This window comes from Antechinus flavipes, chromosome 2, assembly GCF_016432865.1.
Source record: "Antechinus flavipes isolate AdamAnt ecotype Samford, QLD, Australia chromosome 2, AdamAnt_v2, whole genome shotgun sequence".
Taxonomy (NCBI): Eukaryota; Metazoa; Chordata; class Mammalia; order Dasyuromorphia; family Dasyuridae; genus Antechinus; species Antechinus flavipes.
This window is the reverse complement of record NC_067399.1, coordinates 494,706,358-494,776,658: the sequence shown is the minus strand read 5'-3', so window position 1 is coordinate 494,776,658 and position 70,301 is coordinate 494,706,358. Positions and strand designations below refer to the sequence as shown.

The following is a 70,301-nucleotide window of genomic DNA, read 5'->3' as shown; positions in this document are numbered from 1 at the left end:
CTGCAACCTTGCTTGATTTGGGCTTTGGGTACCCCCCCACACACACACACACACTATTCTTGGCAGCAATCCACTGCCTTTTACCTGCTGGTCAGGAGTACATAGATTCCACTATCTCTTTCTCCTGAGAATTTGTTGTAATGTTGTGGGAAGAGGTAGGGGATTTGAGTTCAAATATTGCCTCTGCTTCTTGCTACCAATTTAAGACAATTCATATAACCTCCTTGAGAGTCACTTTCTTCCTCTGTAAAATAAGGTTTGACTAGCAGATGGTTTCTGGGGCTCTTTCCCAGTCTAAATCTGTAAATCGTCCAAACTTGATTTTTTTTTCCTTTGGCCCCTTCCAGTCAGACCTCCTAAGGAGCACTTGAGCTAATTTGTCAACTGCCTCCTCTCTTCCCTCTCTCCATTATGATTGTGTCTTCTTTTCTGGACTAAGGCTTTGAGGACTATGCCATCTCTCCCATCTTCCAACCTCCACCCTTTACTTGCTATTTTCTTTGACCCTGACACCCCAATTAATGCCCCACCCTAAAGGAGCAAGAACTAACCTGCCAGTTCTAGGTTTTCCTGCTCCCAGCTTATGCTTGCTGGTCACCCCTAGCAGCTCCTTCCCCTCTCCCCACAAAGTAAATTTATATCTTTGTATTCCTTTTCTTTGCCCCTCATTTCCAATTATCATTGCTCCCAATGACTAATTTTTCCTCCTGGGCCCCCTCCTCCCAAAACATAGATCTAAAAGTGAAGGTATTTTCTGACCCAGACGCTCCCTTCCAATGTTTTACCCTCCTCCTCAAAGGAGCATCAATTAACTTGTCAATTCCCTTGTAAAATGATTCCCTCCCCTCTTCCTATTTACTTTTCAATCCCTGAGTTTTAGTGATTCCTATTGGGAAGGAATCCCAGAAGACATGTGGTGGATCCAGGTCCAGAGCCTGATCAGAGACCCATTCCTTTTCTGGATATCCCTCAGCCTTAAATAGGATGCTTGTAAATTACAGTTGCATAGGCTTTTTGGCAGAAAACTGGGTCATGACAGAAATATCAAATTTCTGTTTGAAATTGGGGGCCCTGAGGAATGATGACTTTTCCATGTGTTAAAAGATAATGGGTTCATTTACAGACTTGTAGTTGATAGAATGTTAATCTGACAGTGAGATTTGAGGTGTTTAGACGACATACCCTGGTAGAAAAATTCAGTGAATTGGTTGAATTCCCTGGTGGAGTGGGCGGGAGAATCAGGGCTCTTTGAGCTCAAACTGGGGTTTGTTGCAGTGATTAAGAAGAGCTAGGCTCCATCCAGAGATGATTTCTTCCAGGAATCATCAAGTTTGAGAATAAAGACCAATTTAGTTTCCCTTTCAAAAGAAATCCCAACCATGGCTAATAGCATCCTCAGCCTTTTCATATAATTTCTTTTTCCTTGCCTGAGAATGCAACATTACTGAGATCTCCTGGGATTAAAAAAAAAAAAAAAAAAAAAACTTCCTTACTGATTTGCAGGCAGTATGCATTGCCCACCCTATCTCCCTGCTCAGAGACTCCTGGTAAGAGTCTACCTTCCTCCTTCACCTCCGCCCTCCATTGGCAGAAGACCTGGCACCAAATCAGTTTTTCCTTTTGTAGTAGCTGGTCCCAGCCTTTCTAGCCCCAGAAAACTGGATTGGATATGACTTCACTAAAACAAACCCCAGGCTGAGGTGCGGCTGGGAGCAGGACCAGGCCAGGACTCTGCTTAGGCAGAGATCTTGCCAGGTAGAGGGAACCAAAGGCAGCTTTGAACCCATGATTACTTGGACTGAGTAGTATTTGAGTCACAAGTTTGCCAATTTTAGTGCAAGATGGAATTTATGGCCTGCCAGGAAACCTAGATGCTCTACATAGAGCAGGTATACATCTAGGTAATAAAACCAGGTGCACCTAGCTAGAGAGATGGGGGCAGCAGGCAGAAAGGGGCTAAAAAGATTTGAGGTCCAGGCTCTACTTAATAGTAATCAACATTTATATAGCACTTTTATATTTATATATTATATAGCAGTTTTGCACAACGCTTTGCTTTGAGATATGCATTCTCTTTGAGATACATATTATGTCATTTGATCCTTACAACAATTCTAAGGAGGTAGGTGCCATCCTTATTCCTATTTTGCAGATGGGGAAAATGAAGCAGACAGGTTAAAAGACTTGCCCAGGTTCATAGAACTAGTATCTGAGGCAGCATCTGAACTCAGGCCTTCACTGACTCTAAGTATAATACACTGTCTTCTAAAACACCCAATGATCTGACCAGAGTCTCAATATGTGAAGAGAGCAAGCTAAGAAAGGAGAGGATTAGAATCGGGCAGCTATTGGAAGGAGGAAAGTTTGCATTTCTGCCTTGTGTAGGCTGGCACCTTGGGTGAGTTGGGTTGACTCCTCTACTTAACTCACTCTCCAGCTCCTTTCCAGGTTCTTCTCTCCCACTGATTTGCACCCCCATGGGCATTTGATCTTTGCCACATTTTTTAAGTTTCCCGTTCTTTTAAGGCTGTGTCTTCTCAGTGGAGACAATTGGTTGCTGAGACTTAGCTGCAGACTGATAAAAATCACACTCCCAGAGAGACCAGACGAGTAGATAACTGGATAGGTGACTTAACTTTCCTGATGCTGGAGAAAATCTGCGATAAGATCTCTGGTCTGGGGTGGAGACCTGCTGGGGAGAGCTTGGTGGTGCTTTCCTTAAAGTCCGGATAAGATCAGATCCGTCCAGCCTTGGGGGTGAGGAGGCCTGGGGCTCGGCTTGCTTTGTTATTGGCTGCTAACGTGCTGAGTTCCTGAGCCAGTGGCGGTCGCTCAGCAAAGCTTCAGAGTTTCCAGGCAGACTCTAGGTGCAGAAGAAGGGGGAGGGAGATAGGTGTGGGGAGGAGCGCCTCACTGGAGCTGAGCTTTAAGTCTGAGAGGTATCCTCCCACCCTTTTCAGGGTTGGACAGCTAAAGAGACTTGTTAGCGGGTGAGTTCTCCTGACTCCCTGCTCTTCCTTGGGAAGAGGGAATCTTTTGGAGAGTGAGAATTTCATCTCCGTAACCCTTTGGCACATCAGCAGAGGGAAAGGGGAGAGGGCAGTTATAAACCAATGCAGCAGGCTTCTGCATTTTTTTTTTTTTTGCTGCTGCTGCTGCTGCTGCTGGGACTTCCTACTTTGATTTTCCAGCTGGTCTCACCAAAGATCATGGGCTCTTCACTCCAGAGCTAGGTCCCTCTGTGGCTTTGGATAAATAATCGAGCTGATTTGACCTTTAGTTACTTTCTGTATGACATGGTGGTTCTGTACAGATAAATGCAGAATCCTCTTAGTATTCAAACTAGAAATCACAACTGCTTGGTTTAGATAGTGACTAAAGGTGTTTTAAGACTTCAAGATGCTATCAGAAAATAAAAATGGTGTATGAAAAATTTGGTAATATGATAGCTTTTCATCAAAGTGTTTAAAGCATTTTGTAGCTGTGGTCTATGCAATTTGGAGGGCAGTGTGTTCATTGGAAAGAACTCTAGATCTAGAATAATTCAAATCCTGGATTTGCCACCTTCTATTTGGGTAAAGACTTTGAGTCTCCATTTCCTTATCTTAAAAATGAGAGGGTTGAACTAGATGACCCTTTGCAGCTCTAAATCTATGATCCTGTGATTGTTGTACATCTATGAGAAAGAAGTGGATTCGATAACTATTTATTGTATTTAATAGATAATGGGAAAACCATGCTTTAAGAAAAGTAATTCCCCAAATTCACCCAAGACATTCAGTGCTGGTTTTTCTCGGCTTTAGATTTCTGGCACTTGATGATGGGAACCTTCAGCTTTTTTGCTTATTCTTTACATCTTGACCCTTTTATTTTCCTTTTTTAATGCACATTTCAGGACTTCTCTTCCTTTTCTTCATTTTGAGGCTTTTCCTAAGAGATTTCCTTCTCACCATCCCTCTCTCTTTTCTACTGTTGTTATGGGGATTTTATTTTTTGTCTTTCATTCAGTGATAATTACTGGCGCCTTTATCTTTCTTTTTTCCTCCTTCTGTTCTGCGTTTCCATCTTTTTTTGTGCTTACTTTCCTTTCCCTTTTAGTTCTCTGGGTTCCAGATTCTCAGATTAGTTCTCTTTGGACCTGAATGGGGCTGGGCCAAGAATGATGTACTCCATGATAAAACTAGTATTGTGTGATCACTCATTATTGGAGGATTTCTTTTGGAGTCAGAGCAGTGCTCACTGGTTTATTATTGTAGGACTGCTTATAAGGGCTGGGTTGTGAATTGGGATGGTATAGGATTGCTCCTGAGTGTGTCCTGCTGACTATTACTTGGGTTTGCTATGGAAAGATTATTGATACATTTGTTGGATATGAGGAATAGAAGGAAGGAGAATGTTTGCATTAGATTGATAGAAGGAATTATAGTGGTCTTACAAACACCTAAGAGGGCAAATTGGAGTCTGGATAGATCTTTAAAAGAAAAAAAAAACCCACTCAGAATAACCACGCAACCAATCCCCCTTTTTAAAAGAGGAATCGATCTGTTTTTAGGTTCTGAATGTTTGAGAATATCTTATCTTGCTCTGCTCCCAAAGAGGTTTATAATGGATAAGTTTCAGAACTTCCATCCTTTTTGTCAGGCGGACAGGATCCTCGTTCACCTCTGGATCCACCATGACAAGAGATTTCCTAGGCATTCCTGTAAGAATCAGAATATGGAAATGGTAGGGAGGAACTGGAGTAGAATTAACCTTCCCCCCATAAGAGAAAGTATCAGGTCTAATGAAACTGACTCTGGGACAGCCCTGAGGGTCAGAGCAAAGGAGGATCTCAGGAGAAAGTGGCTCAGCGGGCAGTGATTCCCAGCCGCAGATGGGGCGGCCAAACAGGGGAGGGCAGGTGAAGGCTCCGGGGGCTCGGGCCTGAGTGGAAGGTGAAGGGGAGAACGGCGCTTTCACTGGCTCTGCTCCCATTGTTTCAGTGTGCCCAATGGGGCCTCACCATCTGTTCCTTGTTAGAGACTTGACAGACAGGGCTCCGAGAGATTAATTAATGCCAAGCTGCTGGCAGGTCTGACTCGGGGCCAGGCCCCAGGGACACCATTCCTGGTAGCAGCAACTCTTCGATGACCCCCTAAGTGCCATTCCCTTCCCACTGAGTGGTCCCTGAGGTATACGACCTTGCTTTTGGCACCTTCCTATTCTCCAGTGGGTGTCCATAGCTAGAACCGATACCAGGAGTATCTGCTCTCAAGATTTCAGAACTAGAGCCTGAGACATTCTGCCCCAAGTAAAAGGGTTTCACCCCCATTCTTGTGCTGACTCACTGTGTGACCTTGGGCAGGTCGCTTAATTCTTTCATGTATGAAATATGGGGATCCTGAGAAACTTTAGTGAACTGTGGTTCTAAAACTTTGGATTGTGGCCTTGTTCCCTAGATCTGATAATGCCCCCTTCAGGTCCCCAAATTCCAGCCCTGATCTCTTCAGTAGGACCTGGAGCAGGGAATGGATTGTTTGCCTCCAGGAAAATTAGAACAGCATCTTTCTGCTTAGAGAGTAGGAAGTGGATCCTCATTCAGAGGCCCAGGGTATTATTATATTAGGATAGAGAGACAATTGTATAAACCTAGTTAAGTATTTAATACTTACTGTGGCCATTGATGAGGCCTTGAATTGGGACTTTGGAGCTCCAAGTATGGATGGAAGTAGTATAAGAGCCCTAATAATTTGTTCCAAAGTCTGGGATCTTGTTTTTGTGTCAATGACCTTTTTAGTTCTCGGGGTGCCTGTATTCTGAAATTCCAATTTGGATAAATGACTTTCCCTCGGGTAATCATTTTCAGGTAGGTAGGTAGCACATAGTGCATCATTGAATGCTGAACCTAGGGTCAGGAATACCTGAATTCAAATTCTCCCTTAGACACTTACTAGTTGTATGACCCAGGACGAGTCACAACCTCACTCTGCCTTAGTTCTCTCATTTGTAAAATGAGAATAATAGCATTTACTTTTCAGGGTTGTTTTGAGGATCAACTGAGATTACATTTGTAATGCACTTTGCAAACATTAAAGCGCTATATACATGCTATTACTAGTATTATTGTTATTAGTCATTCCTAGTCCCTAGACTGACCCATTTGGTTGGACTTTGCTCTTACCTTGGTACTTCCTTTGCTTCTTCCCCTCAACAGGTATGTGAAAGGAGCTCTTGGCAGATGTCCAGGGCTTGAATTAAATAAGAGTAAGGGTGTGGCTTGGGATGGAGAATAGGCTGACACTATGCTATCCCCATTTTTGAATGTTAGAAGGGTGTGTGTATGTTGAGGGGGAGAAATTTTCATTCCAAATGGGTGAGGAAGAGGCAGGAAGATATCTTTGGGGGCAGATGGTACAAATGATATTTTACCTCAAAGCAGCAGGAGTATGTTCTAGGTGTCAGTCCCCCTCCCAATTCTCTACCTGTTCTTTGGAGAGTGTGGATTGGGAAACTTCAAAATCACACTTACATTTTTGTTCTTTGCCCCGGGAAAGCTCTAGCTTTATAGATTCAACGTCTAGGCCAACGCCTGAAAATTATGTGTATTGTCTGAGTCTGCAAGAGAATTCTGGGCAAGGGGCTCATGTTCTAGGAGTGGCTGGCTGACCTAGATCTGTCCCAGGGACACTGAGCTGGAAGGCCCCAGGACAAAACATCCTCCAGAGAGACAGCTTCTGGAGTTTTAGACCGAAGGATTGAGGAGTTGCACCATAAAGACACCCTGACTGCTCTGCCCGCTAACATTTTTGCAAGGCTAATGGTTAACCAACTCTTAGACAGAGCCCCTCCTTTGGAGTGCTTCTGTCTTTCTGGCTCTCTGCGTGCTTTCCGGAGGTCCTTAAGTGGGAGCTCGAGGAAGTACCCCTCAAAGGAAGGGGTTAAACATCAGCTGAGGAAACTGGGCTGTTCCATTTTCTTCTCTAGTGTCTACCTCGGTTTTCCTGAATGGTTCAGTCATCATCATGGGAACAGGGGTGGGGAGAAAAGAGAGGGGAAGGGCTTGTGGGGAGGAGTGTGAGAAGAAGGGAAAAAGAGAGAGAGGAAAGGGAAAAGATGTCACTCTCTCTAATCCACCCGTATTTTTTATTTTTCAGCCAAAGCAAAGAAAGCTCAGAGAAAAGGACTTGCTAGAACAATGCTAAGGCTGGCGAGGTGAGGAGGAGCTGGTGGGAAGCCTGAGGGAGCGGCTAAGAACAGGTGATTGGAGGAGCTGATCCCGAAAAGATAGGCAGGCTGCGGGAAGAAGAGTCTGCCCCTGGTATCCCACGGACTTGGCGAAGCCCATCCAAGCCTGGAGGGGAGGCACTTCCAATCCAGGCCTTGGGAGGGGCTGAGGGAGTACCGGCACCATGGCGACCAATTTTAATGACATTGTCAAGCAAGGCTACGTGAAGATGAAAAGCAGGAAACTCGGGGTGAGTGAGCATGGGGCTGAAACACTGACATGTCCACGGGGAGGAGCTTGTCTTTTAAAGACACTCAAGAAATCTAGGAATATGGAAATAGGCTGCATTCATTGCCTTTTGGTTAGGGCTGGTTTAGGATTTTGCTCCTGGATCTTTCTCCTGTAATCCTTCCTGGAAGCTCTGTTGTCAGCCCCGGCCTGGAACTCAAATCTGGAGTTATTTCTTAGTGGGTGGGTGGGGAGACTGGAAGGGCCAGCTCTGCCCCACTATTGTTAAAGTTGTCCCTGAGGCATTTGCCCTGGAAATCCAGGGCTACAACAGAGCTATAAAACAGCCATCTAGAGGGATCTGGCAGAAATTGGTCTGGCCCTGGGGACTCTTTCTTTCTTTTAAGTACATTATCTCCCACAAATCAGATTGCTGGTGTGTATATGTGTATTTTTAAAGCTAGAGAAGGGAGATGGGGGAGGTGTGGAAAAGCAGATGCTTTTACTTATTGATTTGATTTAAATGTAAATGAGAATTCCTTGAAATGAACAGTATCCTGTCTCCCCCTTCCTATCTCTAGTTTAAATAGTCCTTCTTTCTGTTCCTTCCTCACCCTGAGTTCAGCAAGTCCTAGATAAGTTCAGACCGACTAACAGTCCTTAAGCTTGAGTGGATAAAAGATCATAGACTGACTTAATTATCCAGCCCTCTTAGCTTATATCTCCTCTGTACCCTACATATTTCAAGGGAAGCTTGTGCCCCAAAATAAAAGCAGTAGTGCTTCCAAAAGCTCCAGTGGGGTTCAAGCCCTGGTGTTTATCTTCTAGGTAATTGTCCTCTTCCACTTTCCTTGTATTATATGGGCAGATATAGTATAGTGTAATATAGTATATCTGCTCTGGTAGATCAAGGTATCTTTCTCCCTGTTCTAGGTAGATATTCCAAGCAATCTTCATCAGGTGAAGGATTGGCTTTTTTGTAGTCTTGTAGCATCTTGATGGCTCCTAGATTTCTTGGGGGCAGTATGCCAGAGTGCAAAGTTTAGTCCCAAAAGGGCCTTCTTGGTTACTAGCCAATAGACGGCTATATTTTGTGACTGTGGGAAGCTGGAATCTAGTTAGGATTTGATTTAATGTGTAATAGGTACATTTTAGAATAAAATGAATATATAGAACAGCTTGGACCCTCAAATGGGACTAGGCTAGCACTGCCCACCTCCAGACCCTCATTCACATCCCCTGGGGAAGAACATTTAACTCATTGACCTCCAATCTATCTAACTGCCTCTTCTCTCAAAGGGATTGAAGTCAAGAGCAATGAAGCAGACCAAGGTCATCCTACAGGCAGAGTTGGGACCCCAGATTTTAACATTCCCATTCTGAACAAGGAGGACCTTAAATAAACCAGATTTTTTAAGGACCTGGTGCCTCGGGGTTCTCAGACTCACAAGTGAGTCTTTACAAACATATTACCTAACCTAGATCCCTCTCCCTTCAACCTCCAGTGCTAGATACTCAGTGTCAACCAAACCATTTTTTTTTTTTTTTTTTAATGAGCTTCAGTTTCTGTACATTGGCAACCTAGGGTAACTGATTCCATGGCTGAACATGCTGTGGCCTCAGAGGCAGAACTAAAGTTAATTTCCTCCCAAAAGCAAACAAGATCTCTGAGTTTTAGATACTGGATTCCTGAAGAGGGGGGAGATAATAAGGAAGAATCTTGAGCACTTGATTTAAGTGCTTCGTTGAATTATATGATAAGTAAACCTGCTTAGAACATAGAATAATGGTGCTCCCTCCAATCATTAGGTAGATAGAGGCTAATAAGACAGAACCTAGAAGTTAAGCAAAGCAAGATGAGAATATAATGAATGAGAGAATATTAGGGCTGGCCAGGAATCCCTTCATTTTATACATAAAGGAATTGAGAGCCAGAATCAGATTTATTGTAACTGAAGTCTTCTAACTTCCAAGCTGATGCTCTTTTCTATTATGATAGACTGCCCATCTGGGTCACCAATGCTAGCTCTGGCCTTCAGCATTCTACTTAAGAGAATAGACTAAAACAAGAAGCTCAGGAAGTAGACTTCTGGCCTGGTGGTTCCCAAGATAGCAGATCAAAAAGAGAGGTGTGGGCTTCTAGCCGACCCCCATGGTCTGGGAGAGCTTATCTCTTCTAGTATTCATTTAGCTGAGCAGAGGGCTGTAGTCTCCAGCTTGCCTGCCAGGGGCTCCCAAAAATATCCCAACCAAGATCAAGCCCTGGCTGGTGAGTGGCCCTGTGTAGATGATATTGCAAACTCCCTGCATACATGGCCACTGCTGGTGTGAGTCATAAGACATTACATGAGGTCCCTGTCAGTTTCCCTACACCTTTACTTTTGGTTTATCCCTGGGTTAGATAGGAAGCATAGCACTTAACTTTATACTACCCCCAAAGGGAGAATTGGTGCCATAGGATTTTCTAAGCGACTAAAGCTCCAGGTGAAAGGGGAACTTTAGTATCCTCATCTCTAAGGAGAATAGGACTAGTGAAGGATGGGGAGCAATCACATGGTTAGGAAGTTAAGATTTAGGAATTTTATTTCTAGAACTCCCACTGATCCAGCCATGTGTTTTTTGACAAGTCATTTTCTCTGAGTCCCTCAAATTCTATCTTATCACCAAGTAGGAACCCTGTTTCCTCTCCCTGGTACTCAGAACTATTAGAAAGGATAGTTTCAATTCTAGAGGGTTAGGACTTAAAAGTAAGGTGCAACACAGAAGTTGACTTGATAGAATGTTAAGATACTGGACTGGGATCCAAGAAATCTAGAAAAACACTTGGTCTTTCTGAGCCTCGGTTTCCTCATTTCCATAATGGGGCCATAAATCTATTCAGTCTATTTCAAAGGACTGTTGAGAGGCTTAAATGAGATACATGTGAAAGCCCTCTAAAGTGTAAAGTACTGCATAGATGTGTCATCAAGTATTAAAATTTGCAGGCATTATATTAAGCAGAGGATGCAAAAGTTAGGTCTGAATTCCATCTGCCAAGTCTATTTCAGAAGAACTCAACAGACAAAGCCAAAATAATCATAGACATATCAATTTTTAAGAAATCTTTTGGATGAAAGCAGTTGTTTAGAATTCCATTGCGTTGTTACTCCCAATTTAAAGTATGAGGATAATAGTATTACTGAATTTTGCTAAGATTGAGTTTGGGGCAGAAAGTCATAGTTGCAAAATACTTAACCTATGTTAGATTTAGTTGGTATGTTGGTTTTACTGTTTGTTTTATCATTTTTAATTTTTTGTTATGAGATTGCTTTCTGGGAGTTTTTTCTTAGGAGGAAGGATATATTGGGAAACTAAGGCAATATAAAAACAGGAGGCATCAATAAAAAACTGGACCCCAGACCACGGGTCCATGCTTTGAGGATACATCCTCTTTGTGATGAGGCTCTTTAGGATGTCTCGTCTTTCCTTTCACTTTGGTCTTGCCTTTTGAGCTCAGTAGGAGGTATATTTGTTATTCATTTTTTACATTAGGGACAAGGAAACCCATTTGTGTTTTGTGCTGAGTTTTTAGTGCTTAGCTGAAGAACCAGTCCATTTTCCTCCTTACTCACTCAGGTTTTCTCTTAAGCTATTGAGTTCCATCAAGTGCTGCCCTCTATAGTTGGTTCATAAAATAGCCAGGTCACTCTACCCCAGACTAGGGGACTGAGCTGAGCCTGAACCATCTATCTGACAGATCTATCGAAGGTGCTGGCTGGTTTTCCGAAAGTCTTCCAGCAAAGGACCTCAGAGGCTGGAAAAGTATCCTGATGAGAAGTCTGTGTGTCTTCGAGGCTGCCCCAAGGTGAGTCACCTCCCTTATCGTGGCTAATAAGGCTGACCCTTAATCTATAAGCTCTTCCTCCCACAGTTACTTTTTGACTGGAACTCGGGGCATTCTGGCCACCTTTTTGCTTGGGGCTGAGAATCCTATGGTTTCCATACAGGTGACCGAGATCAGCAACGTGAAATGTGTCACCAGGCTCCCTAAGGAAACAAAGCGGCAGGCCGTGGCCATTATCTTTACTGATGACTCAGCTCGAACCTTTACCTGTGACTCTGGTGAGTGCCTGAGGTGGCGGACTTCAGCTGGGGACATGAAGCCAGGGGAAGGTTTGGAGCTTAGAGTTGAGGATCTTGGGTCTTCCTCAGAATAATGGAATCCTAAAGAGGATGTAGCTGTTTGCTTTTGATTGTAAGGATTAGATTCCTGGTGGGAAGAGCCAGGTGACCACCTTTAAAACTTGGGGCTTACTTTGCTGGTGGGTGGGTAGAGTGGCACTCTTATATTGTAGTAACTGAAATAAGAAGTCCTCTCTCTTCCTCTAATGGGAAGCTGGACAGAAGAGGAAAAACCACGTGGTAGGTGGTAAGGAAAAGCAGGTGCCCTGAGAGAGCTCTGAACGCCTTCTCTTGATGAAGTCTTGGGCAGCAGGTTCCAGTGCACAGGGATAGGAAGTACAGATGGATATGCTTGATAAGGGATCAAACCTGTGTTTTCAGAGCTGGAAGCTGAGGAGTGGTATAAGACACTGTCCGTGGAATGCTTAGGGTCCCGGCTCAATGACATCAGTCTGGGAGAGCCAGACCTCCTGGCTCCAGGAGTACAATGTGAACAGACAGGTAAGAGATGGGGCCTGGGACACATAGGTTTGAAGTTTAAAGAAAGTGTCTCTGAGAGGCAACTTTTCCATACAACTATAGTTCTTTTTTCTTTCCATCCCTCTTCACTAGATCGATTTAATGTCTTCCTGTTGCCCTGCCCCAATCTGGATGTCTATGGTGAATGCAAACTACAGATCACCCATGAGAATATCTACCTCTGGGACATGCACAATCCCCGTGTAAAGCTCATCTCGTGGCCGCTCTGCTCTCTGCGCCGCTATGGCCGGGATGCCACACGCTTCACATTTGAGGCTGGCAGGTAGGGTGTCAAATTTTCCAACCCCACCTAGGAAAACCGAGAGACCATCCTTTTATCCTCCATCTACTTACATCTCTGACCAGCATCCTGCCAAATGCACTTTGGGTCCAGAGCCAAGGAGTAACTTCAAGAGACTGGGCTCTGCTGTGTTTTTCAGAGGGCCTGTGGATTAAGGATTTATGATATGAAAAGGGGGTGGGGTGGGGCCGGCAGCATTAATTTGGTTGTGAATAAGCAGAACTCAAGCCTGTGCCATAGGTGATGCATGTTAGCATGGCATACATTATGTCTGTGTACACTTCTGGCCCCACCACCCTTCCCATAGCTCTAGTGCTGTCCAACAGGATGTGTGATGCAGGTGAAGGGCTCTACACATTCCAGACACAAGAGGGGGAGCAGATCTACCAGCGAGTCCATAGCGCCACCCTGGCAATCGCTGAGCAGCACAAACGGGTCCTACTGGAGATGGAGAAGAACGTGAGGGTAAGGCCCGGGGTGGCAGGCTGGTGAAGCAGAAGGGGACTGAGTTGACAGGGCAGGGAGGTCAGCACACTCTGAGATCCCTGTGGGACAACTTTCTGTGCTACTGGAGCATACACTCCTGCATTTGTGTAAGAGGAAATGCATTAAGCTTGGAGTCAGATTGGGGTCTGGTAATTCCTTCCGCCACTGACTAATATGATCTTGGACAAGTCCTAACCTTTCTAGGCCTTAATTTGCTCACCTGGAAAATGAAGGGACTGAATAATCCCCTAAGGTCACTTCTCTGACAAAGTGAAGCTACATCAAGCACTGCCCCAGCTGGATCCTGTGCACATGCCAGGCCAGATCCCTAGGCCTTCTCTGTCATGTTTTGTCCTAGCTCCACCATGTTAGGTTAACAGCCTTCCTCTTCTGTCCCAGCTGCTAAACAAAGGTACTGAGCACTACTCCTACCCGTGCACACCGACCACCATGCTGCCCCGGAGTGCCTACTGGCATCACATCACTGGGTCCCAGAACATCGCCGAGACTTCCAGCTATACTGGTAAGTGACTTCCCCTGCCTTGCCTCTCTGAAGGATTCACTTGACAGGTCATTTTTGGTTATCCCCATGCTGACCCACAAGGGTTACCTTAGCCCTCCCTTTCTGTCCACAGGGGAAGCATATGGGGCTGCTCAGGCGAGTTCGGAGAATGACCTTCTCAACAGATTTATCCTGCTGAAGCCAAAGGCTGGGACAGGAGAGAGCAAGGAGGCCAAAACTGCTTCCCAGTGATGCTGAAATGGCTCGTCATCCCGAGAGAGGGATTGGCAACGCACTGAAGGCTCCTTCCTTCCTGGCCCCTCTCCTCTCACACTTCTCCCCGCGGGGGCAGATGGCCCAGGACCCTGCCCTATAGAAGGAGCCTGGAGAAAGCGAGTGGGATAGATGCCCTTTCCTCAGCTGAGGGACGGGCAAGGCCCAAGGAGAGGGCCCATTCACTTCACCAGAGCATGCATGAGGGGCTAGAGCAACCAAGAGACTGTATATGGTTATGATTTTAATATATATTGTTATATAATTCTATATTAATGGGATTTCCCCCTTTATCTTTGCCCTCCCCACCCACAAATGCAATTTTAAAATCTGGTGACCAGTGGTTGGTGTCTTTGGAGCAGCTGCTCTCCTGTTGTCTGTGGAAAAGCCCCTCAGATCCTAGAACCTGGAAGTACTCTGGAAGGGGGATTTGAATTCAAGCAAAAGCAGGCATCTAGGAGCTTGGCTGTCCCTGAGCAGGCCCAGGCAGAGGCCAGGAAGCAGCTGCTAGCCCTAGAACTCCCATCCAGGGTCCTAGTAGGATGGCACAGGAAGATGAATCTGAGTTGTGCCAGCAGCAAGTTTTATACTGTGACACATCTGGTGACATCTTTCTAAACTGCAATTTCTGCACAAACCCCTTCCTGCCTATTGGAGCTGGAGGGGTCATTGATCATTATCTTATCCCTTGAGGAGGCTGTGGGAAAGGAGGAGGGCTAGGATCCCGATTGGTTCTGACCCAGTATACTGCCCTAAAACCAAGTTGAGAAAGGTGGCTTCATATCCTCCAAGACAGATCATGACATATTAAGGAGGCAGGGTAGCATCCCTAAGGCCCCCACCCCTCCCTTGCCCCACCACCTTCTGGGGAGTACCTCTACCACTTGTCCTTTCCTTTCGTAGGACAGGAGGCTTCCCACTTAACATGGGGCCGATGCTGCTGAAATGCATTTAAAGCAATTGATTTTCTAGTGCTGGTATTTATTGACTACCGTGCAGAAGGGCTATCTTTCTATTCACATTGAACTTTTTTTTTTTTTTTAATGTTTGTGGTCCTGATTTGGGGAGTTGAGCTTCTTGTAAATATTTATTTCAGTTGAGGCAAAAGGCAGGCTAAAGTAGACCCTCCCATCCAAATCCAGAATCAAGGGAGGTAGCCACTGGCCCAACTTTCCTCCTTGGTTTCATTCAATTTCTCTTCTCTTTGAGGAACAAGTCAGATTTTGCTTGTGAAGACAGGGGGGTGGGGGGTGGGGATGGGGGAGAATGCTCCGTCTAAAGGTCTTGGAATGGTCTGAGAGCTACCTGGGTTGGGCCGGGCAGAATGATGCATGGAGGAAGTAGGTCAGAAAATTATGTGCTGTTTTATTGCCAAAAATGATTTTTTTTTTTTAAAAAAAACCTGCTCATTAATAAAGGACCCTTACTATCTGATTTGAATTTTTGATTTGTCATCCAACTAACCAATGATGTACTTTCCTTTGGAGCAAGCAGTAAGGGGTCAGGGTTAACCCACCCTCACCATCAAAAAGACATTGAAAGATGCTTGCTTTTTCGTCTCAATTAAGTGATCAAACTATAGTTAGAGGAGTTTAGGGTTGAGAAGGCAGCGGACCTAATCTGGGGCGTGATAAGAAATTAATGGAACACTCCAAAGCAAGCCTGGGAGAAAACACTGTACTCAAACTCAGCCAGCTGAGGCACCACCAAAGAGTAACTCACTCACTATAATACTGGGCCTACAATCTATGGAAGAGAATTTTTCCTGCTGCTGCTAACAAAGGTACCACAGTAGAGGTGTAGTAAAGGCCAATAGAGTCGAAAGGCTGGTTTGGTAAGGACTTAATAAAGATACACCTACTCACCTTATCCTCCAAAATCTTTGCTGATTCCTGGAGAAAAGGCTTTTTATTTTCTGTTCATACTAAGGGAACACCCAAGGAGATCAGGATGAAATCTTGTAAGGAATAAAGCCTCCCACCTCTCCTTCCCATGATATCTTCCTAGGTTAATTAACATCCCAAACTGGCAATAGGCTTAAAAGCTGCAATGTGCTAGCCAGGTCTTTGAACAGGCCAAATTTTAGTCCACTTTCCAGTCTGGCAAGCAGAATCTCAGGCTATTAGTCCATCCATTACTGTAGAGTCCCATTTCTGATAGAAATGACTGTTGCTAGTTTATAGTTAGAACATCACTCTGGATCTCATGGGTGAGCTGGGTCTGGAGGTCACTCAATTTCTTCTTCAAACCAGACAAAGCAGAGAGGACAATGGTTTCAGGGCGAAGAGAGCCACAGGACTCCACATTGTAGTAGAACCTAGAATGGGGACCAAAGAAAAGGCAAGCATTGTACAAATGTAAGATCTTGACTTTAGGGCTTATCTTCCACCCTACTCTCTACCAAATAACTTTTATAGTCAGGGGTCAATCCTCTATATGGAATAATATCAGGAAAAGAAAATCTCTAGTTATTTTTAAACTTAAAAATCACAGAGCATTTCCTATTATATATCAGTGTGAACTGAAAAACCTCAAAACAAATACTTGCCATTTAAAATTTTTGAAGGGGAAAGGATCATAAACATATTACCTTCTAAATTTTGTTTAAGTAACTCATTGGGAACATGAAGTAAGAGATGTGGGAAGCAAGGGGCCATAATACCCCAAATCTGCAAGAGTTCTGATTAGTGGTAATTCAGCTAAAACTTCCTACAGATTTAGGTTTGGGTCACTAGATGTTAACAAAATGAAAGATTTTTCTCTTAGTACTTACTTACCCCATGCAAAACTCTATATCCCTACTGCTGCAACAGAAGCCACCAAAATGCAAGGTAATTGAGACTGGTCAATATTGTTAGAAATAAAACAAAGTGCCTAAAAGATCTTACCTCTCTGGTTTGCCATTGGGGTCATAGGGAGCCTGGGCTTCATCTTCATCAATCTCAGAATATTCACTCTTTGGCCTAAGATAATCAGAGACAATAACAATTTAAAATTCATTTAAGTGCTTTATGGGACAACTACTGAATATGCAAAACACAGGGTCATAAGGACATTCTTCATAAATTCCAATGTTTAACACAGATTCTTCCCTTTGAGCCTAAATTATGTTAATTTGCTGAACAAGTTTATTCTATGTGGTATAGTAAACAGGCTTTGCTTACATACTAATGTGGAATTCAAGGGCACTAGTGGTTTTCAATTGCTTTCAGGACCCCTCTACAACATTATTAAGCCCTCAAAGAGTTTTTGTTTGCTTTAAATCCATCAATATTTACTGTAATAGAAATTAAAACATCATGGTGTTATGAAAATAGCTTGATTTTGCAGATCTTCTAAAAAGGTCTTGGAGACTCCCTGGGTCTTTGGATCATGTTTTGAGGGATTGCTGAAGTATACAAAAATACACATCTAGAGCATAGACAGAATGGCTTGGAAATATGACTAGTAGAAACTAGAAGACCGTAAGTGAGCCTTTTTGGTTGTTACATCTGATATTTAAATAGGAAATGAGCCAAAAAGAATCAGAATAGATCTCAGAGTCCATATTCCCTTTTCTTTGTAAACATTTCACTTGTACTGAGAAGCAGAACATACCACTCTTCAGGCTTTGGGTAGACTGTATGCCTCAAGGCATTATCTGGGTCATACTCAAAGGCCACTCCAGCTGTAGGGTTCCATTTGGCGTGTTCCTTGCCAATGCCCTTTTTAGCATAGGCACGTAGTCTCAGCTCCTGGCCTTTCCGGAGTTTGACAATAAGGATGTCTAAAAAGACAAGAAAGGCAATTGGAGATAGTCTTCCAGATGTTGGATCAGATTTGTAGCATAAGGAGCATAAAAAGGTGAAAACAATTTACCCTGAAAGCAGGCAATAAGAAGCTCTATTTGTTCTCTTTCCATTTACCATCCTAAGACATGAAAGAACAGGTATTTGAACTCTTATACAAGTCACTTACCATCCTGTTCCACATAATCATTGGGGTCATTGTCTCTACTCCGGGATGTCACCTGAAAGGAACCCAAGGCAGAGATTAGCTGCTCTTCTCTTACTTTAGGCTTATTAAATGAGGTAAAGCTTTAATTGACTAAGTGATGACTACAGAAAGCTAAGCCAAGGGTGCTATGATAGAAAAAATGCACCCATGGTTAATGGCCTATGTTATAACAATCCCAGTCTAAATTTGCTGGCACTTCAAAGGGTTCTCCTTGGTCAGGCACGGTGCACTCAGACCAAGAATTAGTACTTATATAATCCCTGCCTGGCAATAAAAAGGATCTGTGGTCAGAAACTCAGTTATGACCTAGGTGAAAAGGTAATGTTTGGAATTCCAATGTTATAAGGAATGAAGATTATCACAACTTCTGAGTGGGAGCTTATATGGGTAGGAGAAGTTTTTGTAAAGGAGGAGGCCACTAGATACGGACCGGAATGACGCGGGGGGTATTAGAAATGAGATCTCGAGACGTGACATGGCGAGTCTGGTCTTCATTGCAACGGACATCGAGTGTAAACTCTACTGAGCATTCAGGACAAAATTCTTCACATGTACAGTCCTAGGAGAGGACAAAAAATAGAAATAAGTGGAGCAAAAGAAGTAAGTCTGGATTATGCATTCTATATCCAACACAAATTCCCTTAATTTTCTAAATTTATAAAATAGTATAATTATAGAATCTCAAAGACATTTTTGTGGACAGCATCAATCTGATGTTATTCTCTTAGGCTGATAGTCTGACTTAAAAATGATAAATATATAGGAAAGACAATTCTCCCCCTTCAACATTACCACATCCCCACTCCTTTATCCCACAAGTATAGGCGTCATCATAAATACACAAGAAGCTCTGACTATATCCCAAGACAGAACTCTAAATGTTTATTTTCCCATAAAAACAATATTGTAAATGGGAACTAGGTCCCATGGTACTATTTCATTGCTGTTATATGTTCAAAAGGCTTTTTTCTAGGCGTGCCTGTATATCCAACCATAATTTATTTATTCACTATTGGAAAAGTTATTTCTTTTTTCTAACCAAATAATTGATCACAACCTATATATAAACTGCAGCCAGTCTATAAGTCCAACAGGCAGTTGCTAAATACAGAAAATCTAAATTGGACAATTTTATTAAGAGTTCTGACCTTACATAGATACATATGCTACTGCCCTATTGGTAACTTTCACATTTCATTTAACCTGAAAATCAAGATTAAAAGGATGCTCTAGAAGAAAAGTTTTTTAAATCAGAACTGGTACAGAGGAGTATTTTATTTATGTTAGCATAACTTCTCTGTCAATACTGTTTTCCCTCATACTTTGTCTCATGCCCATTCCTTTATCATTACAGGCAGATGTCTTTCCATATATACAGCCAACTTCACAAACACAAACTTATCTCTTCCTAAAAAGATCAACAAGGCAAGAGGTTACTACCAGGTCCCTTTTCACATCCATTTTAGAATTAAAGAATATAAGGTGATTGAGGGGAGATGGGCATAGTAGAATGAAAAAGATTGAGAATTACTAAAATGTAAAACTGGACAACTGAATGCAATCTACCAGCTTGAAAGTATGTCATTCAGGAAAATAACTCTCTGGTAATCAAACTGAATAGGTTATAATCTTACCCTGGAGTACTGCAGCTTGTCTACAATGTCATCACTTGTAAGAGGGATTAATCCTAAAAAAACAAAGCAGTATTTCAAGTCAAAAACTTCAAAAGTTGGGTGGCTTGCACTCATATCTTTCTAAAACTGGCAGCTCTTCTTCCCAACTCTTGGTGAACTTAACACTTACCAAGCCTGTGGGCAATGAATTCATCATGCAGCACTGAAGAGTTGGCATCAATTTGGACCCAGTCTATGGCTAAAGACAAAAAACACAAAGAAATGCAAATGAGTCACAAAGGTAACACTGAAGGGCCAGGAAATAAAGCAGATAGCAGCTAGGCCCTTGTTGATCCTTCAAGGAGGAAGAACAAAGCTTGCTCATTATATCAATATACACCACACTGTCATTTGCAAGTTAGGGAGCACTGAAATGAACTGGAAGCTGCCTTTTTTTCAAAGCTCTCCATAATTTATTCTCAAGCTGGGCAAAAAGGTTCTTCAAACCTCTCAAATGTACTCTCTTTACTCTACTAGAAATGATCTTCCTACTGTGACTTTTATAATTCATGCTTGATATGTCTGTTTTATATTGCTCATATTAAAAGATCCAGTTGGTCTCCACTTATAATGACCTTCTTTATCCAAACCATATTTCACTTAATACTGCATCATGAATTTTGGTACTTTTTAAGTTAATATGTTAACAAGCACTTAATAGTGCCTATTATAGGCCAGACATTAAACTAAGCACTATTAGCTTAACTGTAAAATAAATATGTATATTAAATGTTAAAAGTTTAAAGGAAGAGGTTAGACCCTGAAAGAACAAGATTTGGTTAGCAGGAAAGAGAGGTAAAGATTGTAGATTATCCCACTGCACAGTCACAGGTTATTAAAGCTGGAAAGAAACTTTAAAAATTTTTTAGTTCAACTCCATTTCATTTGTTTTTTTTATTCTCCACTTAATAATACACAGAATGTTCAGAGTAGGACAGAAAGAGAGGATATGTGATTCTCTAATACATATAGCTTGCTTTTTCTTTTTAAAAATATAATAAATTCAATATATAACTTTCAAAATTATCCCACTCAACTAAGTTTCCTTTTGTTCTTTTTTGTGTATTTTTAAAAAGTTTCAAACAACCCTTTTCTTTCTTTTTGGCTACCTTATTGCCGTCCCTTCTCCTCCTATCACATTCCTCATCCAAAGTGGAAAAAACTTCAACTAAACTCTTGTAACAATATGTACAGTGAAATAAAACAAATTCCTATAATGGTTATCAGAAATACATTCCTCTTTCTGAACAATGAGTCCATCACCCTTCTGTCAAATCAACTCTGGTATTTTTTAGATGAGGAAATGAAAAAAGCGAAGTGATTGGTCCAAGGTCTGTTCACTAATTGTTTTACACACATTAATTAACTTCACAGAAATGTGTGTGTGTATAAATATAAGTATTTTTCCTTCGTTCTTCAACTAATTCATACTTGAGGTACTGGCTGTGTTTTACATTTTTGGGGAGATGAGAAGGAAATCACAGTACCTGGTAAGTGCCTAACGTTCAATTAGTTGCTTAAATGTGGCTGTTAGAAATAGTGGGAACAAAGGAATAAAAACAGTCTGAGAGACTGACTTTGACAAAGTTTTTTCTGACACTTCCAATCAGATCCCATGCTTCCCACTGCAATCTTTCTGTTTTAACAGCTCTTAACCACATTAAAATTCTGTATTGGTTATTGTGTTATATTCTCATTTCCCTCGCTTGACCTGATAAGTTCAAAAGTCCCTTCCAATTTCTGAGTCTAAGATATGTTAGCTGACAATTACAAAGCAAATTTAGGTTTACAGAGCACTTTACATACATTATATTTTTTAATCTGCCACATGTATAAGGAATTATGCTATGAAATAAATCTTATAACAGATTATGCTCTCAAGGAGCTTAAAACCAAAAGCGAGTGGAGAAAACATACATAAATAATTCTAAGAGCACGAGGAAAAGGATTTTGATGAGAATGAAATAACTTTCAGCTGGAAGGGGAGGGGGAGAGAATCTGATGTCAAGGAGAAGATAGCATCTGAATTCTACAATGGACCTGAAGAAAGAGGGGTCATCAACGGAAGAGAAAGGGGATGAGGGAGAAGGAAGAATGCCTTTTAGGCAAGTAACACCATGAACAAAGCAGGCAGAAGGAGGCAGGATGGGAAGTATGAGGATAAGGAATAGTTCAGTCGGTTAATAAGGTAAGTGATGTCCTCAATGCCCACTTGTTCCCCGGCTCCACACCATGCGACTCTCAGGAACTCAATCTCACCGCTCTGTGCCTTAGTTTACACAGCTGCAAAGTAAGAGTCAAGTACGAAGCCGCCACCTACCCAGGATTACCATGGAGAACGCGCTTTGCAGCCCCTAAAACCTTAGGGAAACGTGAGAAGCGATTTATTATTAAATGAACGCGGGGCTGCCAGGTTACCATGACAGCGAGGCCGGGAGGCTTACCTATGATGGGCACCTCGGCGATGAAGACTCGGCGGATAGAATTGGCCACTCTGAGGGGAGGAGGGAACAACAGGTTAATGAGATAAGGGCCCAAATCCGCTATCCCTCGTCCCCGCCACTCCCAGGGCATCCTAACCGAAGCCCTTTCCCCAGAGATCTCAAAGCACGGAAGAAGCCCCCCCGCTCTTGTGGGACTCCCTGGGGTCCCCAAGCTGCTAGCTCCTTACGCCAGGTCCGTGTTCTCGATGATGAACTTGACGTTCTCGTCTGTGAGCTCGGTGATCCGCACCGTGGGCTGGTTGGCGTAAGGCATTGCGACCGAAAACGGTCCCCGGCCTCCACGTTTGGCTCAGACCCTGGCGCTCACCTAAACAACTTAGCGCCGCCATTGACGTCACCGGACGTCAGCTAGAGCGACTCCGCTCCATCTTCCCTCGGGCCCCACGTAGAGCCCAGAGCGCCCCCTCACGCTAGGAGGAGTAAATACAGAAGACTCAGACAATGGGACTGAAAGGTCCAACCCAACCCAGCTGGGGAATCTCTGCAGGAATTTTACTCATCTAGTCCAACTCCCTCGTTTCATTGATGGAGAAACTGAATCTCAGAGGAGCCACTAGTGAGCGGCAGTTAGAATTTCAGCCTGAATGGTCTCGCCGTTAGGCTTGCCAGGATGTAGTATGGTTTTGTGGTCCGCTGGTGTTAGGGGGGCTCCTGTTCGGATAATGTCAGTGATCCTAAATCTCGTGGCTTTGGAGTCTGTCTCAGCGACACACCCGGTCCAAGAGCAGCAGTCTGATTCTGACTAGGCCCCTCCTCAGGTCGTTGCTGACTGATGATCTGGTCAGTGTCCGTTTCTGATTTCTTGAAATACGGCTCGGAATAAACAGGCTTGGATGGAGCCCCTGGTATTCTGACTGTGCCTGTTCCCAGAGCCCTCTGGCTTTCACGGTTCGCTCAGCGGTACGGGCCACTCCTAGCCTCACCTGCTTGTCGTTTGGGCTTGGATGGCTCAGTGAACGTGAATCGCAACTGTTTCTGTTCAGCCCAGAAACGCTGAGGGTCTTCCCTCTCAGACCGATTCTTGTGCATAGGCAAACTAGGCCGTCTTTTGTGTCGGTTCTTACCTCGCTTTTAGTCACAGAGCGGATGTTGCCTCAGACGGACAAGATCTCTCCCTGCCTCTCACTCCTATCCCCAGTTATCTCCACCTAGGTCTTGCCACAGGCTCCAAATGACGGCAGGAAAGAGTGAGGAGGATGCTTTGCACAGGCTTGCCTCACTTTAATCCAATTCACTTGCAAGTCTTGACTGACACCCTCTTGGTCCTCTTTAAGAAGGAAAGATGGACAGCAACAACAACCCAAAAGCATAAATAGGATCAAATCCCTTTCCTGCTTAATAAGCTCCAATGGTTCCCTGCTATATCTGGGACCAAAATACAAACTCAGAGCATCAGGGTTTTAGTGCTTTGAGATCTGAAGAGGTGAGGGAGTGGGGAAAGAGCAGGAATTCCACCCGTTTAGGGTCTAGCTATTATTATTTAAAGAACTTTTACAACCAGGCTTCAACCTATTCTTATAGCTTATTATATATTACTCTTTCTGCTTGTATTCAGTGACCTAGTTAGGTTGGCCTTGGAATCCTTTGTTGGAATCCTTACTAACTGCTAACTAATTAGAGTTGATCTGATCTTACAAGAAGATGTTTTGGGCAGAACCTGAAACAAGGTACTAAGTAGAACTAATCAAGACAAGGCTTGTGTTCACACCTTTACTCATTGGAGTTCACAAGTATGCCAGCTATATTCTAACAAAAGAAAGGGGGAGACTAATGAGTTAGCAGTTTGTAAGGATTCCAACAATCCTTCATATGTAATATTTCCATTGCTTTCTCTTTGCATTTTTACAGGATGTCCTCCACATCTGAAATGCTTGGAGCTCACCACTTCTACCTCTAAGAAAGTCTAGCTTCCTTCAAAAGTCAAATACTATGATAAATGTGGAAATATGTATAGAAGGATTGCACATGTTTAAAATACATTGGATTACATGCTGTATAGGGGAGGGAGTGGGGGCAAGGGAGACACGTTTGGAACACAAGAATGTGCAAAGGTGAATGTTGAAAGCTATCTGTATATATTTTTAAAATAAAAAGCTATTAAGAATTTTGATGTTACCTTTTTCTTGAGGGTTCCATTCCAGAGATAGTAAATGGCAGTTAGGATTTGAAGCCAAGTCTTTTTTTTTTTAATTTTTAAAGCTTTTTATTTTCAAAATAAACGCACAGATAATTGTCATCACTAACCCTTGCATAGCCTTGTATCCAAATTTTCCCCTCCTTCTCCCCACCCCCCACCCCTAGAAGGTAAGCAATCCAATATATGTTAAATATGTTAAAATGTTAAATCCAATATGTGTAAATTCTCTTGCTGCACAAGAAAAATCAGATCAAAAAGGAAAGTAAATGAGTAAGAAAACAGAATGCAAGTGAGCAACAACAAAAAGACTGAGAATGTTATGTTGTGATACATACTCAGTTCCCACAATCCCCTCTCTGGGTGTAGATGGTTCTCTTTCTCACTGAACAATTGGAACTGGTTTGAATCATCTCATTGCTGAAGAGAGCCATGTCCATCATGTTGCCGTGTATAATGATCCCCTGGTTCTGCTCATTTCACTCTGCATCAGTTCCAAGCCTCTCTGTATTCATCCTGCTGGTCATTTCTTATAGAACAATAGTATTCCATAACATTCATATACCACAATTTACCCAACCATTCTCCAATTGATGGGCATCCATTCATTTTCCAGCTTCTAGCCACTACAAACAGGGCTGCCACAAACATTTTTGCACATACAGGTCCCTTTCCCTCTTTAAAGATTTCTTTGGGATATAAGCCCAGTAGAAACACTGCTGGATCAAAGGGTATGCACAGTTTGATAACTTTTTGAACATAATTCCAAATTGCTCTCCAGAACGGTTTGGATCCATTCACAATTTCACCAACAGTGTATCAGTTTTCACACATACCCTCCAACATTCATCATTATCATTTCCTATCTTAGCCAATCTGAGAGGTGTTTAGTGGTATATCAGAGTTGTCTTAATTTGCATTTCTCTGATCAATAGTGATTTAGAGTATCTTCTCATATGATTAGAAATGGTTTTAATTTCTTCATCTGAAAATTGTCTTCATATCCTTTGACCACTTATCAATTGGAGAATGTAAGAATGGATTCTTATAAATTTGAGTCAATTGTATATTTTAGAAATGAGGCTTTTATCAGAACCCTTAAATGTAAAAATGATTTCCCTATTTATTGTGAAGCCAAGTCTTTTAAACTAGAAATCAACACTTTTTTTTAATCACAATTAATCACAATATTTTATTGATAGAACCCATACCAGGGTAATTTTTACAGCATTATCCCTTGCATTCACTTCTGTTCCGATTTTTCCCCTCCCTCCCTCCACCCCCTCCCCCAGATGGCAAGCAGTCCTTTACATGTTGAATAGGTTACAGTATATCCTAGATACAATATACGTGTGCAGAACTGAACAGTTTTCTTGTTGCCAGGGAGAATTGAATTCAGAAGGTATAAATAACCCGGGAAGAAAAACAAAAATGCAAGCAGTTTATATTCATTTTCTGGTGTTCTTTCTTTGGGTGTAGCTGCTTCTGTCCATCTTTGATCTATTGAAACTGAATTAGTTCTCTTTATTGAAGAGATCCACTTCCATCAGAATACATCCTCAAACAGTATCATTGTTGAGGTATATAATGATCTCCTGGTTCTGCTCATTTTACTTAGCATCAGTTCATGTAAGTCTCGCCAGTCCTCTCTGTATTCATCCTGCTGGTCATTCCTTACAGAACAATAATATTCCATAACGTTCATATACCACAATTTACTCAACCATTCTCCAGTTGATGGGCAACCATTCATTTTCCAGCTTCTAGCCACTACAAACAGGGCTGCCACAAACATTTTGGCACATACAGGTTCCTTTCCCTTCTTTAGTATCTCTTTGGGGTATAAGCCCAGTAGAAACACTGCTGGATCAAAGAGTATGCACAGTTTGATAATTTTTTGAGCATAGTTCCAAATTGCTCTCCAGAATGGTTGGATGTGTTCACAATTCCACCAACAATGTATCAGTGTCCCTGTTTTCCCACATCCCCTCCAACATTCCACATTATCTTTCCCTGTCACTATAGCCAGTCTGACAGGTGTGTAGTGGTATCTCAGAGTTGTCTTAATTTGCATTTCTCTAATTAATAATGATTTGGAGCATATTTTCATATGTCTATAGTTTCAATTTCTTTATCTAAGAATTATCTGTTTATATCCTTTGACCATTTATCAATTGGAGAATGGTTTGGAAATCTAACACTCTTTCTGCTGCACCATGCTACCTTCCTTACATGTATACATCTTTACTAATAGATTATAAGCTCCTTGATTATATATCTCCATTGCTGAGCACAGTGCCTGGCACAATCAGTAGCATTTAAGTCCCTACTAGGTGTCACACACTATGCTAGGAAAACAAAGAGCAGAACACAGCCCCTGTTCTTAGAGTTCACAGTCTAATTGGGAAGAAGTGGGAAGAGAATAGTATGGGATATAATGTGACTAATGCAAATAGTGGGGTTTGTCTTGGCAAAGAGGACTACTTCATGTGAAACAGGGGTAAAAGAGAAAATAGGGGCAGAAGGCATTTGAATGATGTGAAATAAGGAAGAGGAGAAATCTTTGATAATGGTTTCAAATTTTTTCAGTGAAATGTGAAAAGAAGTTCTGACATGAGAGGGTGAGGGAAGGAGATTTAAGGATAAAAGTGTTTGGAAAAGCCACTGTGGAAGTAGTAGAGCAATGCAAGATATATTGGGTGTATCCTCAAAGGTAAGATTTTAAGATTAATGAGGACTGGGAAAGCAAAGAGAAAGAGCCTAAGGCTGGACATTTAGACCTGGGAATTATCTACTCATAGGGATAATTGGAATCTTTGAGAAATGATAGGTCACCAAAGTTATATAAAATCAACATGGTATAATGGCAAGACCATCGGGGTTTATAATTCTGACTGCTATTGGCTAGCTGTGTGACTTTAGAAGTTTCCCTTCTCTGAGACTCAGTTATTGCAAGAGCAAAAGGTGAGATTTAAGACTTCACAGAAGCTAGGTGGAAGTGAGGAAGGAGAATGTATCAAGCATGGGGAATAGTGAAAATGCTCAGAATCAGGAGATAGTGTCTTGTTTGAGGAAGAACAAGGAGACCAGTGTTACTAGACTGTAATGCAGGTAGAGGTAAATAAAGTGTAAGGATGTAGGAAAGGTAAGAAGGATCTAAGCAGAGGATTTTATTTGAAACTGGAAACAGCAGGGAACCATTGGAGTTTATTAAATAATAAAATGATATGGTCAAACCCGTGTTTTAACAAAGTCAATACAATTCCATTAGACTTGGGATGGAAATTAGTAAACGCATTCAGAGAGTGAGCTATGGAGACTGAATATGGATTGAAGCATAGTATTTTTATCCTTTTTGTTTGCTTTTTCTTGTGTTTTTTCCCTTTGGGTCTGATTTTTTTTTAATTATAGCCTTTTATTTATGTATTTGTTTTTTAAAATTTTATTTTATTTAATAATAACTTTATATTGACAGAATCCATGCCAGGGTAATTTTTTACAACATTATCCCTTGCACTCGCTTATGTTTCGATTTTTCCCCTCCCTCCCTCCACCCCCTCCCCAAGATGGCAAGCAGTCCTATATATGTTAGATATGTTGCAGTATATCCTAGATACAATACATATTTGCAGAACCGAACAGTTCTCCTGTTGCACAGGGAGAATTGGATTCAGAAGGCAAAAATAACTCAGGAAGAAAATCAAAAATGCAAATAGTTCACATTCATTTCCCAGTGTTCCTTCTTTGGGTGTAGCTGTTTCTGTCCATCATTTATCCATTGAAACTCAGGTCTCTTTGTCAAAGAAATCCACTTCCAGAAAGGTAAGGCTGAGAGGAAGAAAAAAATTTGGAACTCAAAATCTTACAAAAATAAATGTTGAAAACATCTTTATGCATAATTGGAAAAATAAAATATTTTTGACATTTTTAAATGTAATTGAGAAACATTAATAAAATAAATTTCAAAATTTGGTTTATGATAAAAAAAAAAAATCCACTTCCATCCGAATACATCCTCATACAATATCGTTGTCGAAGTGTATAATGATCTCCTGGTTCTGCTCATTTCACTTAGCATCAGTTCATGTAGGTCTCTCCAAGCCTCTCTGTATTCATCCTGCTGGTCATTCCTTACAGAGCAATAATATTCCATAACATTCATATACCACAATTTACCCAGCCATTCTCCAATTGATGGGCATCCATTCATTTTCCAGTTTCTAGCCACTACAAACAGAATTATAGCCTTTTATTGACAAAACATATGCATGGGTAATTTTTCAACATTGACCCTTGCAAAAACTTCTATTCCAATCTATCTGTCTTCCCTCCACCTCCTTCCCTAGATGGCAGGTAGTCCCATACATGTTGAATATGTTAAAGTATATATTAAATACAATACATGTATACATATATATACAGTTGTCTTGCTATACAAGAAAAATCGGATTTAGAAAAAAGGTAAAAATAACCTGAGAAGAAAAACAAAAATGCAAGCAAACAATAAAGAGTGTAAATGCTGTGTTGTTGTCCACACTCATTTTTCAGTGTTCTTTCACTGGGAGTAGCTAGTTCTGTTCATTACTGATCAGTTGGAACTGATTTGGATCCTCTCATTGTTTTTCGTTTTTTAATTAATTAATTAATTTTAAAATTATAACTTTTTATTAACAGAACCCATGCTTAGGTAATTTTTTACATTATCCCTTGCACTCACTTCTGTTCTGATTTTTCCCTTCCCTCCCTCTACCCCCTTCCCAAGATGGCAAGCAGTCCTGTACATGTTAAATATGTCACAGTATATCCTAGATACAATATATGTGTGCAGAACCGAACAGTTCTCTTGTTGCACAGGAAGAATTGGATTCAGAAGGTAAAAATAACCTGGGAAGAAAAACAAAAATGCAAGCAGTTTACATTCATTTCCCAGTGTTCTTTCTTTGGGTGTAGCTGCTTCGTTCCATCATTGATCATTTGAAACTGAGTTAGGTCTCTCTGTCGAAGAAATCCACTTCCATCAGAATACATCCTCATACAGTATCGTTGTTGAAGTATATAATGATCTCCTGGTTCTGCTCATTTCACTCAGCATCAGTTCATGTAAGTCTCTCCAAGCCTTTCTGTATTCATCCTGCTGGTCATTTCTTACAGAACAATAATATTCCATAACATTCATATACCACAATTTATCCAACCATTCTCCAATTGATGGGCATCCTTTCATTTTCCAGTTTCTAGCCACTACAAACAGGGCTGCCACAAACATTTTTGTACATGTGGGTCCCTTTCCCTCCTTTAAGATTTCTTTGGGATATAAGGCCAGTAGAAACACTGCTGGATCAAAAGGTACTCACAGTTTGATAACTTTTTGAGCACAGTTCCAAATTGCTCTCCAGAACAGCTGGATGTATTCATAATTCCATCAACAATGTATCAGTGTCCCAGTTTTCCCACATCCCCTCCAACATTCCGCATTATCTTTCCCTGTCATTCTAGCCAGTCTGACAGGTGTGTAGTGGTATCTCAGAGTTGTCTTAATTTGAATTTCTCTGATTAATAATGACTTGGAGCATCTTTTCATATGCCTAGAAATAGTTTCAATTTCGTCTGAGAATTGTCTGTTCATATCCTTTGACCATTTATCAATTGGAGAATGGCTTGATTTCTTATAAATTAGAGTCAATTCTCTATATATTTTTGAAATGAGGCCTTTATCGGAACCTTTGACTGTAAAAATGTTTTCCCAGTTTATTGCTTCTCGTCTAATCTTGTCTGTATTAGTTTTGTTTGTATAAAAACTTTTCAATTTGATATAATCAAAATTTTCTATTTTGTGTCAATAATGATCTCTAGTTCTTCTTTGGTCATAAATTCCTTTCTCCTGCACAGGTCTGAGAGGTAAATGATCCTATGTTCTTCTAATTTATTTATAATCTCATTCTTTATGCCTAGGTCATGAGCCCATTTTGATCTTATCTTGGTGTAGAGTGTTAAATGTGGGTCAATGCCTAGTTTCTGCCATACTAATTTCCAATTTTCCCAGCAGTTTTTTGTCAAATAGTGCATTCTTATCCCAAAAGTTGGGATCTTTGGGTTTTTCAAACACTATATTGCTATAGTTATTGACTATTTTGTCTTGTGAACCTAACCTATTCCACTGATCAACTAGTCCATTTTTTAGCCAATACCAAATGGTTTTGGTGACTGCTACTTTATAATACAGTTTTATATCTGGTACAGCTAGGCCACTTTCATTTTTTTTTTTTTTTTCATTAGTTCCCTTGAAATTCTTGACCTTTTGTTCTTCCAGATGAATTTCATTGTTAATTTTTCTAGGTCATTAAAATAGTTTCTTGGGAGCTGATAGGTATAGCACTAAATAGATTAGTTTAGGTAGTATTGTCATCTTTATTATATTCACTTGACCTATCCAAGAGCACTTAATATTTTTCTAATTGTTTAGATCTGACTTCATGTGGAAAGTGTTCTGTAGTTTTGCTCATATAGTTCTTGTTGGTCTGTTTTTTTTTAAAACTACATGACAAATAATGGAAATATATTTGAAAGGCAATGTTTAACCTATATTAGCTTGCTTCCTGTCTTGGAGAGAAGGGAGGTAAGCAAGGAAGGAAAATTTGGAACACAAAATATTGCAAACTAATTTTATGTGTATTTGAAAAAAATTACTATTGTGAAAATGAAAAATATAATATACATAGAAGAATATAAGAAGAGAAATATTGGAGGTGAGAAAGTAAAGATATTGGATACTAGACATTTCCTATTTAAGATGTCTAATAAGTAGTTGGAAATGAAACTGGAGAGGATAGGGCTAAACAATAGATCTGAGTGTCATCTGCATAGGGTAACTGAAACAAATCATGATAGTTAATGAAATCAAGTGAAATGCTAAAGGAGAGCCCTATGAAACACCTTTAGTGGTGGTGACCTGGAAGATCCAGGAAGGACTGAGGATAGGTAAGAGAACCAGAAAAATGGTGTCATGAAAACCCAGGAGATTAGGAGTCTGCAGAGAAATAAAGCACAGACAACTGAAAAAAGGCCATTGGACTTAGCATTTTAGAAGTCACTGGTAACCTTGCAGAAATTAGTTTTTAGTTGAATGAGTAGGAAGCCAGGTTAATAAGAAAAGGAATAGAAACATCTATTATAGATGGTCTTTTCAAAGACTTTAGACACAGAAATAGGATGACTGCCATCCATCAAATGAGTTTTGAGAATGGAGATATAGGCGTGTTTGTAGGCAAAAGGGGAAGTCAGTAGAAAGGGAACAATTGAATGTTAATAAAAATAAGTGTAATAGAGGGTACAAAATGCTAGGGAAAATGGGATAGAATGTGGTCATTGCTGTCTGTAGTAGGGTTTGCCTTGGCAAGGAGAACTACTTCATGTGAAACAGAGAGTGGCAAAAGGCATTTGAATGTCAAATAAGGAAGAGAAGGGGGAGTTCTTTGGGAATAGCTTCAATTTTTTCAGTGATCTATGAAGCAAAGTTCTCAAATGAGAGTAGGGTTTGTGGAAAGACAAAAATGGAAAAGTCACTGTGTAGAGTGGGATAGTGAATAGTGGGAAGTGTAAAAGGATTATCGCGCTGCTGTAAGGATCAGTTTTAAATATGTAACATAAACTTGTAATGGTTTCATGATTTTCTCCAGCATGTTTGTTTAACATGTGAATAGGAGTGGATGGTGGAAGTAATTCAAGGACAAGGTATGGTAGGGGAAATGGATAAGAGGATAAGGGTGCAAGGGACTTGAGAGGACAGCAAAGAATTGAATTGATTCTCCAAGGAGTCCAGATAGCAAGGGCAAAAGAGTATATAGCAAGTGTGGAGGTCATGACCTGAGAAAGAAGACATGATAGAGGATTGAAGGTCACTATGAGGATTAAGAAAATTAGATTAGAGTTGCACGACAGAGATAGAATAACAACAAATTATGACCACATAAAGGAATTTTATTTAGAGTTTGTGAACATGGATGTGGAACCATCTTTGTGTAGCTGAAGTGAGAGGAATTAGGTGCAAAAATAATGTTTTTGATTGATGCTTACCTGGCAGAATTTCTTTATTCTCCTCAAATTATTGTCCAGCCTTTTTTGTAAAATCATTGGTGGTGAAGGACTCATAATCTTTCATAGCACCCCATTCAATTTCTAAACAGCTCTAATTTTTTTTTGTCCTTATACTCCACTAATATCTGCCTTTTAACTTTTATTCAGTGTCCTCCTAGTTCTCTCACTGGCAGAGATCTTTGACCAGTTAGTTCTATAGCTCAATTCAAATGTCATCTCCTCTTAGAAGCCATCTGATTTCTCAGTCTTGGCAACCTTTTGAGGGGCACTAGCTTGCCTATCATTCTGTGTTACATCATATGCTACATATATATATATATATAATATATATGTTATATTATTACATACATTAATCTTACTGCACAGTTGGTTGTGACCTTCATATGAGAAGGGATCAGGTCTAATCCAAACTAGCTATCTTTTCCCAAATGATCTGCACACAGATGATTAATGAATATTTGAATTAGGAACCATGAAGAAGCTGGGTTCCCACTGATGATTGCAGTACCAAACATGTATTACTTGATCCATTGGTCAATCACTCCAGGTTACTGGGAGCTCTAAAATGTCCCACACGCAGAAAGAACTTTCTTCCCATACATTCTTTTGTTACAAACCTGATTTTATTGTTTCAACCAACAATTTCATATTTGTTGTTGTTTATGCTCCGCACATGGCCCCGGGGTGGGTCCATGTGGTTCATATACATACAATATAGTCTTTTTTTTTTTTTTTTTTTGCTGAGATAATTGGGGTTAAGTGACTTGCCCAGGATCACACGGCTAGGAAGTGTTAAGTGTCTGAGATCAAAATTAAACTCGGGTCCTCCTGACTTCAAGGAGTGGTGCTCTCTCCACTGCATCCCCAGCTGCCCCTTATACAATATAGTCTTAATCTGTTTTTAAATGTTGGGGAAGGTGATGCTGTCAATAATGAGTCCAGAAGAGATCAGAGAGAATGTCCATAGATGCAGAGGTAGCAAACATATGAAGCAGGTTTTTCTGACTCCAAATTCAACATTGTATGTAATACCACACTAAAAGGACAATTAAAGAGAATATGGTTTTACATATAGGTTCATTAAGCTTTCAGTGTTGGAAGGAACCTTAAAAATTATCTTTTCCAACCCCCTCACTTTATAGACATAACAGGCCCAAAGTAGGAAAGTAACTTGTCTAATGTTACACTTTGAGACTGAGGTGTCATAAGTCACATAGATAGCATTGTCCAGTTGACAGTTGAAAATATGAATCTGGAGTTAACAATCTGGTCATTATTCTCAAAATCAATAGTTGGGAGTGGATTAGTTTGCTGACAGAGTCCTGAGACAAAAAAAGAACCTTGGTGAATGTTCACATGTAGAAGATAGAAGGAAGAGATAAGGGAAAAGAAGAAAATAAATTAGTAGGGAAAGGGAAACCTGTATAGTGAATGTTATGGACGAGTTATGCTGGGAATTTTAAGATAAAAGTAGTATTACATTTCACCAGAGTCTTATATTACAAAAACCAAAGTGAATGAGTATTGAAAAATGTCACCAAATATGGTGATTATCATTAATAAGAGCTGACATGTTATGGTTACAATGTGTGTTACATGAATTATCTCATTTGATCTTTAATAATCCCATGCAGAAAGCTAGGAAATATATCATCTCTATTTTAGAGATGAGGGACAGTGAGCAAGTAGAGAAGCCAGAGTTAAAATCCACATCATCTCACTCTGAGAACGATCCTCTTTGCATTATATCCTGTTGCCTCTTCTGTGAACACTTTTCTGACCTTAAAGAAAACTGTTTCAGTAATGAAGGAAACCACACTACAAAAAAGTTAATGAGAGGCAAAAAAGGACAGATAATGAAAGTAGAATATTCATTCAAGAAGTTTGGTTGTAAAAGGGGAAAAACAAACCAGTAACTGGAGTGAAAGTAAAGGAGGTTTGGATTTTTTATTTTTACATTTAATGAAATGTGTACATGTTCGTAGGCAGAAGAAAAGGAGTCAGTGGAGGTCAAAGGGGTACAAATAACAGATGTTATTTGACAGAACAAAATCCTATAAGCTATGGGAATAAATAGAACCAAGAGCATGGTCCTACCCTTCTACTCTCAGTTCCACCCTTCTGCTCTTCTAAAGACATCAACAAATGGAATTATTCAAAGAAATAATTTTTATTATCATCTTTAAAGAATCTAAGTTCTCTAACAATTCCATAACAGACTGTAGGTATAAAACTTCCCAAGGAACATGCCTAGAATCATATGCAAGGCCTAGATGGGCACAATCATCTGCTAGACACTTGAATCAAAGATGATGTTCTCCCTCTCCATGGGTATTCTAGAAAGACCTTAACCAGAAAAACTGAGATGATTTCAATGTAAGACTACCTCAAAGAAGAGTATGTGTGATAGACATGAACTATGTTATCCTTTCATACAGTTCAACTATTATGGATGGCAATGTAATAGTAACCACTAACAGCAGAACCATAGTGGAACTCAGTTATCAAATTATAGCCCTAAGAAGTTCTTAGGAGAGGATTAAGACATATATTCTTGGGGCCCAAAGTGTCCTGGGATGGCAAAAGTAAGGTACTCAGTGGCTATCCTTGTCTGGCTAGCTGAGAGAAGGTTTAATTTTCAAAAACACAGTTGCTACACACGAGGTATGAGGCTGTTGAAGACAAGAGGTCTGATGTGGCATTAGGAACTGAAGAACTGACCCAGTTTCTGGTCAGGAATAGTCAGCAAAGCAACCAACACATAGATGGTTCATCACGCAGGATGATGTTTGGGACAAATTCTTACTTGTTCTGAATTGATACCTTACATTGGTACAGCACTTTGTTTTTCAAAAAGCTGTCAATACACTTTCATTTTCTTCTGGGCACTCAGGCTCACTTTCCTTCCTCCTCATCGACGCTGATTTAGGCCTGTCAAGTTCTTGAGCTAATGAAGACAAATCAAAGAAAATGGAAGGAAAGGTCAGAGCTTGGTCCTGACTACAAATCAGGTAGTGGCCAATGGGAAAAACAGAAGTTGGAGGAGGTACAGTGATACAATACAATACTTAATAAGATAATGTATGAAAAGCATTGTGTAAACCTTAAAGCTTCATATACATGCTAGTTATTATACAATACAGTATTGATTCCAGGTTCTGATATTTTCCCCAGGGCCACTGAAAGAATGAAGAGATAGGATAACCGCAACAAAGGGGGCACACATGAGGTTAAACTAGTATTAGCTTTTTTTTTTTTTTTTACTTTTCACTTCAAGATTGAAAATTACTTAAATTATAAAACATGAAAGGTTTAAGGCTACTGCAAACTCAAGTCATCCCTAGTACTACTTACCGTCACAGCTGCTCCCATCATTCCTTGGACAAGTGCTTCTCCAGTAGATTTGACCTAGGAAAAACAGAATAAAAACTTTCAAGGCTCTATCAAGTAATTAAAGATAAAGCAGGTATTTAAAAAAAAAAGTATGTGTAGCACAGATGATGAAGTCTGTGGACTAGAACAGATCTCAAATTCAAATAGAAATGTATCTCTGTGGGCTATATATACCTAAAAAACAACAAATTAACAATATTTATGTTTTATTGTATATTAATTTTACTAAATATTTCCTAATTACAGGTTCATTTGGCTTAGGTCAAACTAGGGACTATTGTAGATTGACTGTTTTATATTTCTACACTAAAAAAAAAAAAAACTAAGCAGACGTGGAATGAGTCATTGGAGCAATGCTAATATATAGCTACTAACATATTATGCTGGGACAGATGAGGTTAGATTCTTTGTTAAGTCTCTAAGTGTCACCCATTTTGAGCATGAGAGAAGGAAGTGTCCTAATGGAAAGTTGCAGGTGACATTTTTATTCACCAAATTTTAGACATTATTAATGGGACAACTAGGATAGAATAAGTTCCGTGCTGTTCCAACAAAATTAATTTCAGATAACCTGTTTGGCTGTATGTCCCATGTTCATGGCATCACTGATCCTGTTTTCAAGAAAGCGCCAAGTGTCTTCAAAGTCAGGAGATGAGTCCTGCATCATCACTAGTTCTGTAGTGTTATAGATGCCAGCGAGTACTGCTCGACGTGTGTACCAATTAATCTGCATCAGAAGCCAAGAAAACAAATCAGAATTGGTGTGGACCCTGAGAAAGAACAAGCTTGAGCCAAAGTCAGACATGACCCAAGAGTCTAATACTGGTTCTCCAGAGTTAGAAGAAGTCCTCAGCAACTTGTAACTATGCAAGGAAGCAGCTGTCCTGGTAAACCCCCTTTTAAAGCACCACCTCAGCTGCTTAGTGTTTTATTCCTTTAATTTCTTTCCTTTCCAATTTCATCTTCCTACCATCTCAGTCGGTGGTGTATTCCCACATGGAGGAAGCTTATTAAAGCAGTTTATTACAACTATGGTGGGAGCCTTTCTCTGCTTCCCTACCCAGATTCCACAAAATACCATCACTTATTAATTGTTTTTATGAGTTTTATAAGTTACTTCTTTTATTTCCTGCCAAAAAAGATGATGCTTTTTAACAAGGCAGATTCTTTGTTGGAGGCTGCTTTAAATGAGTTTATTGATCTCTCAGTGGAGAAAGAAGTAGGCCAGGGGAATGAAGTTTCTTTTTAAAGAGATGGGTGTCTCAATGGTATTCCTTTTTGAGAGTGGTGTTAATGAAATCAGTCTGCGTTCAAAAAAACAAAACAAAACAGAATACCCAGAGATTTTGCTGCAGGATTTAAATCTTGAGAGGTTCCTGGGAAATGGGTTATAAAAAAGCAGTATTAAATAAAAACAATCTCTTGTGTTTTGTGTTATTACTGTAGGTAAGAAAAATGCTTCTACAACTTTGGTTTTGTGGACAAGACATTGAATTTTGAAGAAAAAATTAAAGCCCATAGTTAGTCTGTGAGAACTGTCATTGAAGAACATGCCACTGTCTTTCTTCATTGTCTCAATTTGTCTTGTTTTTCCTAAGAGGATGAAACTGTAGATCCCATGAAGGAGGTTTATGACTATAGAATTTTCAGAAAGTTCTATAAGAATTCTTCATTTTAAGTTTTGGAGTTAATGGGATTTTAAATCAGAACATCACATTTTTATGTTCTAAGACTCCCTAATTCTCTTGGGATATCAGATCACCCCACAATTGTTCTAGACATACTGGGCAGGACCTGTAGGAGGCACTTACGTCAGTGGACTGGTCTCCTGCATAGTGCCACATGTCATCCACCATGCTGGTGAGGAGGTTTAGGCTGGCTGGGATGTTATGAGGGAGCACAAGTATGCTGAGAGCCTAAAAAGGAAATAATATAGAAACATACAACATAATCCCATAATGCAATGCACTGACATGCATAGTTAATAGGAAACAGTTTACTTTGTAGTTTCAACTCACACATAAACAAAAAAAGGCAACATGAGAACTGAGACCTTTCTTCATTGGCTGATAGTCCAATTCTACGCAAGTAGCATGAAGCCTTGACAATCCACAAATATCAATCCTGTTTGCCTGAGTTGTTCATCAGTTTCCTTGGCAACAAGCAAGGAAAACCAGTGCTTGATTCAGAGTGTAGTAGCCAGGCTTAGCATTGGTAACAATATAATTTTATTCAGGAGATCAGTGGCTTCCCTTTTTTCCATTCTCAATATGGACACTCCAGGACACTCTTTATAACTTTTCACCAAACATATTGCTGTAGCCTTCTAATTGGCCTTCCTACCATCAAAAATATTCCAGATTAATCTTCCTTTAAATTACAGCTTTAACTATATCCTATCCCTGCTAAAAAATAAAAAAACATCTTCAATGGTTTATCTATAAGGTCAAAGCCTAAACATAAATTTCTAATGCCACTGAATATGGCATTCAATACCATCTATGGCCTCAACCTATCTTTTTATTATTAGCCCCCACAATTCCTCTATTATCATACCCTATAAGCAAAACTGGACTACTAAAACTTGACAATTTTTTTTTTTAACTTCCATGTTCTTGCTGATGCCTTTCCTCAACCCAGAGCCTCCTCTTAGGCCAAAACATAAAGTAACTTATGAAGTGTCCTATGTTAGGGGTGCAGCAGTAAAACCACTTCTTTTTATAACACCCTTCATGGACTCCTAACACCTTAGGGTAGCAAGGCTTACTTAGGCTGGTAGGCTCAAACTATCCTATGACAAACCCAAGGCCATTCATATTGCCTGACTATTCTATCTCCCAAAAAAGGGGATAAATGGCCTAGATTAACAGCCACTCTAAAGTATTTAATATTTGTAGGGTTGAGTCCTGACTCTGTCACACTTAATATATATTCCTAGGTTTTTTGTTTGGTGTTAACTTAGGTACAGTACTCGGGGCCAAGTTGGTGTTAAGTAATCATCACTGTTAGTATTGTCATTAATAATGATTGGGACTCCATATGAATTTTGTACCCGGGGCCAATGTTCAACATATGGGATCAGCATTCTCAGTCTGGTTTCCACTGCATCCCTCAGGAACTGGTCTGTCTTCCTCTTCCTGGGAGAGGGAAAAGAAAACAGCGTATCTATGTGTCAGAGTAGAGAGCTTGGAGCAACTCTCAGTCCTGGGATAGGAAGTGGCTCTTTCTGGCTCATGGCTTTAATCAGGCCAAAGCTATCTGCACTCAGGCCATCAGAGTGACCGGTCAATTGGGGACTTTTTGTCTCAAAGAGCTGGACCAGGATCTTATTTTTCTCCCTACTCTGCTGAAAGCCTTGTTCTTAGGGACAGGCTGGGAGATCTGGGCCCTTGCAAATGGGTCCCTATATTCTTCAGTGTTAATACCACAGGATACTCACTCTGCCTGACCCAACTGCACAAGTTTTTGCTCCTTTTCCATCACACGGTTGAGTTTAGCATTGCACTGTGTCACAAAATGCAGGATCAGTTCACTGCCATCATTTCCAAACATGCCAGCTGCTGCACTAGAGAGACCCAGGGACTGTGAAAAAAGAAGAGAAACAATGGAATCTCTGAGATGATAGCATATTTCAATAGTGTTTTGAGGTAAGTAGTGAAAAGTGTTATTCATATTATATGGCTGAGTCTCATAGTCATTTAGATTCTTTCTCATGATCATACAACTACTAAGTATTAGAACCAAAATTTCAACTCAGAAGTCGACTCTAAGTTCAGTGCTTGTGACACTTTACCACAATAAAGAGAGACAAGGGCCTCTAGGTATACATGGAAGAAGGGAATGAGATAGTAAGAAAAGGAATATCATATTTTATATTTTCCCTTTTTTGGAGAAAAGATTTAAGAATCCCCAAGATGCTCAGCAGTTTCAATTTTCTACTAACTTTTAAGTTATTCATAGATTCCCTAAATACATATATACCTGAGCTCCTTCTGCAATGGCTTCTGAGGTCCACCCATGAGCAGGCACAAACTCCAAAGCTGCAGTCAGGATCCGATGCTGCAGCTGCTCCTCGCTTTCATGGTCCTCATCTTCTTCACCACCTTGATCTGTGTACCTGAAACCCAATTCAGGAAAACAAGCTAAGTGCCAGGACTGAGTCCCAAATGTTATATTTCCTTATTGGATTGAGAAGCACATCTATCTTATTTTCTTTTGTGCCAGTGTCATAGCTATTTCAATGCCAACAGGATTAAAAAAAGATCTTTATTCTCTTCTCCCACTGTTACTAAAAAGCAAAAGCATCTTGCATATACCAAAGTTGTTATTGAATACACAAAAGGATCTACTTGATCCAGATCTGTCCCTTGGTCACTACACAGATAAATCACAACTTTTTTCAGTAGTGAAACCAATTAAAAATACTATTGCTCCAGAAGATTAGAAATCAGATGACTGGTGCTTACCTGGGGTTTGAGCGAAAAGACTCTGGATTGGGCTCTTCTGTTCCCTGTGATTCAGAGTGCTGTTGAGAGGAAGAGGCTGGGGACTGGTACTTTTGTTCATCTGAAGATTTCAATGCCAAAGCTGAAGCATGGAAGGCCCGTGGCATCGGAGATAGCTGACATCTGGTCACTGAAACAGGAGGTAGAATGGTCGGTCACAGACATCTTCATAAAATATTCGAGATCAAAGGTGGTACAAAAGATCTCAAGATATAAAATGAGATTAGCAGGAAATACTGAGCCATATTTTAGGAGTCTAGGATGAAGACTTCGGGCAATGAATAATCTTGACAGTGTGGAACAGAACACCAACTTAGAGCCCCATTTGAGTTTTGGCTGTGCTACTTTGTGGCTGGATGACTGTGGGTGTCACTTAACATTTCTGAATCCAGTTTCTTTAACTATGAAGATAATGATCTATCGTGTGTTACAAAGAACATTACCATATGTGTGGAAGTACTTGGGAAAACTGTTAAGTTTTATTATTATTATTATCATGAAGAGTAAGCTAGATTACAGGCCCTATTTTACTTCTGCCCATTTTGAGATGATGAGCCTGTGTTGGCCTGGAGGCAGAAAGACTCATCTACCTAACTTCAAGTCCTACCTTAGCCACTTCCTGGCTATGACTCTGGGCAAATCATTTAACCCTGTTTACTTTAGTTTCATCATCTATAAAAAGAGATGAAGAAGGAAATGGCAAACTACTCTTTGCCAAGAAAGTCCTAAAAGGAGTCATGAAAAGTCAAGACATGACTGAAATGACTGTTAACAAGTTACTTTCTTAATTTGGGTTTTAAAATCATATCTGTGAAATAGTAAGCAATAGTCTGGTGAAAAGAGCTATGGATTTAGGGCCAGGGGATCTGGGTTTGAATTCTGGATCTTTCAATATTTCTGTGACTTTGGATAAGATATTTGCCCTTAGTATTTCTGGTAAAAATACTCATTTTCCTAATTTGAAAAACGATAGAGTTAGACATGTGATTTTTAAGATTCTTTCTAGCTTTAGTTCCTATGAAGTCTATTCATAATAGTGTTTGTACTTCTCTACTTACAGCTTTGGTTGTGAGAATCAAATGAGACTACATTTGAAAACACTTTATTATTTTTTCTCTGCAAAAGTTCTACTTGGATACCTTTAAGACCATGTATAGTTCTTATATATCTTTTGAGAAGCCTCAGTGGAAAGATTTATCACCAATAGGCTGGTCACTTGGTGATGAATTCTATGACTATAACAAAGAAATAAAAATGTAAAATTTTTTTTACACAGTTCTACACATCTCCCTTCATTTTTGCTGTAACTGTGACAGCAACAGGATAACATAAGCCTTATTTAAACAAGCAATTGATGCCATTATGGAGGGAGGGATATCCTTGGAGTCAGAACAGATCTAGATTCAGTTCCTACCTCTGTCACATAGTAGCTATGTGACTATGAGTAATAACCTGTCAGTGCTCCAGACAAATCTCTCAATGCATAAATTGCCAGCCTACATAGTGAAAGTAGATGTTTCACAGAGAATACCCTAAACCAAAATCAGAGGTCTAAATTTAAATAGTAAAAACCTATGCCCCCCAAATGGGAAATTAATAAAATAGCAGAAATAAATAAATATAACCATTTTCTGAGAAAATTTAACTCTTCTAAATCTATCACTAGTATGGAAGAGCTAAAAAAACCTTGAAACTATCTCCTTGGCAAGTAGAAAGAAATAGATGTAAGCCAAAGGTAACATCATTTTATAATAGAAAGTCAGTTATAAAACCTTCTAGAGGGGAGTCATGGAAGATTATGATTGTTATTGCTTTATAAAAAGCATTAAGAAAAAATGGAAGAAAAAATTAAAAAAAAATTTTTTTTAAAAAAGCTTGTTGAGATACAGTTAAGTCAGCTCACCCCAGAGGCTTTTAAAACTAGGTCAATGAACAGATAAAAAATGAAAAATATTTCTCAAGGCTTTTATAACACATGTTCTCTACCAATAACAGAGTAAGCACATTTGGACATAAAGTCCCAGATGTGGTTTATGAAGTATAAACGGTAATCAGGTAAACAAGGAAGAACAGCTAGAGCAAATCAATTATATGCTAAAGAGTATGGCAAGGACCAACACATTTTCAGGGATTATGAAGATATATGAAAAGGGAAGATAGTAAACATTTAGAAAAAATAGCAGTGAGCAGACTGATTGAGAAAGTATAACTACCAACCCATTTTTAACTATACATAGTGTTTATGGGAAAACTACACACACACACACTCTCTGAAAACATCCTTACATGTATGAGAAAGAAACAGACTTTTGCAAAGGATAGTTTATAGAAGTCTAAAGTTTTAGTCACAAACTGAAATGTACAAAAAACTTAAGAACAACTTGCTTATTGTTTGTTGACTAAAAAAAGACGTAATTTGGTAGGGCAAAATATTTAAGAACTGCTAGAGACTGAAGTACAACCAAAAAAATATGCATAATGACCACCACAGTGTAAAAAGAAATAACAAAATTTAATTGAATATTAACAAACACCTTTGTTTATCTCTGCCATTCCCCATGAGGAGTTCAGAAAAGGAACCTTACTTCTTTCATCGAAAAGGTTAAGAATTATGGGTATGGAATATTGTAAAAAATTATATTGGTATACTGGTTATTTTTGTTGAACTGTTTTTTTTTCCTCCTTTAAGACGTTTGTTACAAAGAAAGGTTTGATGGGGGGGAGGGGAAAGGTGTATATTTGGAAATGACCATAACATAAAAACTAAAGGAATCATTAAGAAAACTACTTCAACATCATATAACATTCCTTGAAAAATATAACTATTTGACAATCCTCTATAATCACGAAGCATAAAACAGGGAGGAATATGCTCATCAAAGTTATTTGCCACCATCATGGAAGATATCCGGAAAAGAATCTAAAAGGAAGATTCATTATATAGAGGGGTTTTCTATATCCTATTTGTAGATAATTTTATGCTAACTGCATCAAGTTTTGGACATTGTAGAACATTTTAAATAAGATCCAGGGTCATATAAAAGTGTTCAAACCAAGTAGGAAAAAGCAAAAAGATGAAGGATGTCTTTTGTCCAATTTATAAGAAGTTGAATGGTTAGCATATAGACCTCTTTCATCAATATAAAAATCCTGGAAAGAAAATTTTGTTGTTCAGCAATTTCTGACTCCTAGTGGTCCACCATTTAAGTTTTTCTTGGCAAAGATACTGGAATGGTTTGCCACCTTCTCCAGCTCACTTTATAGATGTGGAAACAGGCAATCAGGGTTAAGTGATTTGTCCAGGGTTAAACACAAGTAGTAAATGTTTTGAGCACAGATTAGAATTCAAGAAAACAAGTCTTCCTGATTTAGGACCCCACTCTAGCCTCTGTACTAACTAGTTACTTTGGAAAGACAACAGATGGGAAGTGAAGAGGGAAGAAATCGGTTTTAAAATCCTAAGCTTCAAATCCTAACTTCAACTAAGGCTGTTTTGATTAGGAATATTTTTCTGAGGTAAATAATGGATTTTAAGTTTAAGAATTAAAATTCCAGAGAAATGGCAGTAAATAGCGATTGTAAGGAGCATGAAGTACATTATCAACAAAGAACTATGCAAACTCATAAAGGCTATCATTGAGGAAAAGTAGGAGGGAAGTAGAAGGTGGGGTGATTAAGCCATGGGAATGTTGTTAAGAGGGAAAGCTCACACGCTCCATATAGAGACATAGTATCTTTGCAAGATCAAGGGGACTAGAGAGAAGCCTTCCGGAGGAGAACATGGATTAGAGTGTAGAGGGCTTGTGATATGCACCTTTGGTAGAATTACCAACACCGATGCACCTTAAACAGAAGCAGGAATCTAAGCCCAACTATGCACACTGGCAGGTACTTGTCCAAAGGTAGGTTGGCTGAGTCAAGAAATCAGGGTTTAGGCCAGCTCTGGACCTGGGAGGCAGGGCGACCGGCCAGAAGTTGGGGACCCCGTCTTGGTCCCGGATGGAACAGATATCAGGTCTTAGTCGGAAGAAAGGTTCAAGTCAGAGTTGAAGTTCACTTTGGGGCCAGAGCATGCAACAGTAGGGGCCAAAGTTTGGGTAGGAGGTCAAGGTTAAATGTTGGCCCGTGAATCAAGCCCGAGAAATCCAGACTCAGGCCCGTAGGAGGCCAGCCAAAAAGCAAGACAAGGTCTCCCTCCCCCGGGGGTCCAGTCTGGCCCAGACCCTCTAGTGCCCTTCACTTCACCTTGTCAGCAGCCCAAAGCCGGGTTCCCCTCTGCCAGTCACACGGCTCCCGCCTATCTTCCCACCTCCCAACCCCAGTTTCTCCCAGGACCCGGGGTCCCGGCCCCACCAGGCCCGCCGCCTCACCGGGCCGGCATTGCAGCCTCAGGAACCTCCAGCCTGTCCGACGGAGGAACCCAGACACCGCCGCCGCCATCTTGGAAGTGGGCACTGGCCCGTGAGGAGTCTCCACGTGATTCCACCTAATACGAAAGTGTGTGCGCGCGCGCGAGGGGGTGGGGTGGGGTGAGGCGGGGCGGATAGTGGAGGACGCCCAAGGGCGGTGAGACTCCGCCTCTCCTCCGCCGTCGGAGCGCGTGTGCGCACGCGGAATCCACTCCCCTTCCCCTTCCCTTCCCCTTCCTTCCCTCCCCTCCCCGTCTCTCCCCAATCTACGAGTCTCCTCTGAATCCCCGCGAAGTTATTCGCTCATCTTCTCGCGAGAGTCCGGACGGTGAGGAACCGGCTGCTGAAGAGTGGGTGCTGGGGTGACTGTGGTGGTACCGAGTGTGCGGGCGCCCTGGGTGAGCGTTGGCTGTGCCTCTGTCCGGTTACCCCACTTCCTCTTACCCTATTGCTTTACCATACTTTGGAACCCTAATTTCTTATCGGAAGAACTCTGGTATCCTCTCGTTTCTCCTCCCTTTGCCAAAGTCTCATCTTGCCTTTATCCTGTCCTCTGCCCTCTTTCTTTCTCCTCCTCGTTCCTCCCTTCCTCGCCCTTCTTTTCCTTTCCCTCCTTTTTCTCTTCCCTTCCTCTTGCTCCTTTCCCCCTCCTCTTCCCCTGGTCTGCTCCCCTCCCCCTTAGCTTTCCTCCTGTCTCTTCTCCACTTGACTCTCCCTCCCCTTCTCTCCTTCCTTCCTTGCTTTCTAATCCTGCATGACTTCAGAAAAGTCATTTGACCTCTGGGGGCCTCGGTGACCTTATCTGTAAAATGAGGAGATTGGTTTATTGCATCCTCTGAGTGTGCGGGCCCCTGTGCCGGGGACCTTGCGTGGGCTGGGGTGGGAGCCTTCACAATGGGAGGAGTGTGGAGGGGCCGCCCCGGAGGAAGCCGGGGACTCTTGAGTGAGCGAGAGGAGGGAGGCCCAGCCTGTGTGGAGGCTGCAGGCAGGACTATCTGGGGGGGAACCGTTGATGTCTGGTAGAGGAGACAAGTGATGAGTGATCAGAAGAGATAAATTGGAGTCATTGTAAAGACCTTCTCTTTCCCTTTCCCAGTTTCTCTTACATCGTGGTGTATTTGTGCCTTGATGGAACACAACTTTACTATGACATTTGAGTGCTGTAAATAGGGAGCCGGGTCAAATCTGAGGGTCATATTTATCGCAGACCGGGGATCTAGTCTGCCGAGCAGCTTTTGAGGCCGGGAGCTTACTCCACCACCTACAAAAGTTTGAATTGTGGACACATCTGCTAGGAACTTGACTTTGGGTGGGATGAGCTTGTTTATGCCTAAGGGTAATTTCCTATAGGAAGACTAGAACCTCTTCCCTCCCCCCAAGTCTCAGTGAAACTGTTTCCATTATTTAGTGCCAACAGTTGTATGGTATTTCTGTGAAGGAAGCAACAACAAATCTTTCCATCATCAGACTAGAAAAAAATAGCAATCTGAGAGAAGAGCATTCCTGAATTATTTGTCTTTCTTCAAGACCTGGCATCATCACAGTCAGTACTGATCTTTGAAGTACGAGAGCTCAAATTCTGTCCTCATTGTCACAGGAGAAGGCTAGATGGAAACTACCCCGTGGATATTATTACTGAAACTTTTTACTCACATCATCAAGCTAATCCTGAATTCACCTAATTCCTTCTGGAAGTAGAAGTTTTATCTTCATTCTTCTGAGTTTTCTCTTTTCTTGTTGATCCCTTTATTTCTGTCATTTTCTATTTTTAAAAATCTCCCTTCTGAAATGTAATTGTCATTATCTTCAGGATTTTTCTTCAACCTATTTTACAGAATTAAGCCTTAGATTGAAATTGAAAGTCTCCAAGGGACCTAACGGTTCAGGGTTTGCTGTCCATAGTAAAGTAATCAATACACCAGATGACATCAACAACCTCGTAGAAGTGATTTGGGTATAGGATCAGTCAAAGGTGGAGGAGGGTGTCTTTAACTTTGAGGTCAGTAACATGATTGTGACTTTATATTTCTACTTCACCTCTTAAAATTACTAAGCTAGCTCAAGTCAAAACTTCTAAGGAGGCTTACTTAGTTAATTTGACTTTTTTCCCCCTATTGTGGGAGTGGGTTTTGTGCTTTTTGGACCAATTTGCCAGACTCAAAACTATTTGATTGAAGATACACTATGTTTTCATGTTTGAACTTTTAAACATTTTCTGCAGTGCCTCCTCTGCTACTTAGGAAGCTGAGCCTGTGGCCTTCTTTTCTAGGACTGATATTTAACAAGCATTTTATTTCCATTCTCTTGCTATTTGATATTAATTTGGGAGGTAGGGACACAAAGCATTTTTAATATCTTCTAAATTAGTGACCTGTTCCCGTTGGAACATAGAGATATCGTAAAGTGCAGAGCTAATACTCTCTGATCCTATCAGTGGAAAAGGAAGCTTCAAAGCCAGCTCCTTTTTCCTCCCTAGAGAGGCCTCCCACTACGCAAAGTTGGATATTAAGAACAAAGATTTTATGTGCCATTTGAAGCAGAGGCACCAGTAAACGAAAATAAGAAAGGAGGATGAGCAATGACACTCATAATTTTCTGTGACTGTGATGCTGTGATGTAAAAGGCTTGGTATTTTATGTCTACCTAAAAATTAATATTCAGTATATAAAACAGAATCGAGCAAACTTCCTAAGTTTTTTTTTTTTTTTTAATGAAAATTGCATTGGAATGTTGTCAGTAAAAAAAAAATGCTTTGTATGTTATCAAAGGGCGTTTTCTATCTAGGAGAAAAAATGTTTCCTATTTTACTGAACAGCATTTTCCATTTTCCCTGAAAGTAATGAAGCATTTCTAATATCCCTGAAAAAGCAACTATTTCTAGCAACTTAGTACTTTACCTTTAACTCTTTCCTTATCCTTGTAATTCAATGCTTCTAAGCTTTTGATTGATTGGCTTTTATGTGTGAAACAGTGCTCCTAAATCTTATTAGTAGCCAGATAGTTTTGTTAATAATCTCTATTTTTGATCAGGAACATATGGCTTAAAATTTCAATTCTTGCTTATGCTTTTGTAGAAATTTTAAAAATTAGTTTAGTATTGAGCCAAGAGTTTCTTTTTGTCAATGTACTTTAGTGAGTCAGGACTTTTAAAAATGGGGGTAAGTAGGGGTTTTATTATTTTGAGGGGCATCTTACTATTTTAATGACACTTGCCATTCATTTAGTATTTTTGCAAGCTCCTTACACCTTTCTAAGCTACTAGTGTAAGCACTGTTACCCCTATTTTGTAGATGAAGAAACAGGCTTAGAGAAGTTTAGTGGCTAGGGATTATAAGGCATATTAGAACAGGAAGAGATCTTAGAGGCCATTGTGTCTAACCCCAGAAGTGAAGTGATTTGCCCAGGATCATATAGCTACTAAGTGGCAGAATTTGAACACAGGTATTCTTGACTCCCAAGTCGAGTGCCCTACCCATTATATCAAGCTGATTCAGAGAACTGGCAAATGGTACTGAGGTAGAAACCTAGATAGATTTTCAGCTGTGCTATTTCTAATTCCCCCATCAGAAGAACAGGTGAATTGAAGGTGTATATCCATTAGTGGTCACTTTGTGCTGATCTAATCCATACTCTCATTTTGTCATCTCTACCCCCAACCCAAAGATTGTGAACCCAGAGGTCTGTAATATTTTGATTACTGTATTTGAATATATATATTTAATAAGTTTAAATATGCATTTGAAACAGTTCTGAGAAGGTATTGGTAGGCTTCATTAGACTGTCAAAGGGGTCCATGACCCTTGTGATTAGTGACATACCTGTAGATAAGGAAACTAGCTAGGGTTAGTAGTAACCTCTTTAAGTTTTTCCCCCCTCACTTGTATGGTTTTCTTTAGAGGATTAATTGTGAGAATTTTTTTTAACTTGTAAAATATGCTACAGATGAATTGCCATTATTTATAATACCTGGCCCAACTTATATAGGTGAAACTCATTATCTGGTACCTTGCTCTGGCCAACTTGAGTACTCTTTTCTCATTCTCAAGCAAATACTTTACTATTTCTAACAGGGTAATAATTTACTTACCGTCCACTTGATTAAGATTATGAACTCTTTCAATCTGTTAGTAAATATTTATTTATTATTTATCCAACTCCCACTATATGCTCCTTATGTGAAATCCTAGGTGATAGTGGGAGATATAAAGAATTTAATATGGCTAGCAACCTGGTTGACTAGGAGAATATATACTTATCACATAAGAAGATTTTTTTAGATTATTATTAATTCCTGAGGTGTATCCCAAAGAATAGCTAAAAAAGTGTCACTTGATGGTGACAAGTGAATTTTTTTCTTTTTCTTTTTTTTTTAAATTAAAGCTTTTTTATTTACAAAATATATGCATGGGTAATTTTTTTAAAATAACTTTTTATTGATAAAACCCATGCCAGGATAATTTTTTACAGCATTATCCTTTGCACTCACTTCTGTTCCAGTTTTTCCCCTCCCTCCCTCCACCCCCTCCCCCAGATGGCAAGCAGTCCTTTACATGTTGAATAGGTTACACTATATCCTAGATACAATATATGTGTGCAGAACCGAACAGTTCTCTTGTTGCACAGGGAAAATTGGATTCAGAAGGTATAAATAACCCGGGAAGAAAAACAAAAATGCAAGCAGTTTATATTCATTTGCATGGGTAATTTTTCAACATTGACCCTTGCAAAACCTTTTGTTCCAAATTTTCCCCTCCTTCCTCCATCCCTTCCCCTAGCTGGCAGGTAGTCCAATACATGCTAGATATGTTAAAAATATATGTTAAATCCAATATATGTATTTATACAGTTATCTTGCTGCACCAAAAAAATCAGATCAAGAAGGAAGAAAAAAAAAAAAACAAAGAAAATAAAATGCAAGCAAACAACAATAGAGAGAGTGAAAATGCTATGTTGTGCTCCACACTCAGTTCCCACGGTCCTCTATCTGGGTGTAAATGGCTCTCTTCATCACTGAACAAATGGCATTGATTTGAATCATCCCTTTATTGAAGAGAGCCACATCCATCAGAATTGATCATTGTATCGTCTTGATGCTGTATACAATGATCTCCTGGTTCTGCTTATTTCACTTAGCATCAGTTCATGTAAGTCTCTCCAGGGAATTTTTCAAATATATTTTAAATATCAGTGTGTTTTTCCAGTACAGGTGTTTATTACTTGGAAGAGAAAAAGCTAATAGCTGTCTTGGTTCTAAAGGTCCAGAAAATCTAGGAAGTTAAGTTTTTTTGTTTTGTTTTTTTTCCTGAGGGCTGGTGCTCTATCCACTGCGCCACCCAGTTGCCCCTGAGATTAAATGTTTTTGAGATTATAGAGAAAAGACTGTTCTTCATGCATCCTTGACCAGAGTCATAGGATTGTAGATCTAGAACTCAATGGAAAGAAGAAATCAAAGAAACTAGCATTTATTAAGGGTTTGCTTTATGCCAGGCACTGAACTAAGCCCTGAATATATAAATACAAACAACAGGAAGACAAGTTACTGTCTCAAAGAGATTGTTTGGCCCAAATTCCTTCACAAAATGAAGCTTCCAGGAAGAACTCAATAATAGAAGAGCAGCAAGTCTTAAAACAAATATGGGAGTATGAAACCCCAGGTGCTGAAAGTTTTTCAATGTCGTGCTAATGGAGTTGTGATTTTTGAAGTCTATTAAGTCAGGAACAGGGTCCAAAAGGACCTAAGAGATTATCTAGTACAATTTCTTTGTTTTACAGATAAAGACACCAAGGCCCAGAGAGATTGATTTATCCAGTATCATACAGATGATAATAATAGAGCTGAGATTCAAATTCAGGTATTATTATTCCCAAATTCAGTGCTCTTCATGTAAAACCAACTAGAAATGTACAGGGCTAGATTTTGCCCCTTGTCTTCCTCATGTTTCTTAGTAGACTACTTAAGTCTAAGTGAACTTTGTATTTCTAGTTCTTATTTTTAGAATGAATTGAGAATAAATTGAGAAATTTGGTGGCATTCATATTTGAAAACGAAAACACTGGAGTAGCTAAGTAAACGTCCCCAACCTCATTCTTTTTTAATGTGTTTTCTTTATCTTAGTCACACAAAATCTCAAGGGACAGTTAAAGATCGACTTTAAAGAACTTTGGGGACATTTACAAACTAGGTAAAACTGTTTTTTTGGTATTTATTTTGGTGAAAGGGGAATTAATATTTTACTAACCATTTCATCTTAAAAAATTAAATATGTGGGGGCAGCTAGGTGCCAAAGTAGAGCAAGGAGGACCTGAGTTCAAATTTGGTCTCAGACACTTAACACTACCTAGCTGAGTGACTCCACAAGTCACTTAACTCCAATTGCCTCAGCCAAAAAAAAAAATATATATATATATATATATACATATTTGTGATCAAGGGACGTCTGCCAATTTCCCTTTTTTGCTGAGTCACTGATGACTTCTACTCAGATATACAATAACATTTGGTGTTTTGTGTTGTATGCTTTGACTAAGTTAAGATCTGATGCAAGGAGGGAATTAATCTTTTACTATTATCTCCTCATATAATCTAATTGTATTTTCTTTTCTTTTCTTTTTTTTTTTTTTTTTGCTGAGGCAATTGGGGTTAACTGACTTTCCCAGAATTACACAGCTAGGAAGTGTTAAGTGTCTGAGATCAGATTTGAACTCAGGTCCTCCTGACTTCAGGGCTGGTGCTCTCTCCACTGTGACACCTAGCTGCCCCAATTGTATTTTCTTAGCTTTTCATCATGTTCTGAGGAGATCAAGGATCTCCCTAAAGAAATTAGTACTTAGTTTAGGAACCTAGGATTATGAAAATTTGAAATATCAGCAACTTTTTTTTAAAGCTTTTTGTTTTTCAAAACAAATGCATAGACAATTCTTCAACATCAGCCCTTGCATAACCTTGTGTTCTAATTTTCCCTCCCTTCCCCCACCCCCTCCCTTAGATGGCAAGTAGCCCAGTATATGTTAAACATGGTAGAAATATGTTAAATCTAATGTATGCATACATATTTATACATTTATTGTGCTGCACAAGAAAAATCAAATCAGTAAAAAAATAGCAACAGCAAAACAAAATGCAAGCAAATAACAAAAAGAATGGAAATGCTATGTTATGCTCCACACTCAGTTCCCACAGGCCTCTCTCTGGGTGTAAATGGCTCTCTTCATCATTGAACAATTGGAACTGGTTTGAATCATCTCATTGTTGAAGAGAGCCACATTCGTTAGAATTGATCATCGTATAATCTTGTTGAGCAGCATGTTTTTCTAATGTCAACATCCCTGGGTACTTGGTATAGACTGTGCCAAACTTCTAATTGTGTTTATTATACTTGTTGGGTTAAACCAGATCCAGTTTCTTTATGCCTCTGTTCAGCACTGATTCATTCTTTGGCCATTAGTTTCAGACTGGTGACATTGCAGCAATGGCAGAGTATGGAATCTCAACTGGTCAGCGTGTGGCAGTGATCTGGGATAGGTCATCTTCGGTGGAGGCTCTGAAAAGTCTGGTGGATAAACTACAGAAACTGGCTGGTGACGAGAGTCATGTGTCTGTGGAAAACATCAACCAACTATTACAATGTAAAAACTTGTCCTAGACTCATCTTTAGGGTTAGGAGGATCTGGATGGATGTATGAACTACTTCTTTGTTGTTCATTTGTTTCAGTTATGTCCAACTCTTTCTGATCATATTTGGGATTTTCTTGGCAGAGATACTGGAGTAATTTTCCATTTTCTTCTCCAGCTCATTTTTTAGATGGGGAAATTGAGGTAAATAGGATAAAATGACTTACCCAGAGTCATATAGCTAATGTCTGAGGCAGATTTGAACTCTGGAAGATGAGTCTTACTGACTCTGTCCATTCTGTTTGGGCTTGCTTCTCTAGAAAATGTCTTCAACTCTGGATTTCTGTTTTGCTAATGAAAAACTGGTGTGCTATCAGATTCCTGTTGAGAAATGATAGAAGTATACATTCACTCATAAAAGTACATCTTTATCTTATAACTGATTATAATAGGAGAGAGAAAAAAGCTCATTTAACTAATTTATTCTGGTACCTGATCATATAAATAGATCTAGGTACATTGGTGAGAATAATAGCAGTGTGAGCATGGATGGAAGGGAATACAGAGAGTAATAGGATCACAGTAGTAGGTCCATTGAACTACTGTTAAACTGGAGAAGATAGATATCTCTCCTTCCATCTGGAACCTATAGAAGTTCTAAGATTCCTGGATACAGAGGAGGATGCATGCTGGTGGGTCTCAGACATTCTAAGTGATACTTGTTATAGTTTTCATTTTCCCTTCTCAGCTGCTCACAAAGAATCCAGCTTCGATGTTGTTCTGTCGGGTCTGGTTCCAGGAAGTACAATATTGCACAGTACTGAAATTTTGGCAGAAATTGCTAGGATCCTTCGACCAGGTGGGCAAGTCCTTCTGAAAGAGCCAGTGGAGACAACCTCAAGTAAGAAATCTGTGTCCTGTTCCTTGAATCTTCATTTGAAGTATTAAACCAAGGTTTATAAGATAAGCTTAAGGTATTTGCTGCTACTCGTGAAATGATATGGAACTGTGGACCAGTTCTGAAAGCACTTTGAAAAGGCCTCTGATAAAGGCCTTATTTCTAAAAAATATAGAGAATTAACTCAAATTTATAAGACTTCAAGCCGTTTTTCAATTGATAAGTGGTCAAAGGATAGGAACAGACAGTTTTCAGATGAAGAAATTGAAATCATTTCTAGTCATAGGGAAAGGTGCTCCAAATCATTATTGATCAAAAAAATACAAATTAAGACAACTATGAGATATCACTACACACCTCTCAGACTAGCTAAGATGAGAGGAAAAGATAATGATGAATGTTGGAAGGGATGTGGGAAAAGTGGGTCACTGATACCTTGTTGGTGGAGTTGTGAACTGATCCAACCATTCTGAAGAGCAATGTGGAACTATGCCCAAAGGGCTAAAAAATTATGCATACCCTTTGATCCAGCAGTGACTCTACTGGGCTTATATCCCAAAGAAATCATAAAGAAGGGAAAAGTACCCACATGTGCAATAATGTTTGTGGCAGCCCTCTTTGTAGTGGCAAGAAACTGGAAACTGAGTGGATGCCCATCAGTTGGAATGGCTGAATAAATTATGGTATATGAATGATACGGAATATTATTTTTCTATAAGAAGTGATCAGCAGGATGATTTCAGAGAGACCTGGAGGGACTTACATGAACTGATGCTAAGGAAAATGAGCAGAACCAGCAGATCATTGTGCATGGTAACAGCAAGATTACACAGTGATCAATTCTGATGGGTGTGGTTCTTCTCTTTTAAATTTTTTAAATTATAGCTTTTTATTTACAAAACATATGCATGGGTAATTTTTTTTTTTAATACTGATACACATATTTATACAGTTATCCTGCTGCACAAGAAAAATTGGATTTAGAAAGAAAAAAAAAAAAAAAAACCTGAGAAGGAAAATAAAAATGCAAGCAAACAATAACAGAAAGAATGAAAATGCTATATTGTGGTTCACACTCAGTTCCCATAGTCCTCTCTCTGGGTGTAGATGGCTCTGTTCATTATTGAACAATTGGAACTGGTATAAATCATCTCATTGTTGAAGAGTGTGGCTCTTCTCAACAGTGAGTTGATTCAAGCCAGTTCCAATGATCTTGTGATGAAGAGAGCCATCTATATCCAGAGAGAAGACTGAGGGAACTGAGTGTAGATTTCACTTTTTGTTGTTGTTTACTTGCATTTTGTTTTCTTTCTCTTTTTTTTTCCCTTTTTGATCTGATTTTTCTTGTGCAGAATGATAATTGTATAAACATGTATACATATATTGTATTTAACATATATAGGATTACTTGCCATCTAGGGGAAGGGGTGGGGGCAAGAAGGAGGAAATTTGGAACACAGGGTTTTGCGAGGGTCAATGTTGAAAAATTATCCATGCATATGTTTTAAAAATAGCTTTAATAAAGGGGAAAAAATAAAGGACAATTTAAAACCTTTAGACAAACATAAAGTACCGCTTTAAGTTTTTACCAGTTCTACACAAGACGTGACTTTTAATGATTCTTTTATAAATCTATTGTGATTTTCTTTTTCTTTTGGATAGTTCATGAAAACAAAGTGAAGACAGCAGCTAAATTATGCTCAATCCTGAAACTTTCTGGGCTTGTGGAAGTGAAGGAGGTATGTTTACAAGTGAGCTGCAACTCACTTTACTAAAACATGGGATAGAGGAAATCCATGTTGCAAAATTCATCCTTATGCTTCGATATTTTTTCTGCTTTATTAACTAAAAGTATATTGCCAGAATGTTTGTTCTTGAAAATGGATGTTTTTTTATTCCTTGTTGTTAGAATCTTTGCGATTACATGATGCAACCCCAATCTTAATTTCTGATACGTCACTGCTTTTCTCTGACAGAGATCTTTGAGATTTATTATTGTTGGGGTTTTTTGTGCCTGCCTTTTTTTCCCCTTTTACATGGTAATGCTGTTTTCTGCTTACATGAGAAGAAGAAATAGTAAGAAAAGAGATAATATTTGCAAAGCACTCAAGTTTTGTAAAGATGTGTGTTAGCAGAGAAAAAAACTGAATTCTAGTCATGACCCTTGTCAAAAATTAAAAATGAAGCATAACACAATATCTATATATTCTTTATATAGGTATGCTAAAAAGAAGTATAAAATGGCGTGAGTGAATTTTGTTTTCAACATCGACTAAACCTTTTTTGAATTTTGAATTTTAGTTGCAAAAAGAATCCTTAACCCCAGAGGAGGTACATTCAGTACAAGAGCACTTGGGTTACCAGAGTGACAGCTTGGTCTCTGTTCAAGTCATAGGCAAAAAACCAAACTTTGAAGTAGGCTCTTCTACCCAGCTTAAGCTTTCCTTCCCCAAGAAGTCTGCCATATCAGGTAAGAATAACCCAAGATTATACTAATCCCATACATTTTAATTCCTTGTTGGGCCAAGCAGAGTATGTTAAAGATTAAACTAGGTGACTGATTTAAATTTGTTTATGAAAAGAGACCTGATGTTACAAGTGTACCTGGTTCATTTAATTTCTTCATATTCTTTACAAAGGCTAAGAAAGTTAATTTTCCCTATATGGGATTTCCCTTAAGATTATGTCACTTTTAAGATTACATCAATTTGCTCAGTTATACCTAGAAATCCTTATCTTGCCCTTTCCCTTATTACTATTGTGATTTTAACAAAGGAAACTGGCTAAAATTGCAGTATGCAGATAAATTTTCAGATACTTGATGCTCTCTTTCTTATTATTCTGACTTCCCTAAGATTTTTGGAAACCTGTGTGCTCAGGATCACAGAATGAACAAGAGCAGTGTAAACAAACAAACTGTCCTGTTTAAAGGATTTGATCATGCACTTGTGCTTGGCCAGTTTGGGGATGTACATTTGCCTGAACTGACCTGTCTGAAAATCTGCCCTAGAATGAGCTTGTTTCACTTAGCTCCTCCTGATCCATATTGTTAATTTTTGACCTGGCTAATGGCAGCATCTTCTGATTGATTCAGAAATAAAAGCCTTGAGATCTCTTTTTAGCATACTTTATTTTGGGAGCTGATCTTTGTGGGTTTTTCACTAAAAAGGGGGATGAAGCCTGCCTTGTAGTGTGATGCTGAGTTAGTTGGTATCCATAAAGTCACTGTACCTCTAGGAAGAAAGAACCTTTTAGTGTCGCATATCCTATATCTGACTTGTCTTTATATTTCTTTTGTTGCCTGATTTTAGAGAAACCTGCTGTGGATCCTAATGCTGCCAAACTGTGGACACTTTCAGCCAATGATATGAATGATGATGGCATGGTAAGTTGGGCCCAATGCTGATCCAAGTGGTATTTTGATTTATCTTCAACAACTCTGTCAGAGCCTTTATGCTGGGTATGAACAGTCATATGTTAGAACCATTACTGCTGGTTGTGTTTTTCTTGCTTTTTGATGGAATTTCAGCAGTGAAGTTACCATCATTTTTACTTGGTTTCTATTTGACTGAAAAGATTTTCTTTCTTTTACTCAATATAATAGACCTAAAATGAATGTATGCACACAAAGCTTTTTGTCACTTTAAAAACATTCTTTTGGACTCATTTTTCAAATGTTTTCAAAACGTTTAAATGATGGGGAAAAGTTACTTTTTATCACTCTGTCCTCATTGAACACTTCTTGTTACAAAACTACTGATATCTACATCTAGTTGTAAATGTAACATTCCACACTTAGAGAAATCCTTAACCCTTCTCTGGTCATTTGATTTTTTTCATCCCTTTATCCATTCACCTGTTTCCTTCCTCCCATCCACAAGGTAAAAATTAATAGAAATTATACTATAAATAATCCATGATATATGCCAATGGTATATATCTATATAGCTAGACTTTATAAAGTGCTTTTTGTTATTTTTGGGCAATTCATGTTTGGTTATTTTGTAATATCCAGTTTCGTCTTGGCATCCATCCCCAGTAATCAGCTAATGTGTATCAGGGAGTGCATAATAATTTTAATGTTAAATTGAACTTAACATAACTAGGAAGGTAACCTTACTGCCCCAAAAATTACTTTTAAATTGGATGTACAATGCTAAGCATAAATAATTTTTGTATTATCTATGCTACTGCTTTCCTCTTTTAGTATGACTATATAAGAGCTTCTCAGCTGAGGTAGCTTCTTAGTCATTAGACTAATCTGAAAACGTTCCAGGATCTCATTGATTCCGATGAACTCTTGGATCCAGAGGATTTGAAGAAGCCAGATCCAGCTTCCCTACGAATTGCTTCATGTGGAGAAGGGGCAAAAAGGAAGGCCTGTAAAAATTGGTGAGTATTAGGAAAGGTTCATTACTTTCTTTCAAGGAATGTGTAATAAAGAAGAGAGGAACTTAACTCTTGCAAATACCTCCATGTGATATGGTATATCTCCTTCCTTTGATATTACCTAGGCCATAGAGAAAGTAGTTCCTTTGGGACTAGTCCTATGTAAAGGATGACTGGAAGACTGATGGAAAGAAAGAGTCCTTGGACTCACCATAAACTGTTAGAAGACATTTTTTAGGATTTGTGAGTTTTAAATTCTTATACTTTCTTATCTCTTATTTAGCACGTGTGGCTTAGCAGAAGAACTGGAACAGGAGAAAATGAAGGAGCAGAAGAGGTCCCAACCCAAGTCAGCTTGTGGAAATGTAAATGTTTTGGTAGATTTTCAAAATTCAGAAAGTATCCAGCATATATTTAGGCTTTATCCTAAAATTGTATCTACATTGTTTCTACCTCTAAATAGCTTACAATTCAAATGATTCCAAGTAAGACAAAGTAAAGCAGATCTATGTTGGAGAAGAGAAGTCCTCTATTTCATGAGGATATTAGCATTCTCAGAGATCCTATAACTGTTTTGTGGTAGGAATTTTTCCTGCCTCTATCTTTTTTATTTTCATTTTTATGAATAGACTCAGTACTTCACATGTATATTTCATCACTTATTTTCATTTCATTATTTGAATTTTTAACTTTAAATCTTCTTTCACTGTCCAAAAATTGTTAGGTCCTGAACTCACTAATTTACATGGCATTAGATATTTCTGATTTATCACAGGAGCTGTAAAGTTTTCGTATTTTCATCATTTAATATTTTAGTATTTAGTATTTTTATCTCTACTGAGGATAAAATCTTAGCTAGCTGTGTTATTTCAGAACCACTTAGTGGAAAGAAAGTGGCAAGATTAGGGATTACTTCCTCTTGGTCTTTGAGTTTGTATTTCCTTGATTAGTAGACAGTTTCAACTTCTCTTTCTCTCAACAGTGTTATTTAGGTGATGCCTTCCGCTGTGCCAGCTGCCCCTACCTTGGGATGCCAGCCTTTAAACCTGGAGAGAAAATCCTTTTGAATGAAAAAAATCTTCACGATGCCTAAAAGACAAAATCACTGGGACTTGTGGGGATTATTCCATTTCAAAAACTGACTCCAGCACTCATTTCAGCAACCCTTCAAGCCCTATCTGTTTGCCTCATGCCTCCTTGGTTCTGCCTACACTCTTGTGATGGGATCCTAGATGGGGTTGGCTTGGTAGATATGCAGAAATTTGGGTATCTGTGCTGCTGTGAACCAAAGTACTGAGATATAATCAGCCAGATTAATTTGCATTGGGCTATCTGATTCTTCAGTGGGACTTGAAAGGAAGGTATAGGGAATTTCCATCTAATTAATGCTGGCAGAAGGAGATATACACTAGAGAAGTTACCTTCTCCATGTTAGCATTTGGTAACCTGATCACACTGTATTTGGGACCTGAGCCCAACCTCTCTTGTCAGCTTGGATCATATCACCCTTGAACATGATAGTTTTCCTTTAGTGTTAAACTTCTGTGATGTATTGCCAGATCACAGATCTGCCTCCTAAATTGATCGATAATTTAACTAATCGTTTTATGAGCAAGCACCTTTATTCAGTTTGTGGTTATTGGAAAAGATAGTCAAGTGTTGTATGAACTCCTTACGGTAACTAGCTTCCAGTCCAAATGGATTTCTGAAAACTTGAACCATTCGTATTTTTTAATTAAACCCAGCCTCACTGTCTCAAACCATTGTTATTGTGATCTGACCATTATTGAATTATTGGAGCTGTTTCCTTTTTCCATGTCTGCAAACTTAAAAAGGTGTTAGAATAATGCACTTCTATATAGCAGCTCCACGGGTGTGTGTGTAAGAGATAAAACTTATTTGTTACTGTAGTGTACTTCTTTCTACCAGTTTGTGTGTGAGTGGATGAGAGAACTGATCTTGCAATAAGCAACAAAAACACTTTCATCTAAGTGAGGGGTCTAAGCTCACTTCTGTCTTTAGATAGCACATTCCTATTATATGTTGTGGCACACCAAGGAGTCAGTGTCACAAGAAATAACCCTTCAATTATGGAATAGAGTGGCCTTTCTTCATCTACTCAGAACTATTTTGTGTGATCTGGAGATCAAGACTAAAACCAGCTGTAATTGGTGCAAGATTCACTCTTGTCCTTGCTAGTGACCTTAAGGACTAGGATCCAATTTTGCCAAATATTGACAAATGTGTGGATTTAGGGGAACTAGAATTGCAGCTCAGTGACTGATAAATAAAGTTTTAAATGGTCTTAATCTTTGAAATTTGTGCTGATTCTTTTGCTTGCATTCCAGTATTGTGGTTCCTGCAAATGTTTTTGTTGTGCTCTGAGGCAGAGCTTTTTAAACTTTTTCCACTTGCAAATCTCTTTCACCTGAGAATTTTTACATGACCCTAAGTACATAGGTATTTTATATAGAGACATACAAATAAAAATTTACTGATAATCTTAATTTTGCTTCTCCACATTCAGTTATGAGATCCCATATGGGGTCAAAACCTACAGTTTTCTGCTCTAAGGAAATAATAGTCCAAGTTAGTCTCATTAACCTTAGACGTAAACATATATATATGGAGCAGAATAATGAATATATAACTTCATTGTTTTCCAGTGTTTGAATTCTTTGATAAGGTTTAGAGCAGAATGTCATTCCATTTGTGCTGAGGAACCTGTTGTATAGTAGTCTTTGGACTCTGGTGAAAGGCACAACTTGCTGACCTGCTATTGACTTTACTCCTCATTTGCTGCTTCCATTATTATCAGGAACTAAACAAGTGTGACTTTTCTTTTTTGCTGCAGTTGACAGTCTTAAGTGTATCTCAGAAACAACTATCCTATCACCCTGTTAGGTTTAGAAGAAAGTAAGTTGGTGAGTCAGGGATGCCAGAGAAAAGACCTGCTAATCTGCAGGGCCAAATTTGGTTTGGGAGGTTGCCACATGCACAGCATCTGGAGAAAAGTTGGATATTTATTAAATCTCAAAATCTGGGGTTCAGTGCTATTGGGAGTGGCTTTTGAACTTCAATTGAACCCTCTTTTTTTTTTTTTTTTTTCCATTTTCTGATGCTGAATCCTTAATCTTCCCAACCATATGATGCTGGAAAGAAGTTACTTTTATATCTTCATCTTCTTTCAATACTTCCTCTATTACTGCTTCTTCCCCTGCATTGGCTCCCATGAAACTTAAAATTGGTTTTACTGAATAGAATCTTATGTCAGAATTTATCTTGTCCAGTTGCATTGCAGATGAGAACTTGTTGCAATGGATGTCATTCAGGGTGGTGGGCAGATGCTAGATGGAAATCTGATCTAATCAATATAATAAGGAACAATTTCACTGTTTGGAAGTGACCTCTATGGTGATCTAGTCCCATCTGTACCTGAAAAGTAACCTCTACCACACAGTTGACATGGCTGCCTTTGCTTAAAAGCTTTCAAAGAGTTGGAGCCGAACTCCAACGGCAATGAATTCCAATTTTGGAAAATTCTAGTTAGGAAATGTTTTTCTTCTATCAAGCTAAATTTGCCTGTGCAGTTTCTATCGGTTACTTCTAGTTTTGCCCTAAGATGTAACAGTCTTCTTCAGGGAAGCTCTCATGTGTTTCACCTCTAATTCCCACATCTCTCCAGGATAAACATCTTTTTGAACTGCTTGTCATATGGCGTGAACTCAAAGCCTTTTGCCATTCTAGTCAGTCTTTGGATAATGGCCTTCTTAAAATGTAGCACCCAGATCTCAATAAAATATCCTAGATATTTGACTAGGGCAGAGTACACTAAGATTCATTTCTTGATTCCTGGATTCTGGGTCTTTCTTAATGTAACCTGGGTTCCATTAGCTTTGTTGCTTGCCATATCACATTTTTTTCTTGAATTTAGCACTGAAAAAGACTTGGAGATTATCTTGTCAGCTCATAGAAATTAAGTGATTTGCTTAGGGTCACAGCCAGTTGCTGTTTCCTTTGGTTCCAAATCAAATGCTTTTTCCACAGTAGCATGAATGGGACTGGAATTTGGAGAACCTATGGGTTATTTTTGACTCACAGATCCTTTTTCCTGCCTCAGATTTTTCTGTCCGTTAAAAATGAGTAGTATTGGTCACTGAGAAAGGAACATAATTTTACTAGATTGATTCTGAAGCTTAATGTCTTTGTTACCAGATGTTCTTCTGAATTAAGGGACTGGATAAACCTGAGGTTTAAGCAGTGGTGAAAAAGCAGTTTTTACTTGTCCAAGTTATTCCTTGAATAAGTGAACTCTAATGAATTTTGATTTATCCTAGTCTAAAATAGCTGACCTTTCCCAAGTGAAAAAATAGAAATTCTCAACATTCTTGCCCTTGTTTATCTAATTTCCTTCTCCATAAAATGAGATGAATTAACATGTTATGAGGAAAAACTGATAATTTATTCATTAGGGGATCACATCAGCACAAAGACTGGTTACATGGGGTATTTATAGTCACCATCACCATGCACATTCAGTATAATGAATTATTAATGAATCTACTATTAATGCTCCCTTAGCACCCAAGCAATATGTTAATATCTATAAATTATTGAAATAAGAGTTATTACTAAACCTTGAGGTTTATGATTATTTACTTGTTTCCCATTAATAATCTTCATAGTTTCTCCCCCCACTGCTTTAATTGGTTTTTCTTCAGAGCAGCAGACAGGGTTGTATGATGGACATTGAAGCTTGGCTTCCTTACTGACATTGTGGGCCAATGTCTGATTCTGATTGGGAGTTAATCTGAGTTCTTATCCCTCTTTCAAATGTTAAATTTTGTGATATTCAAATCTTAGAGTGTTTCAGGTAAAATCCAGACCCATTTCTCTTAAATCATGGCAAGGAACAGAAAACTCAAATGAAATGGCTATGCTTTAAAGTGCTTAAAATAAGCTATCAATCCCAGTACCACTTAGTCCAAGTAAGGATATCTGTCAGGTGGTCTTCATCTCAATGCTGTAATGCACATACACACAGGTTGACACTGAAACAATACAGCTTGGATTTGATTCGATCCCATTTCCAACAACAAGAAATAACTGATTTTCCATGACTCTATACTATTGGAGAGTTTTAAAAATATATATATATTAAGTGACTACTATGTGCAGACTTTGTGCTAGGTCCTAGAGATCAAAAAAATAAAATCCTTCCAGGGATCTTACATGTCAGAATTCTTAAGTATAGTAAGAATGCCTATACATTAGCAATAAGTGTTTAATAAATATTTGTTGGTTAGTAAATCTAGGTCTAGAAGGGACTTTATTAGGTCATATAGTCCAACACACTCACTTTTAGATGAGGAAATTAAAACCTAAAAGTTGCCACAGGTCACATAGATTATAGGAGAAAGCCCGGATTCTGATTCAGTTTGTGTGACTAGTTCATGATTTTTCTACTGCACCTTATATATATCCTACTCTGAAATTTAGAGACTTGTTGCCTAGGGGTCTGAGGTTAACTCGACCCCAGGTCTTCCTGACTCCTGCTTCTCATACAGCTATAGTTAAATGTATAGTGGGTGGAATTGGCTCATCTCCTGGGACATGCCCAGAGTTGCCAGTCCTGGTTCTTATTGCCCTGTGAGTGCCTCGTGGCCTGATTCCAGCCATGTATTACTCAGGGCTAAAAGATTTGGATTCTGAGAGGAAGAAACATCGCCTTACTAGTTGTGGAGTCAGAGCTGATGACTCAGTGCATGCTTCAAAGGAATCGACCTCACCTTCAGCCCTTTTCCTTTCCGGCTATAAATTGTGTCAGATTGGGTTCCAGCTGTTTCCCAAGAGAGGGGCTGGGGACTTTGTCTAAATCCCTTTAGGGACCTTCAGGTGGCCATAATCACCCAATGCGTCCTGTTTAGGCAAGTCTGAGCCTATGTTTAAGCTATCCCTTTGGTGCTTGTTCTTTATTTGGGGAGAATTAGTGCCTTTCCCAAGATACACCTGTCTGGCTGAAGGTAACCTTTGTGAATTCAAGATGATCAGAGTTCCTGGGCCCCTTGAGCCTGGAGCTGAATGGTGGTGAGGGAGGAGGCCCTGACAACTATTGCTGTGCTGTTGGAGAAGTCAGCTTCCAGGATTAATTCAAGTCTGTCTATTTTACCAACAGACATACGGCAGGAATTGTTTGGATTGTACAGAGCTGAGGTGAAATTTAAAATGCCTAATTAGCAGTCCTGAAAGTTGGTTTTATATTGGTATAAGGTTGAAGTGTCAGTCCGTTAGATTGTTAGCAAGAGTTATAAGTTATTACTGAGTCCTGTTTTATGTCTGTTAATATTGTGTGGTGGGAACGGGAACCCAAGACTATACCGTAAGTATCATGGTTAGTGTGAATAGCAAAAAGCAATTCCATCCCTTGGGAAAACTTGCATGTGGCCCTGAGCATCCTTGGTGCTGTGCCTTCTTTGTTTCTATACAATGTCCGGCCTGACCTGGCATGGAGATCGATCAGTTCTCTTGCCACCGAGTACAGGGCTCCCTGCTGATAAAACCTGTTTACAATCAAACTAACTTGGGTCCCTCTTTCTTCCCTATCACAGTAACCTCTCACTGTGGTGGGACCATTCCTCAGGATTGTCATGGCATCCTACAATGGGCACAATCAGGGCAGAACACATCTGCCACCTTGCAATTGGCACAATTGCCAGCATAGCCTGTCCTTACAAATATACACAGGCTTTTATCTTTAGCCTTTCTTTTATGTGTAGAAATAAAACACATTCTTATAGCTGATTCATATTGTACAATGTTGTATCTTTTCCCCATTTTTGTGAAATTGCAGAATGGTTGAACAAATTGTGATAGATGTATGTAATGGAAAATTACTGTGTTGTAAGAATGTAATTATGTGCAATAAATACAAAGAAACATGGAAAAAATCTATATGCAGAGTGAAATAGGCAGAGCCAAAAAAACAAATCAATTTATACAGTAACTATAATAATGGAAACAGAACAATTATACCATCCCCAAATCAAAAGTGAATATAACAAAATTGTAAAGATCAAGCAAGACTTGAATGCACAGATATGAGAAGACATCCCCAATCCAACTCTTTGTGGAAGTAGGAAGTCTACAGGTATTACATATTGTACATGTTTTCAGACTTTTTTTCAGTATATTGGTCAGTTTTTTTTTTTCCTATAAAAATATTTTTTGTCTTATGGGATGACTACTTAGATGAAGGAGAGGACTACTTGGGATAACTGGTGATGTAAGAAACAAAATATCAATGAAAGCTTATTTTAGAAAAGGAAAGGGCAGAGCACACTAGAAAACTTGACATACAAATACAGGACTCAAGAGAAACATAAGACAAACATGAATGAAAAAGCATAAGGGGAGAAGATACATAGAACAGAACTTAATCATTCCTAGGGATCTTAGGGGGAATCTAATTAAGAGACCTGAGTGTGATTCTACAATGTGTGAATAATATGAAAAGATGAATGGAAGGATGAGGAAGAAGAATGCACAGGTGATCACAGAAATTCAACTTAACCAACAAGGACTAGGAGGGAAAGAGATTAAAGGAAAAGATGAGAGTTGAGGTGGGAGGGAATTAAGATAGTAGTCATAAGCAAAACATTTTTAAAGAAGGTTACAGGGGAAAAGAAGGAAAAGTATAAGAGAATAGATTGGAGGAAAATATATATTAATGATAAAAATGAATATGAATTGAATGAACTCACCTATAAAATGGAAAAGTATAACATAATGGATCAGAAACCAAAATCCAACAATATGATGTTTACAGAAGCACACTTGAGGGGATCAGGCAGATGGTACCGTGGATAGAGCACTGGCCCCCATGGACAGAGCACTCACTGGCCCTGAAGTCAAGAGAACCTGAATGAAAATCCAGCCTCAGATACTTAACACTTATTAACTGTGTGACCCTGGGCAAGTCACTTAACCCCAATTGCTTCTCCAAAATAAAAAGAAGCACAGATGAAACAGGAAGACAGAGAATTAAAGATGACATGATAAACGAATTAGATGAGCATAGGAGATAGGACCTGTCTGATCTGTGGCTAAAGGAAGAGTTTATAACCAAGTAGGACTTGAAGATATTCACAAGAATTAAAATGAACAATTTTAATTACATATTTTTAAAAATTGCACAAAACCAATATAACTAAAATTAGAAGAGAACAGGGAATTGGGATAAAATATTTGTAGCTACCTTCTTTGCTAAAGGTTTTGTTTCTAAGAGACATAGGCAACTGAGTCAAATTTATAAGAGCCATTTGTCAATTGAAAAATGGTCAAAGGATGAATAGACAGTTTTTAGAGTAATAAATTCAAGCTATCAATAGCCATATAAAAAAAGCTAGCAGAAAAATGCTAGGTAAAACACCTCTAGCCTATCGGATTGGCTAAACTGACAAAAAATGAAAAGGACAAATGCTGAGGCTGTGGGAAAACAGGTTCTTTAATACACTGTCAGTAGAACTGTGAACTAGTCTAGCCATTCTGGAAAGCAATTTGAAGCTATGCCCCAAGAGCTATTAAACTGCATACCCTTTAACCCAGCAATATTTCTTCTAGGCCTACATCCTAAAGAAAGAGGAAAAGGAAATTCTTTTTGTGGTAACAAAGAATTAGAAACTATGAGGATGCTCTTAACAACCTCTTTGTTGAGTATTTAGAAAACTTGCTAAAAGCTATCCAGTTATGGGAGAGATCATTTCTGTTTCCAAGATAGTCCTCCAGAATTGCCAATTTAAAATTTCTCACACTGCAACAAGGAAGATATTGCCTTGATCCCTATCTTGTGCTATCCTTATGTCAACACCTCTGGACATACTGCAATGAATTTAGAAGAAATATGCCAATAAAGGGAATAGTTGCCAGGTACAATGATGACAGCCAGTAGAACTCACTTGACTGGTTCTTTCCTCTCCTTTCTATTTCTGGCTGGATCTGAAACTTACTTGAGTTATAACTATTTTAATCATATTTTTGAATTATATCTTTTCTTTAAATGCTCTCATAGTGTTCCTCAGATTCTAAGCCTCCCTTCTACCATTGGATCACTCTTCAGATGAAGTCAGTGGTCATTGTTTTAAATGAAATAAAATGGAAAACTGAAGAGAAAGAACAAGACTGACTATCTTGGAGCAACTGATATGACAAGCACATTTTTATGAAATCACAAGGATACATAAATCAAAATGTTTTAGAAGGTGGAAGAGACTTTGAAGTTTGAGGATATAAATCTAGAAACGACAAAATATTATTGCATCCTTGACATTTTTCCACTATTGCTTAATCCATTCCTCTTTAAGAATCTATAAAAATATAAAGCTGTGCCAAAAAACTGGAGCAGCTCACAGAGCAAAAATTTTCCTTTAAAAAAAAAAAAAAGCCTTATTTGGCTTATATGACTGGATTTGGTACCTGGCTTATGGTACACTTATTATATCCTCTACTAGACCATAAATTTGCTGAAGACATGGGATCATGTAAATTCTTTGGGCACAAGAAATAGTAAATTATTAAAAGCTTTTGAGCAAAGTAATATGATAAAAGTAGTATTTATAAAAATGTATTCAAAAAATAATTTGATAGAGCCAGAGCAAGAATTTATTAAGTGCCTACTCTGCTGGTATGGAGGAGTGGGGGTGTGTGGGTCAGAAACCATTAATAAAACAGCTGGATAGATCTCTAGAAGCAAAGCAAAGTTTATTTACGTTCTCACGAGAATCGGGCGTCCCACCATCGAGCAGACAGTCGAAGGGAGGAAGCACCATAGGGAGTAGGGTCGGGGCTTTTATTCCTAACGCAAATTCCCCCTCCCACCACTGACCCTCATCCTTATTGGCTGAGGATCTTACATTCTAAACGCGGGAACTACCCAAGAAATTGAACTTGGCCAACAAGTACATAGTTGCCCATATTTGGCTGAAATAGGGAGGATAATAAGAAGGGGACTTAAGTATGCCCTTTAGTCCTTCAGGCCTACTCAAACTTTGAAATAGATGAAGCCTTACTCAATTTTCACAACTGTCTTGAAAGATCTCATTTTATCTCGTTCAGTCCCCCCTCTTATTTATACACTGAGATCTCTTCAAATTCTTGTAGCATAACTTCACATTCTCTATCGAATTTCTCATCCCCTTCTGGTTCCTGCCTGCCCCCCTGGACCACTGGTTCCCACCCTTGTCCTTTTAACACCATCAATCTAACAGACCCTTCAACATTCTCTTCCAACCTAATCATTCTAGATAATGAGGTTTGGACTATTCTGGTTATTAATCGGATCAAACAAGGTATGCAAATAGGGAGCAATATAACACTGCTGAGTAATATGAGGCCAAACCAAAGGAGCCATTAGAATAGGTTGTTCCCTCAAAAATATGTCTGAACTATTCCTTGTAAAAGGGCAATATTGCTGGTCCCTCATCCCTAGGGGATCTTCCCCTACAAAGGTGACATACTGACATTTCCATAAACCCTGATCCTTCCTCCTACAACTGGGAACTGGCCATTGACCTATTGGGTTAGAGGTATTCTAAAATGTGGGAAACAATCCCATGTTTCCCAGGTGTCCCTGCGGTGACATGGTACCAACCCATTGATGTCAGACAAGTAAAAATTTAAGTTTTCCAAATCTTTGCTGCCTCCCTCGTGTCTCCTAGAGACAGAGCAGACAAAGGAAGTCCTTTGTCAATCTGCAGCAATTCCTGAGGAATTGTGCCAGAGCTCCCAAGAGCTCCAAATGACTGCAATGTCCATTTGACAACTGCTGTATCCACTACAAGATAAGGAAAGAAAAAGTCCTTGTTTTCCCAGCTCCCTGTTTAACAAATCCTATCTTCTATCAATGGCCACTGATATTTCTCTTCTAAGTTCCAGAAATCAGTCCCATTATGAATTTAAGGATCCAGGCGGGGCTTAAAAAGTATAGGTTCCCATGGCCATTAGCTCAGTCGTTAGGATCCACCAATTGATCCAACAATTTGATAAATTAAAAGTTCTCCCTATATTCTGCATGAGCAGGAGGAGCTGGTTCTCATCTCTGGAAGATAAAGGTCTGGTTTCTATGGCTATCATGAGGAAATAGGCAGACCCAAAGCTCAGGAAAAGCCCCATGAGAATTTCCCAAAGTAATTAATGTAAGAAAAGTCATACAATTACAGCACACTGGATTCAGAATGTGTCCCATTCAGTGGAAGTCCCCTCCTCAAGTGTAATTTGAGGTCTCCCCATCTTCAACTGTCCACTCAGATAAAGGTGGCGCCACAGGTCCTTTTGTTCTGGTGTGGTGTGTCCAGCCTCACTCCCAGGTGCGAATTAAAGTGTCCGAGAGATCACTATTATCTGGTAGGGTCCGTCAGGGTCCGTCAGGGTCCGTCCCAGCAGAGTCAGCTTCTCATCCTTCCAGGAATGGATTAACACCCAATCTCCAGCTGAATTCTATGAAGAGGGAAACCTAGGAGTCTGAGCTATTAACCCTTCTGTCAAAATTCTTGTAAATGTCTTAGCAATGGTTTAACACCTCTTAAGAAATAAATCCTTTTGTCTCTGATAGGGCCCCAGTTTCCCATAGGACAAGCCTAGAGAGGATGACTGTACAATACTTGAAAGCCCAATTTCTCTACATGGCTTGGTTCTGATTCTGACCAGAGCAAGAGGTAATTGGGTCTCAAAAAATAATTTAGTCAGTTGCCATTTTATTTCCTGGTTCATCCTTTCTACTTTCCCAGAAGAGGGAGGATGCCAAGGGGTGTGGAGATCCCAAGTGATTTGATCACATTCCGCAACACCTGGGCAGAAAAATGTGTTCCCTGATCCGAGTCTATCCTCCCCACTATTCCATATCTAGGAATAATTTGTTCTAATAAGACCTTACTGTCTAGGCAGTTGCTCGGGCTGAGGGGAATGCCTCCACCCATGAGGTCAGATGGTCCACTATGACCAGCAAGTATTTGAGGCGACCCACTGGTGACAGCTCAGTGAAGTTCACCTGGATGCTTTGGAATGGTCCGATTCCCGGAGGTCGTCCCCCTTTTGGGATCTGGCGTTGAGCAGCCTAGTTAGTCCTTTGACAAACGAGACAGTCAACCACCAGTTGTCAGGCCATTGTATATAGGCCAGGGGAACATCCCTTGTCAGTACAGCATCACACAGGTTTTGGACATCCCAGAGACTGCCCTGGTGCAGTTGCTGAAGGACCTGCCTCATACTTGCTTGGTCAGTACCTCTCTGCCATCAGGTAAGAGCCATCGTCCTTCCGAGTTCCCAACTGCGCCGAGAGTCGAGGCCTTCTCTTTTCCTTCTGGTAAAACCGGGAGAGGGTAGACTAGGGGGAAGTACAAGTATCACAGTCATCATGAGAAATCTCCTGGTCTCCAGCTCCCTTGGCCTCATCTGCCAAGATTTATTTCCCCTTGACCCATCTGATGTCCCTTTATATGTATTACTGCTACATTCCTAGGGGCCAGAATGTTTTCCAGTACCTCTCTAACTAGTGTATAATGGACCAGTTCTTCTCCTTTACTATTTACAAATCCTCTTTCCTCCCAAATCCTTCCAAGTACATGCACCACACCCCAAGCATATTCCGAATCAGTATATATATCCCCATCTTGGTCCCTCGATAACTTCAAGGTTTGATTTAAGGCAAACAATTCACAAGTTTGAGCCGGCCAATAGGCAGGTAGACTGCCTCTGGTAACAGTGGAAGTCCTATCTCCATCCACAATAGCAAACCCATTTTCCTTTTCCCATCTACTCTCTAGAGGATCTATCTACAAACCAATTTACTCCCTCAGGCATTGGGGAGTCTTGTGAATCCTCTTACTTTCATTTGAAAATCGATTTAACACTAAACAACAATATTCCTCTGCAGGGGTGGTTCTGTTCCTGGGGACAGGAGGCAGGATTAAGATTATCAATATTCTAAAATCTGTGAGCTATTTCCCAGCCCTCTGATTTAATAGAGTT

At 39.5% G+C, this 70,301-nt stretch overlaps 4 protein-coding genes across 11 annotated transcripts in view; 2 read left to right on the top strand and 2 right to left on the bottom strand.

The window, feature by feature from the left end:
- DOK4 (docking protein 4) overlaps positions 1-15,108 on the top strand; it is a 16,640-nt gene extending 1,532 nt beyond the window's left edge. Inside the window, exons 2-9 of one of the 2 annotated variants that reach the window (XM_051979912.1) lie at positions 7,134-7,454; positions 11,169-11,276; positions 11,419-11,533; positions 11,975-12,094; positions 12,206-12,395; positions 12,740-12,878; positions 13,299-13,422; positions 13,535-15,108. In XM_051979912.1, coding sequence (XP_051835872.1) covers positions 7,389-7,454; positions 11,169-11,276; positions 11,419-11,533; positions 11,975-12,094; positions 12,206-12,395; positions 12,740-12,878; positions 13,299-13,422; positions 13,535-13,653 — 981 coding nt within the window. In that variant the 5' untranslated portion in view covers positions 7,134-7,388 and the 3' untranslated portion in view covers positions 13,654-15,108. Of the gene's footprint in view, positions 1-7,036; positions 7,455-11,168; positions 11,277-11,418; positions 11,534-11,974; positions 12,095-12,205; positions 12,396-12,739; positions 12,879-13,298; positions 13,423-13,534 lie in introns of those variants that run through there. The other variant, XM_051979913.1, reaches the window with a different exon arrangement.
- Positions 15,109-15,555: 447 nt separating this feature from the next.
- Positions 15,556-22,189, bottom strand: POLR2C (RNA polymerase II subunit C). Its single transcript, XM_051979914.1, has 9 exons — positions 22,015-22,189; positions 21,788-21,837; positions 19,474-19,542; positions 19,305-19,357; positions 18,101-18,229; positions 17,632-17,683; positions 17,272-17,440; positions 16,563-16,637; positions 15,556-15,991 (listed from the first exon to the last, which is right to left on the bottom strand). The coding sequence occupies exons 1-9, from the start codon at positions 22,098-22,100 to the stop codon at positions 15,847-15,849; spliced, it is 828 nt and encodes a 275-aa protein (XP_051835874.1). The 5' UTR covers positions 22,101-22,189; the 3' UTR covers positions 15,556-15,846.
- Positions 22,190-34,003: 11,814 nt separating this feature from the next.
- Positions 34,004-44,461, bottom strand: COQ9 (coenzyme Q9). 2 transcript variants are annotated; one of them, XM_051979904.1, is made up of 9 exons: positions 44,344-44,461; positions 39,935-40,103; positions 39,450-39,585; positions 38,908-39,050; positions 38,521-38,605; positions 37,280-37,384; positions 36,040-36,195; positions 35,430-35,483; positions 34,004-35,022 (listed from the first exon to the last, which is right to left on the bottom strand). In XM_051979904.1, the coding sequence occupies exons 1-9, from the start codon at positions 44,411-44,413 to the stop codon at positions 34,987-34,989; spliced, it is 954 nt and encodes a 317-aa protein (XP_051835864.1). In that variant the 5' UTR covers positions 44,414-44,461; the 3' UTR covers positions 34,004-34,986. The 2 variants fall into 2 exon arrangements, with proteins under 2 accessions (XP_051835864.1, XP_051835865.1); XM_051979905.1 differs by lacking the exon at positions 44,344-44,461 and adding an exon at positions 43,788-44,006.
- Positions 44,462-44,549: 88 nt separating this feature from the next.
- On the top strand, positions 44,550-59,599 carry CIAPIN1 (cytokine induced apoptosis inhibitor 1). Of its 6 annotated transcripts, none has more exons than XM_051979909.1 (11): positions 44,550-44,710; positions 50,155-50,234; positions 50,498-50,564; positions 51,828-52,008; positions 52,743-52,895; positions 54,555-54,631; positions 55,194-55,362; positions 56,204-56,277; positions 57,169-57,284; positions 57,565-57,646; positions 58,264-59,599. In XM_051979909.1, exons 4-11 carry the CDS (start codon positions 51,852-51,854, stop codon positions 58,372-58,374), a joined length of 939 nt encoding a protein of 312 aa, XP_051835869.1. In that variant the 5' UTR covers positions 44,550-44,710; positions 50,155-50,234; positions 50,498-50,564; positions 51,828-51,851; the 3' UTR covers positions 58,375-59,599. The 6 variants fall into 6 exon arrangements, with proteins under 6 accessions (XP_051835869.1, XP_051835867.1, XP_051835870.1 ...); XM_051979907.1 differs by having other exon boundaries at positions 44,550-44,780; XM_051979910.1 differs by lacking the exon at positions 50,155-50,234 and having other exon boundaries at positions 44,550-44,780.
- Positions 59,600-70,301: the final 10,702 nt, after the last annotated feature.

Coding starts and splice junctions, on each gene's coding strand:
- POLR2C (XM_051979914.1), bottom strand. CDS start 22,100: ATGCCTTACGCCAACCAGCCCACGGTGCGGATCACCGAGCTCACAGAC. Junction 17,684..18,100: donor ATACCCCCCGCGTCATTCCG/GTCCGTATCTAG, acceptor GGTTCCTTTCAG/GTGACATCCCGGAGTAGAGA. Junction 17,441..17,631: donor TGATTATGTGGAACAGGATG/GTAAGTGACTTG, acceptor TTGTCTTTTTAG/ACATCCTTATTGTCAAACTC.
- CIAPIN1 (XM_051979911.1), top strand. CDS start 51,852: ATGGCAGAGTATGGAATCTCAACTGGTCAGCGTGTGGCAGTGATCTGG. Junction 52,896..54,554: donor GCCAGTGGAGACAACCTCAA/GTAAGAAATCTG, acceptor TCTTTTGGATAG/TTCATGAAAACAAAGTGAAG. Junction 54,632..55,193: donor GGCTTGTGGAAGTGAAGGAG/GTATGTTTACAA, acceptor TTTGAATTTTAG/TTGCAAAAAGAATCCTTAAC.
- COQ9 (XM_051979904.1), bottom strand. CDS start 44,413: ATGGCGGCGGCGGTGTCTGGGTTCCTCCGTCGGACAGGCTGGAGGTTC. Junction 39,051..39,449: donor CCATTGCAGAAGGAGCTCAG/GTATATATGTAT, acceptor CTTTTTTCACAG/TCCCTGGGTCTCTCTAGTGC. Junction 36,196..37,279: donor CAGGAGACCAGTCCACTGAC/GTAAGTGCCTCC, acceptor CTTCTGATGCAG/ATTAATTGGTACACACGTCG.